At 36.5% G+C, this 70,207-nt stretch overlaps 8 protein-coding genes across 13 annotated transcripts; 6 read left to right on the plus strand and 2 right to left on the minus strand.

The window, feature by feature from the left end:
* Positions 1–25,041: 25,041 nt before the first annotated feature.
* On the minus strand, positions 25,042–28,149 carry LOC112780005 (tetratricopeptide repeat domain-containing protein PYG7, chloroplastic). Of its 2 annotated transcripts, none has more exons than XM_025824352.3 (6): positions 27,935–28,149; positions 27,585–27,675; positions 27,339–27,399; positions 26,152–26,435; positions 25,779–25,925; positions 25,042–25,614 (listed from the first exon to the last, which is right to left on the minus strand). In XM_025824352.3, exons 1-6 carry the CDS (start codon positions 28,132–28,134, stop codon positions 25,333–25,335), a joined length of 1,065 nt encoding a protein of 354 aa, XP_025680137.1. In that variant the 5' UTR covers positions 28,135–28,149; the 3' UTR covers positions 25,042–25,332. The 2 variants fall into 2 exon arrangements, with proteins under 2 accessions (XP_025680137.1, XP_025680138.1); XM_025824353.2 differs by having other exon boundaries at positions 27,339–27,403; positions 27,935–28,114.
* A 74-nt stretch (positions 28,150–28,223) lies between these two features.
* Positions 28,224–31,826, plus strand: LOC112780004 (dihydrolipoyllysine-residue acetyltransferase component 5 of pyruvate dehydrogenase complex, chloroplastic). The gene is made up of 6 exons (XM_025824351.3): positions 28,224–29,307; positions 29,952–30,143; positions 30,240–30,327; positions 31,032–31,102; positions 31,193–31,276; positions 31,402–31,826. Exons 1-6 carry the CDS (start codon positions 28,432–28,434, stop codon positions 31,504–31,506), a joined length of 1,416 nt encoding a protein of 471 aa, XP_025680136.1. The 5' UTR covers positions 28,224–28,431; the 3' UTR covers positions 31,507–31,826.
* Positions 31,827–32,522: 696 nt separating this feature from the next.
* LOC112779028 (uncharacterized) lies at positions 32,523–32,966 on the plus strand. Its single transcript, XM_025823291.1, has one exon. It carries the CDS (start codon positions 32,523–32,525, stop codon positions 32,964–32,966), a length of 444 nt encoding a protein of 147 aa, XP_025679076.1.
* A 639-nt stretch (positions 32,967–33,605) lies between these two features.
* Positions 33,606–38,878, minus strand: LOC112780002 (uncharacterized). 4 transcript variants are annotated; one of them, XM_072227239.1, is made up of 8 exons: positions 38,669–38,878; positions 38,308–38,557; positions 37,060–37,779; positions 36,124–36,476; positions 34,926–35,137; positions 34,556–34,812; positions 34,295–34,473; positions 33,606–34,185 (listed from the first exon to the last, which is right to left on the minus strand). In XM_072227239.1, exons 2-8 carry the CDS (start codon positions 38,540–38,542, stop codon positions 34,102–34,104), a joined length of 2,040 nt encoding a protein of 679 aa, XP_072083340.1. In that variant the 5' UTR covers positions 38,543–38,557; positions 38,669–38,878; the 3' UTR covers positions 33,606–34,101. The 4 variants fall into 4 exon arrangements, with proteins under 4 accessions (XP_072083340.1, XP_025680135.1, XP_025680134.1 ...); XM_025824350.3 differs by having other exon boundaries at positions 37,048–37,779; XM_025824349.3 differs by having other exon boundaries at positions 38,308–38,875.
* A 3,882-nt stretch (positions 38,879–42,760) lies between these two features.
* On the plus strand, positions 42,761–45,240 carry LOC112780006 (uncharacterized). 2 transcript variants are annotated; one of them, XM_025824354.3, is made up of 3 exons: positions 42,761–42,961; positions 43,307–43,377; positions 44,475–45,240. In XM_025824354.3, the coding sequence occupies exons 1-3, from the start codon at positions 42,814–42,816 to the stop codon at positions 45,018–45,020; spliced, it is 765 nt and encodes a 254-aa protein (XP_025680139.3). In that variant the 5' UTR covers positions 42,761–42,813; the 3' UTR covers positions 45,021–45,240. The 2 variants fall into 2 exon arrangements, with proteins under 2 accessions (XP_025680139.3, XP_025680140.1); XM_025824355.3 differs by having other exon boundaries at positions 42,765–42,961; positions 43,302–43,377.
* A 1,923-nt stretch (positions 45,241–47,163) lies between these two features.
* On the plus strand, positions 47,164–48,062 carry LOC112779029 (gibberellin-regulated protein 2-like). The gene is made up of 3 exons (XM_029295794.2): positions 47,164–47,277; positions 47,368–47,437; positions 47,536–48,062. The coding sequence occupies exons 1-3, from the start codon at positions 47,215–47,217 to the stop codon at positions 47,715–47,717; spliced, it is 315 nt and encodes a 104-aa protein (XP_029151627.1). The 5' UTR covers positions 47,164–47,214; the 3' UTR covers positions 47,718–48,062.
* A 3,450-nt stretch (positions 48,063–51,512) lies between these two features.
* Positions 51,513–52,467, plus strand: LOC112779030 (gibberellin-regulated protein 2-like). Its single transcript, XM_025823293.2, has 3 exons — positions 51,513–51,671; positions 51,764–51,830; positions 51,929–52,467. The coding sequence occupies exons 1-3, from the start codon at positions 51,609–51,611 to the stop codon at positions 52,108–52,110; spliced, it is 312 nt and encodes a 103-aa protein (XP_025679078.1). The 5' UTR covers positions 51,513–51,608; the 3' UTR covers positions 52,111–52,467.
* Positions 52,468–57,528: 5,061 nt separating this feature from the next.
* On the plus strand, positions 57,529–58,032 carry LOC112780007 (cypmaclein-like). The gene is made up of 3 exons (XM_025824356.2): positions 57,529–57,591; positions 57,683–57,749; positions 57,851–58,032. Exons 1-3 carry the CDS (start codon positions 57,529–57,531, stop codon positions 58,030–58,032), a joined length of 312 nt encoding a protein of 103 aa, XP_025680141.1.
* The last annotated feature ends 12,175 nt before the right edge of the window (positions 58,033–70,207 follow it).

A 70,207-nucleotide genomic window follows, 5' to 3' on the forward strand; every position in this document is an offset into this window, starting at 1 on the left:
TTGAATCTTGCTGCTGAATAGGCTTGATTTGCTTGAATTTTACGGAAGCTGTGGTACCAAAAGCTCTGATACCATGAAAGGTATCAGGAACTTGTGGTGTGTGATAGAAAGAATAAGATCTGAGAGGGAGAGTGAGTAGTGAAGCAGAGTTTCAAGAACAGAGAGAGAGGAAGAAGAACGTAACCTGAATCTATTTCAAATGTGTAATTGGTAAAGTGAGTGTACAGTGAGTGAGTGAGTCATTTTATACTTACAAAGAAAAGTCCTTCTAGAAGGGTATGGAAGTGTTAACTTATAACTAACTACTGAACTGAATTACTAGCTGCTAACTGAATTGCTAACTTCTAACTAACTTCTCTTAAACAGAAAAACTAGCTTCCCAATCTCTTTTAGCTGACTCAGCAGTAATGCAATAACAGCACACTCCTATCACCCCTATTAGATGATGAAAAATTAATAATAATTATATATAAATGAATATATTTGATCCTATTATTATATTATCTTTGTTCCTATATTAAATTATAAATTATTTTTTTGAGAATTATGTTAAAAAAATATTTTGTTAAATTTAATATGCAATTATATACATCGTATTAAATTTAATTTAGTATTAAAACTAAAAATAAAAAAATAAAAAAATAATAAATAGTGATAATATTTTTTTAAAATAGTCAATTAATTAATGGTGGCTACTCCAATTAAGATTTCATAATTGTCATCATATGAAAATATTTCATTTTGACATTGAATGATAAGTTGTAGGGCTTGATTTTTATATGTCATAAAAGTGTTACTTTTATTTAAAGTGTGGCCAAATAAATATGTTACACTTTTTAAACAAAGATCATCATAAAAAGAAATTTTTGACATCTTCATGAGAGTGGTTGCCTTAATTAATTACTAAACTGATGTTTTATTTTTTAAATATAAATAAAATTTTAATTTTTTTTCAAAAATTGGTTGAGATAAAAAATATTATTTATATATTAAATAATAAAAAAATTATAAGAAGCTGACCTTTAGTTATCCAATATTAATTATTTTTTAATTATAAAAATTTTTAATTTTTTAGAGACTTGAAGGTTTAAATTTTAAGATAAATAACATAATTTTAAAAAAATTGACTGATATTGACTGAAATTAGTTGAAAAAAGTTAACTTTTTAATTGAATTCTAATTTACATTTTTTATTTAAACTCTTATACATAATTATTATAAATATAAGTAAAATATATATATATATATATATTAGTTTCAAATTATAAATATTTTTTTGTGTCTTTTAAATTATAAATATATTAATGTTTAACAAAATTTATTTTAGTATATTTTTGCTTCTAATATAAAATTTTTTGAATTCGTCACTAACAACAACCTCTTATAATTTTTGATAATCTCCTCTTTTACAAAATAGAATAGTATAATATCATCCACAAACTAAAAATGAGATAATTTAATATTATCCCTTTTCACCAATAGAAGAAAAATACGTCCATTTCTTACTATTTTTTTTAATCATTCTACGTATAATGTAAGACCCGGTCAATTAACGACTAACTAACCCATAAAATGAGAATTTAATCTAGAAAGCTAAAAATATTATTTTTATGGCTAAATGTGATAGAGGAGATTGAGACGAGAATTTTGGTACCAATTTTATAGAAATCGGACCAAGATTGGACCGAACGGGCCAAATCGGACCAACCGGACCCAAAGTGGGCCCTTGGCCCAACATAACTAAACCAAAACCCTAGTTTTCAGCATTCTCTCTCTCCTCACTTGACACACTCACACGCTGAAAATGAGAGGAAATGGGGGAAGAACACTCTCCAAGGTTCTAACCCTCACTTGATCTTTAAACCACCATAACTTTTGATCTAGAGCTCCGATTGCCGCTCCGTTTGCGGCCACGCGTTCACCGCGGAGAGCTCTACAAAACTCATACAATCAATCTTGAGGTAAGCCACGTTTTGCTCTTCGAATTTCCAGCCTTGATTTCGAGTTTCATGAGCAAAAATGTTGAGATTTTGGGTTCTTTGATGTTATAGGACCCAACTCTCTTGAAGGAAAAAGTTAATCTTGTCTCCTTGGACCTTGGGTGTGGTAAGATTCTCAACCCTAGTGTGATTTGTTGTTCTATGATGTTTGGGTATTGAGATGTTGTGTGTGGGTATGATGATTGTGGCTTAGATTGTGTATATGTGAATATTGGAGCTTGATTGGTGATTTTGGAAAGCTTGGAAGAGGGTTTTGTGTGATAAAATCTGTTCTTTGAGGTGTTGATACCTTGAGAGCTTGTGGACAAGTGGTTTGGAAGTGCTCCGATTGAGTTTGGGAAATCGGCTAAGGTATGGTTTCGGTTTTCCGTATCTAATATGTAATGTGGTAGGAAATACTTAGGCTAGAGGCCCTAAGATAGGCATTGAATTGTTGGTGTTGTTGAATGGTTGAGATATATGATGTGTTCATATATGTGATTATGAACATTGATGCCTTGATTGTGTGATATATGAGAAATGCATGTTGTGATATATGCTTGATGGATGATTGAGGTTGAATTGATGGGTGGTACCATGTTGATGGTGAGTATGATGTTGATCATGTATAATGATGGTTGATTTGGAAATTGATATTATTGGAAATTGGGATGAGGAAGGATGTATAACATGATATTGTGTTTGTCCTTTAGCCATTTGATTGAGAAGTGTTAAAACGGTTAAATGGTAATTTTGGGAATTTTGGTAAAGGGTCAATGTATGAGTTGAGGATGGTTTGTTATTGATTTTGGTACATTTTGAATGATTTCAAAGAGAAGGGTTGAAATTGGCATGTTTTGATTGATTTTGAAAAGAGTTGAAAGTGGCTTGTTTTGAAAATGGCACTTTGTGGTTTTGAATGAAAATATGGTTTTTGGGCATACTTTGACGGGACATAACTTGGACTACGGATCTTTGATTTATGCCAAATCTGTTTAGAAATAAAATTGGATCCGGGATGTCCATGTCGTTCGAAGAACGGGTGAAAAATGATTTAAAATGAAAGAGTTATGACCGTCGGAAGATTGGGGGTTGAATCTGTGAATTCTGCAGCTTTTAACTTAGAAAATTTTTAGCAGAATGACCCCTCGCGCGTAGGCGCACTTGGCGCGTACGCGCCGTTCTTCGAGAAAGCATCATCCACGCGTGCGCGTGGTGTGCGCGAGCGCGTCGATGCGCTGTATCGAATGCCCAGCCATTTTCCAGAGAGTTGTGCCAGAGTTGTGCCAGTTTTGTGCCTGGGGCACAATGTATTCGCGCGTATGCGTGGCTGACGCGTGCGCGTCGTTTGGCTAATTTTCAACCCACGCGTTCGCGCGTATGACGCTTGCGCGTCGATGAGTTTTAAGGCCATCCACGCGTGCGCGTGGAGTGTGCGTACGCGTGGCCCTGTTTTCATCCCAAAGTTGATTTTTGAGTTTTAAAAGCCAAATTTCATACTTCTAAGCCTCCGATCTCACCACTTATGTCTTAAATCATTATGATATGCCTAGCATGAGAAAAAGGGCTAGTGAATGTGGTAACTTGCGAGTGAAGCAAGGGGAAAAATGAATGATCATTGATGATCAAAGATGATTATGTGAGATGCGGAGAATGGCGGTGGAAGTGCTTGTTATGCCATGGGCCGAAGGGCCGTAATTGTTAATGAATTGGCTGGTTATGGATTTAACCGTGAGCCGGATGGCTGGATTATGCCGTGTGACAGCGGAGCCATGTTTATGGCTAAGTATAAATGCATATATGCTGTTGAATAAATTATGAATGTTTGCACTTCCACCATTGGAGATGAGGGTTTCCTTGGGTAGTAGCAATGGCTAGCCACCATGTGCTCCAGGTTGAGACTCGAAGCTCTGTTAACCCAATGTCGTAAGTGTGGCCGGGCACTGTGAAAGGCCCGGATGAGCTCGCCCCCATAAATATTCACCAGTGATGGTGATGGATAAATATTCACCAGTGAGGGTGATGGATATGGATCATGATTATGATCAAGTTTATGATGAGTATAACTCGAGTTGGGGATGCACGACAGAGGGACAGTCCAATGGTTAGCTACCAGGACTTGTCGGGTTTGCTCTATAACCGACAGATGATATCATCAGCCACTAGGGACAGGCATGCATCATAAGCATACTACATGAATTGTTTGAGATTGCCTATTTGACTGCATATTACTTGCTAATTGTCTAAATGCCTTATCTGTTCCTATTTGTAAATTTGTTGTCTGATATAACTGTGTTTGCTATATTATACTCCTGCTGGTGGTTGGGAGGTCTGAAGGAATTGGAAAGGGAAGTATTAGTTAGACTGAAGAATCTTTAGTCAGTTGCCACTTACGGTTTAGTTTGTTTATAAGCTTTGATATTATCTGGAGGAAGTTCTAGAATTGCCTTCGGGTTTCCTCTATTATTATGTATTATATATGTGGAAGCTGTTACCGTGCTGGGAACCTTTGGTTCTCACCCATGCGGATTTTGTGGTTTTCAGATGCAGGACACGAGGCTTCTCGCTGAGGCATGCTGGGGACTTCTGGATTAGCGAAGATCCTTTGTTCTTGGGACTCTGTTTTGGTTTATATATCTTGTTTAGATACTTTTATCTCCATTAAATAATACAACTGTGATGACTCCTCTTATAGGAGGTTTTGGAGAATAGGTTTCTGTATTTGTATCCCTTTGGGTTTTCCTTGGGGTTTTCCTTATTTTATTATATGTATATATTGCTATGCTCAGGCCGGTTATCTTCGCGGCCGGATTTTGAGTCTTGATATTCCTGTTTTTGACACTCTTTTGTATACATGATCTCGCGATAGCTTATCCCGGTTCGTCACGTTTATCGATCGAAGTGTTGCGCTTTCGAGTTACGGTTTTTGTTTACCCCTTTTTCTACAAAGGCTCCTAGTTATAATCAATTATTCATACTACTATACGTACTAAATTTTTGGTTTTAGAGGTCGTAATACCTTGCCATCTCTGAATTATGACTTAAGCATAAGACTCTGTATGGTAGGGTGTTACATTATGGTATCAGAGCAGTTCGTTCCTGTAGAGCCTGAGGAATGGACTGACTATGCTTCTGTACATTCTCTATATGTGTGTTATGTGCTGTTAGTATATCTACTTGATATAGTTAGCATAAACGTTCATGAGCATGCATTTGGGACTTTGAAGCACTAAACTTTTGATATTGAGACTGATCAACTTAATATCGATTGTTTGGTGTGTATAGGAACCAGATGGCACCTCGTGGACGCGGTAGAGGCCGTGGGAGAGGACATACGAATGCTCGTGCGCCGGAGACTAACCCTAATAACTCGGTGAACTTTATGACTGCGTTGGAGAACATGGCTGCTGCTATGCAAGCCACTGCTGAGGCTCTTGGTCAACAGATGAACAACCATGGTAATGATGGAGGTGGAGTTCAGGGTCCGATGACACTGGCGAACTTTTTGAAGGTTAATCCCCCGAAGTTCAAGGGAACTACTAGCCCAACTGAGGCCGATACATGGTTTCAGGCTATGGAACGAGCACTGCAAGCGCAGTTGGTGCCTGAAGGACAACGTGTTGAGTTTGCTACCTATTTACTCACTGGTGAAGCGTCGCATTGGTGGCAAGGTATCCGACGTCTCCTGCAGCAGGGTGATGATTATATCACCTGGGGTGTCTTCCAAGAAGAGTTCTATAAGAAGTACTTTCTGACTTCTGCTAGAACGGCCAAGGAGCTTGAATTGTTGCAGCTGAAGCAGGGTACTATGTTCGTATCTGAGTATACTGACAAGTTGAGGAGCTGTTCAGATTCTCTCGTATGTGTCAAGGGACTCCGGTGGAATATGAGGAATGGAAGTGTGTTAAGTACGAAGGAGGACTCCGGAGCGATATTTTCAGTTCAGTGGGACCAATGGAGATTAGGACTTTCTCTGAGTTGGTGAACAAGTGTAGGGTTGCTGAAGAGTGTGTGAAGAGGGCAGCCACCGAGAAAGGGAGTCACAAAGGACCATTTCCACAGAACCGAGGGAAGAGTTTTGCATCTAGAGGTCCGTCTTTCAAAAGGGGAGGTTCTTTTAGGAGGCCCAACAACAACTACTCCCAAGGGAAAAGGTTTGGGAAGCAGCCTCAGAATGATCAAGCTTGTACTAGGTGTGGGAGTCACCATCCGGGAGTACCATGCAAGGCCGGATGGGGTTTGTGCTACAATTGTGGAAAGGCGGGGCATAAAGCCACAAGTTGTCCGGAGAAGCAGAAGCAAGGTGCTGGAAAAGCACAACAGACTGGTCGGGTGTTCACCACCTCAGCTGTGGGTGTAGAAGGATCTGAGACACTCATTCGAGGTAACTGTGAAATGGCTGGTCAAACTTTAAATGCTTTATTTGATTCGGGAGCATCGCATTCATTTATTGCATTTGAGAAAGCCCATGAATTAGGATTGAAGATCGTAACCTTAGGTTATGACTTAAAAGTGTATAATGCTACCCATGAAGCCATGGTAACTAGGCTAGGATGCCCGAAAGTTTCGTTTAGGTTCAAGCAGCGTGATTTTGTCCATAATTTAATCTGCTTACCGATGATCGGTCTTGATCTTATCTTGGGATTGGACTGGTTATCCGAGAACCATGTCCTGCTTGATTGCTCTACAAAGTCGGTGTACTTTATGCCGGAAGATACAGAAGGGCCGGTCGTGGTGAATAATTATTACTTGAATTCGATGATGGTGAACTGTTCTGGAATCAAATGTCAGGGTATCCTATTGTTAACCGCGGGTGTTTCGGGTGATGATCAAAGGTTGGATCAGATTCTGGTAGTGTGTGAATTTCCGAAAGTGTTTCCCGATGATATTGAGAAATTTCCACCTAACCGAGAGGTCGAGTTTGCCATTGAATTGGTGCCTGGGGCGGGACCAATCTCAAGTGCTCCTTATAGAATGTCACCGTTAGAGATGGCCGAGCTAAAGTCTCAGTTAGAGGAATTGTTGGGTAAGAACTTTATTCGACCAAGTGTTTCCCCGTGGGGTGCTCCAGTGTTACTGGTAAAGAAGAAAGATGGAAGTATGCGGCTCTGTGTGGATTACAGGCAGCTGAACAAGGTCACCATAAAGAATAAGTACCCATTGCCGAGGATTGGTGATCTCATGGATCAACTACAAGGAGCTGGGGTTTTCTCCAAGATCGATTTGCGATCCGGTTATCACCAGATAAGGGTGAAGGGTGAGGATATCCCTAAGACCGCTTTTAGGACTCGTTATGGTCATTACGAGTACACTGTAATGTCCTTTGGGTTGACGAACGCTCCTGCAGTATTCATGGATTACATGAATAGAGTATTCCGTCCGTTTCTGGATAAATTCGTTGTTGTCTTCATTGACGACATACTGATTTACTCCAAGACTGAAGAAGAGCATGCAGAACACTTGAGGACCGTGTTGCAGATTTTAAAGGAGAAGAAACTCTATGCGAAACTATCTAAGTGTGAGTTTTGGAAGGATGAGGTGAAGTTTTTGGGTCACGTGGTGAGTAAGAAGGGAATAGCCGTAGATCCAACTAAGGTAGAAGCTGTGATGGATTGGAAGAAACCAACCACAGTAACTGAGATAAGGAGTTTTCTGGGTTTAGCTGGCTATTACCGAAAGTTCATCAAAGACTTTTCGCAATTAGCCTTGCCGTTGACAAAGTTAACCCGCAAAGACACTCCGTTTGTTTGGACTCCCGAGTGCGAGGAGAGCTTTCAGACATTGAAGAAAAAGTTGACCACTGCACCTGTGTTAGTATTACCTGAGCCGAACGAGCCTTTTGAGGTGTATTGTGATGCATCGTTAAAGGGTCTAGGATGCGTGCTGATGCAGCATCATAATGTGGTGGCGTATGCCTCACGGCAGTTGAGACCTCACGAAGTTAGTTACCCTACGCACGATTTGAAACTCGCTGCGGTCGTGTTTGCCTTGAAGGTGTGGAGGCATTATCTCTATGGGATTAAGTTCCAAGTCTTCTCCGATCACAAGAGCTTGAAATATCTCTTTGATCAGAAAGAGCTTAATATGAGGCAAAGGAGGTGGATGGAATTGTTGAAAGACTATGACTTTGAGTTAAATTACCATCCTGAAAAGGCGAATATAGTGGTGGATGCGTTAAGTCGGAAGTCGTTATATGCGTCTTGGATGATGCTTCAAGAGGAGAAGTTGCTCAAGGGATTCGAGAGTCTAAAAATTGGTGTTCGAGAAGTATCTGGAACCTTGTGTTTGAGCCGATTAGAAATCTCGAGTGACTTTAAGTCCGAACTCCTAAAGGCTCATGAAAACGATGAAGCGTTATGGAAGGTGTTACCGGCTATCGAGCAAGGAAAACAGTGGAGAGTGTCGGAAGAAAAAGACGGGTTATGGAGATTCAAGGGTAGGATCATTGTGCCGGATGTTGGCACTTTGAGGCAAGATATCTTAAAGGAGGCACACAAAAGCGGATTCTCCATTCACCCGGGAAGTACTAAGATGTACCATGATTTAAAGGCGATGTTTTGGTGGCCGGGTATGAAGAATGATGTGGCGGAATATGTTTCAAAGTGCTTAACTTGTCAAAAGGTAAAGATTGAACATCAAAGACCTTCCGGGATGTTGCAACCTTTAGAGGTTCCGCAATGGAAGTGGAAAAGTATTGCAATGGACTTTATGTCGGGATTGCCAAGGACTAGGACTGGTTTTGATGCTATCTGGGTGATTGTGGACCGACTGACGAAGTCAGCTCACTTTTTGCCCATTCGGATGACTTACACCCTTGAGGAGCTAGCACGGTTATACATAAAGGAGATTGTGAGACTCCATGGTGTACCTGCTACTATAATCTCTGATAGAAATCCTCGTTTCACTTCGAGATTCTGGGGTGCATTTCAGAAAGCTTTTGGAACCCGATTAAGCTTGAGTACAGCTTACCATCCTCAAACAGATGGTCAATCTGAGAGGACGATCCAAACCCTAGAGGATATGTTGAGAGCTTGTGTTTTGGATCAACCGGCGAGTTGGGATCGATATATGCCATTAGTGGAGTTTGCATACAATAATAGTTACCATGCGAGCATCAGAATGGCTCCGTATGAGGCATTGTATGGGAGGAAATGTCAATCTCCGCTATGTTGGTATGAAGCTAGAGAGAAAGACTTGTTGGGGCCGGAGATGATAGCTGAGACCACTGAACAAGTGAAGAAAATCCGAGATAGGATGCTTACGGCGCAGAGTCGCCAGAAGAGTTACGCCGATCAGAGGCGGAAGCCCTTGGAATTTGAGGAAGGAGATCATGTCTTCCTGAAGGTTACTCCGACCACAGGAGTAGGTAGGGCGATTAAAGCGAAGAAGTTGAATCCTCGATACATTGGTCCATTTCAGATCCTGGAGAGGATTGGACCGGTGGCATATCGGATGGCTCTACCACCTCATCTTTCGAACCTGCACGACGTGTTTCACGTGTCGCAGCTTCGGAAGTACACTCCTGATGCTAGCCATGTGTTAGAACCTGAATCGGTTCAGTTAAGGGAAGATTTGTCGCTTCCAGTGGCTCCAGTCAGAATTGATGATACTAGTATCAAACGATTGCGTGGAAAAGAGGTTTCATTAGTCAAAGTGGCTTGGAGTCGAGGCGGTGTTGAGGAACACACTTGGGAACTTGAGTCGGAGATGCGAACGGACTATCCGCACTTATTCTCAGGTAATTGAATTTGAATTTGAATTTTGTGGGCGAAATTCCCAATTAGGTGGGTAGAATGTAAGACCCGGTCAATTAACGGCTAACTAACCCATAAAATGAGAATTTATTCTAGAAAGCCAAAAATGTTATTTTTATGGCTAAATGTGATACAGAAGATTGAGACGAGAATTTCGGTACCAATTTTATAGAAATCGGACCAAGATTGGACCGAACGGGCCAAACCGGACCCAAAGTGGGCCCTTGGCCCAACATAACTAAACCAAAACCCTAGTTTTCAGCATTCTCTCTCTCCTCACTTGACACACTCACACGCTGAAAATGAGAGGAAATGGGGGAAGAACACTCTCCAAGGTTCTAACCCTCACTTGATCTTCAAACCACCATAACTTTTGATCTAGAGCTCTGATTGCCGCTCCGTTTGCGGCCACGCATTCACCGCGGAGAGCTCTACAAAACCCATACAATCAATCTTGAGGTAAACCACGTTTTGCTCTTCGAATTTCTAGCCTTGATTTCGAGTTTCATGAGCAAAAATGTTAAGATTTTGGATTCTTTGATGTTATAGGACCCAACTCTCTTGAAGGAGAAGGTTAATCTTGTCTTCTTGGATCTTGGGTGTGGTAAGATTCTCAACTCTAGTGTGATTTGTTGTTCTATGATGTTTGGGTATTGAGATGTTGTGTGTGGGTATGATGATTGTGGCTTAGGTTGTGTATATGTGAATATTGGAGCTTGATTGGTGATTTTGGAAAGCTTGGAAGAGGGTTTTGTGTGATAAAATCTGTTCTTGGAGGTGTTGATACCTTGAGAGCTTGTGGACAAGTGGTTTGGAAGTGCTCCGGTTGAGTTTGGGAAATCGGCTAAGGTATGGTTTCGGTTTCCCGTATCTAATATGTAATGTGGTAGGAAATACTTAGGCTAGAGGCCCTAAGATAGGCATTGAATTGTTGGTGTTGTTGAATGGTTGAGATATATGATGTGTTCATATATGTGATTATGAATATTGATGCCTTGATTGTGTGATATATGAGAAATGCATGTTGTGATATATGCTTGATGGATGATTGAGGTTGAATTGATGGGTGGTACCATGTTGATGGTGAGTATGATGTTGATCATGTATAATGATGGTTGATTTGGAAATTGATATTATTGGAAATTGGGATGAGGAAGGATGTATGACATGATATTGTGTTTGTCCTTTAGCCATTTGATTGAGAAGTGTTAAAACGGTTAAATGGTGATTTTGGGAATTTTGGTAAAGGGTCAATGTGTGAGTTGAGGATGGCTTGTTGTTGATTTTGGTACATTTTGAATGATTTCAAAGAGAAGGGTTGAAATTGGCATGTTTTGATTGATTTTGAAAAGAGTTGAAAGTGGCTTGTTTTGAAAATGGCACTTTGTGGTTTTGAATGAAAATATGGTTTTTGGGCATACTTTGACGGGACATAACTTGGACTACGGATCTTTGATTTGTGCCAAATCTGTTTAGAAATGAAATTGGATCCGGGATGTCCATGTCGTTCGAAGAACGGGTGAAAAATGATTTACAATGAGAGAGTTATGACCGTCGGAAGATTGGGGGTTGAATCTGTGAATTCTGCAGCTTTTAACTTAGAAAATTTTTAGCAGAATGACCCCTCGCGCGTAGGCGCACTTGGCGCGTACGCGCCATTCTTCGAGAAAGCATCATCCACGCGTGCGCGTGGTGTGCGCGAGCGCGTCGATGCGCTGTATCGAATGCCCAGCCATTTTCCAGAGAGTTGTGCCAGAGTTGTGCCAGTTTTGTGCCTGGGGCACAATGTATTCGCGCGTATGCGTGGCTGACGCGTGCGCGTCGTTTGGCTAATTTTTAACCCACGCGTTCGCGCGTATGACGCTTGCGCGTCGATGAGTTTTAAGGCCATCCACGCGTGCGCGTGGAGTGCGCGTACGCGTGGTCCTGTTTTCATCCCAAAGTTAATTTTTGAGTTTTAAAAGCCAAATTTCATACTTCTAAGCCTCCGATCTCACCACTTATGTCTTAAATCATTATGATATGCCTAGCATGAGAAAAAGGGCTAGTGAATGTGGTAACTTGCGAGTGAAGCAAGGGGAAAAATGAGTGATCATTGATGATCAAAGATGATTATGTGAGATGCGAAGAATGGCGGTGGAAGTGCTTGTTATGCCATGGGTCGAAGGGCCATAATTGTTAATGAATTGGCTGGTTATGGATTTAACTGTGAGCCGGATGGCTGGATTATGCCGTGTGACAGCGGAGCCATGTTTATGGCTAAGTATAAATGCATATATGCTGTTGAATAAATTATGAATGTTTGCACTTCCACCATTGGAGATGAGGGTTTCCTTGGGTAGTAGCAATGGCTAGCCACCATGTGCTCCAGGTTGAGACTCGAAGCTCTGTTAACCCAATGTCGTAAGTGTGGCCGGGCACTGTGAAAGGCCCGGATGAGCTCGCCCCCATAAATATTCACCAGTGATGGTGATGGATAAATATTCACCAGTGAGGGTGATGGATATGGATCATGATTATGATCAAGTTTATGATGAGTATAACTCGAGTTGGGGATGCACGACAGAGGGACAGTCCAATGGTTAGCTACCAGGACTTGTCGGGTTTGCTCTATAACCGACAGATGATATCATCAGCCACTAGGGACAGGCATGCATCATAAGCATACTACATGAATTGTTTGAGATTGCCTATTTGACTGCATATTACTTGCTAATTGTCTAAATGCCTTATCTGTTCCTATTTGTAAATTTGTTGTCTGATATAACTGTGTTTGCTATATTATACTCCTGCTGGTGGTTGGGAGGTCTGAAGGAATTGGAAAGGGAAGTATTAGTTAGACTGAAGAATCTTTAGTCAGTTGCCACTTACGGTTTAGTTTGTTTATAAGCTTTGATATTATCTGGAGGAAGTTCTAGGATTGCCTTCGGCTTTCCTCTATTATTATGTATTATATATGTGGAAGCTGTTACCGTGCTGGGGACCTTTGGTTCTCACCCATGCGGATTTTGTGGTTTTCAGATGCAGGACGCGAGGCTTCTCGCTGAGGCATGCTGGGGACTTCTGGATTAGCGAAGATCCTTTGTTCTTGGGACTCTGTTTTGGTTTATATATCTTGTTTAGATACTTTTATCTCCATTAAATAATACAACTGTGATGACTCCTCTTATAGGAGGTTTTGGAGAATAGGTTTCTGTATTTGTATCCCTTTGGGTTTTCCTTGGGGTTTTCCTTATTTTATTATATGTATATATTGCTATGCTCAGGCCGGTTATCTTCGCGGCCGGATTTTGAGTCTTGATATTCCTGTTTTTGACACTCTTTTGTATACATGATCTCGCGATAGCTTATCCCGGTTCGTCACGTTTATCGATCGGAGTGTTGCGCTTTCGAGTTACGGTTTTTGTTTACCCCTTTTTCTCAAAGGCTCCTAGTTATAATCAATTATTCATACTACTATACGTACTAAATTTTTAGTTTTAGAGGTCGTAATACCTTGCCATCTCTAAATTATGACTTAAGCATAAGATTCTGTATGGTAGGTGTTACATATAATATTCAACACAAATTAAAAAAAAAAAAAATCACCTTATCTTAGATCCCTTGCCATTTTAAAAAGTTTGAAAAACGACCCATTTATCAAGATAACATGTATAAGAAGTACATACATATTTCTTGATCCACTTTTTTTATCTATAACCAACACTCATCTTCTATAAAATAATATTCGCAAAACTTCACTTGATTCTGTCAAAAAAATTTTTAAAATCCAATATTAAATACTGATACCTATCCTATCTTTTTCTTAAAGAAGATGAATATATAGCCACTATTATTTAAATTTGGGATTTCAGATAAATACAAATTAAATACCGGTACTTATCCTATCTTTTCCTTTATTTATATTTATATTTATTTATATGTATACCTACACAGAAGTTTCTCTTTCTTACGTTGATTCCTAGTTGGTATTCTCCCAACTGACAAAGTTGAATTCCAGAAAAAGAGGTTCATAAATCATAATTCATAACTTCCTTTATACTATGCATCCCCAACATGAGAAAAATATGTGTTTTAATAACTTTTTTAACATTTCAAACCCTCTGATCTCTTTTAATTTTGGTGTGATATTTCATGATGAAAAGGCTAAGATGACTTTTTATATATGTTTTTCTTGTGAAAGAATTAGACATTGAATTATGCATGTAGAGTAGCAGTTGTAGATATTTTATGAAATTCTTCAAATTCTTGTAGCTAGTTTGGTGTGAAATCTCCTCTCATTCAATTCCCTTATCCAATAACAAGTTTATTTTCATACTCAATTCTCTTTGAAATTAGTTGATCATACTAATAATTTCATTTAGTTTTGGAATTTTCCTAAAATAATATGGATTATCAAATAAAAATCTTGGCTATATATATACACATAATGACCAAAGTTGAAACATTTGAAAATTTCTGTAGCTAAAATTAATATTTTGAACTTATTCTTTGAATCCATTGTTATTTCACCCAATGGGAAGCTGTCATTTTCTGGAAAGACTTATTCAAGTATGATGAAGACTTGATCTCCAATTTTATATGAAATAATAAGAAACCATTTCATGTGTGATGAGTCTTCACTTGCACAAGTCAATCCAAACATTTTCTTTTTTTTTTTTCTCTCTTTAATTTTGTTGAGATAGAAATAGGAGAATGAAGAGCAAAAATTATAGGTTTAAATGTGTGGATATAGAAACAAGAATGATTAATTTAAAAATTTAAATATTTTTCACCAATGAATATATATAGTGATGACTGAAAACTTTTAAACCATACATTTACAATTTATGTGGAATCTGTTGAAAAAGTTTAGCACATCACATTCATAAGTGAGTGAGGGAATTCATGAAAATGATAGAACATGAATTGCTATATTATTATTATTTTGTCTGGATTATTATTAGTGTCCAGTTATGAGAGGAAAAGACATACAAAATAAAATTAATGCAAATAATTGAAATTAACATATTATTATATTTTTATTATTGGTATTTTTGGCAGAACCATGTCATATTGTCATCCCTTGATATTTATAATAAAGCGGTGTATGAAAAAAATGTGGTAAACAATTTGTGTTTTTTTTTTTTAAGGTTTTAAAAAATTAAACTAGTGATCGAATGGATAGAATTAGATATTTAAAAATTTAACTGAAATTGAATCGAATATAATAAGATAATATATTTATATATAAAATTATATAATTTAAAAAAAAATAATCGTTTCAACTAATTAATTGATTATTTGATTAATTTTGTTTACTTTTTGACCAATTCAGAATTCACTGCTTATAGATTTTTTATCGATCTGGTTCTTGGAATCTTGATTTTCTCATAGTTTTACATTTATGATGCACGGATACTGACACGGACACGAAATACGATATGATATGGGACACGCCGACACACGAATTTTAAAATCTTATAAGATATGGGGACACGTATACATATAAAATATAAAGTATTTTTTAGATAAATCGTAATGATATTTTGATATTTTATTGATATTAAAATATAAATTAATTTTTTAATTATTTTTAGTGTCTTATTTTAATTATATCAAGTATTTAAAATATTTTTTATTTTAATAAATAATAATATATACTATATCTAAATTTATTTCAAGAATATATGTTAAAAATAAGACTAGACACGCTGATACGTGATGGTATTTAGGTGTGTCCAACCGTATTCGGAGAAGAATTTTTTTGTTTTTTATTAAGACACGGTTGGACATAACAGACACGCATATCTGACGAGTGTCAGTGAATATTGTGTCCAAAATGTATCTGACACGCGAACACGCAACTCAATAAAGTGTCCGTGCTTTATAGCTTTACACTATTATGACAGTAGTATGTCACATTTTGCCAATTTGCCTTATGTATCAACCATTTCTTATCTTCTTTTATTTATTATTAATTTTTTTTTTATGAAAGTGTAATAACTAATTGGGTAGCTAGGACAAAATAGGGGCCCAAATCCAGAACATGCTCAACAAACATAGACTGCAATGATTTCTCAAACAATGATATAAGCAATGACGAAATGGAAAGAGGTGATAAAAGAATCACTTTATCCTTGAAAATGACCATTTAATATTATGTATTTATTTAATAAAAGAAATAGAAGAGCGGAAATAGAAGAGCGGAAATAGAATGTGGTGGGAGCTATTGTGATGGCTACTCGAGCTGCCTTCTTTTGATTTTTCAATGTACTTTTTGGTGTTCAAATCTAAATTAATTTAAATTAAACTATTAGTTCAATTCAATTTAAATAAAAATTAATTAAAATTTTATTAATTTATATTTGTTTGGATTATATTTTTAGCAAATTGCATAGATTGGATTAAATTTTAAATTTATTTTTAAATTGAATTTAATTTAATTTAATTCAAACTACATAATATAATATAATTGATCCATCACTGTATAACATGGTCTTTATTGTACATTATAAGTTACTCGACCTTAATTATCATTCATTCTGTAACCGACACCTTCATTATCGACTTAATGACCATTATTCTGACTTAATGATCAACGATCATACCATCAACTCTATTCATTAACTCTATGCCTGTAAAAGACACCAATTTCTATATACACCAGATATTCTATACACATTCTAAATAGATTCTAGAGACATTTTAGATATATTCTATATACATTCTATATTCATAGAATTATTATAATATACAATACATGATAACTTCTATTTCATGTTTTACATTCTATATTCATAGAATTATTCTTATACCTCTTAAACACTTACTGACTTGAGCGTCAGAGTGTCTTTTGCATGTACCCACCTCCTTGTTCTCTTCTTGCCGACGTATAACTCATCCCGACAAGAAGCTTGAAGATATTCATCGACGGACGAGCTATACACTGGCCAAACTCAGCAAGAACAATTGGCGCTGTCTGTGGGGACGAGTAAAATAATTCCTACTCCCCTTAGGTTCATAAAATTTGATTTACATTCAAATTTTTGAACCAATCTCAACAATCTTCTTTAAGATTTTATTTAATACCTCTTATCAAATTTTAATCTATCGTAACTCTTTATAAAGTATGTACTTTATACATTTGAATTGCTTTACTTTTACGTATCATAATCTTTTACATATCATAATCGATCAATGAACCAATCCGAGAATAAACTCGGCTTTCAATCAATCCGAGAACAAACTCGGTTTTCAATCAATTCGAGCACAAACTCACTTATCAATTTCGCTTACTTTTTCAAAGTTTTCTATTTACACAAGTAAAATTATATATTTTATTCAACATACTTTTGCATTTATATTGTGTAACTAATATTTATTGATTTATTAGTTATATTCAAACCTCAATATATGTTCTATACAATAATGACATATAACAACTATATCAATTGTATTTTTATTTCATTGTATATTATATTCTTATTACTTAATGATTTCATTTAAACAATTAAATGACAGTAATGATGAGTTAAAATCTTAAAATTGGATTCTATCAAAAATTAATTATATATCAATTATATATAACTGTTACACTATTCAGTTTATGCTATTAAATTTTATGTTACTATTTGTTTAATGTAGAAAATTAAACAAGTAATTTACTATTATTGCACGAAAAATATCCCTCGTCATACTGTAACTGCTAGAAACATTATACTAAATGTATAATTCAATAACTGTTATCTTATTGCTTTATTATCAAATTAAAGTATGTCCTACAAAACAAAATTCATATATTCACATTTGGCATGTATGACATTCATATATGTCGTCTTCTTCTCTACAATTATCAACTTTCAAGGTATATTTTTCTACTTTGAACTCTTTTACTTTTACAATATATATTATTCAATATATGTTGCGATTTTAGACATATTCATTTTCTCAATTTATCTTATTCATGTCGTATGACCTTCACTATAAATTGTAAATATTCAATAACTAATTGCTTTGAGCGAGAAATTTATCAATAAGTTGTTGTGGGCCGAAAAAATTCCCAAGACAATTAATCATTATATCCTCAGATCATACAATCGATTTCGTCAATGGATATCTATCTCTGAACTTTTCAGTTCACATACAATCAAATGCTAAAATTGTTCTTAAGCGGAAAAGTATCCCCCACTCAACTATCTTGATTGAATGATTCTTATCACTCAATTATTTCTTGAATAAGTGTCGACATAATAACCCGACTAAGCTTGGGGGCTCACCATATCATTATTCACTTATCTTTTAACAAAGTTATAACTCATTTTATTTTCTAAGCTTAGCCTGGATCATACGATCGGCAGACAAAGCTTGGGGACTGTGATCCGTCACCTTATAACTCGGTTTTTATTGTGCATTATGAGTTATAACTCGGCGTTAATTATCATTTATTCTTTACTTGTAACCGACACCTTCATTACCGACTTAATGACCATCATTTCAATCTTAATGACCAAACGGTCATAACATGAATATCAATCATCAATTATATGCCTATAAAAGAAACCTTCTATATCTAATCTCAGGGGGTAACATGATAAGTTCTATAAGTTCTATATCATGTCTTACATTATATATTCATAGAATTATTCTTATACCTCTAAAACACTTATTGACTTGAGCGTCGGAGTGTCTTTTGCAGGTATCCACCCTTGTTCTCTCCTTGCCGACGTATAACTCATCCTGACGAGTGAGAAATTTGAAGACATTCATCGACGGACGAGCTATACACCGGTCAAACTCAGCAAGAACAATAATATTATTTTTTATTATTATGTTTAAAATTTTGTTTATAATATGTTTAATTTGTTATTACATTTTTATCTTATTCATGTATTATTATTTAGTAAATATTTTATGAATTAAAAAATGAATTTATTAATTTTATTTTATTTTAGCTAACTTATAATTTATTTTTATTATTATGTTATTATTGATTTTTTAATATATTATTAAAACTTGTTATGTCATTATTGATTATTTAAGATTTTGATGTTGAAACTTGTTATGTATATTTATTTTTTTAATTTATAAAATCGCAAATCCAATCTAATCCAAATTGATTAAAATTGAATTGGATTGTCTAAAAAAAATATCCAATCCAAACTACAAATAAAATTTGTTCTTGTTGAGTTTGGCCAGTGTATAGCTCGTCCGTCAATAAATGTCTTCAAGCTTTTCGTCGGGATGAGTTATACGTCGGCAAGGAGAGAATAAGGGGGTGGGTACCTGCAAAAGACACTCCGACGCTCAAGTCAGTAAGTGTTTAAGAGGTATAAGAATAATTCTATGAATATAGAATGTATATAGAATATATCTAGAATGTCTCTAGAATCTATCTAGAATGTGTATAGAATGTCCGGTGTATATAGAAATTGGTGCCTTTTACAGGCATAGAGTTGATGAATAGAGTTGATGGTATGACCGTTGATCATTAAGTCAGAATAATGGTCATTAAGTCGATAATAAAGGTGTCGGTTACAGAATGAATGATAATTAAGGCCGAGTAACTTATAATGCACAATAAAGACCGTGTTATACGGTGACGGATCATAGCCCCCAAGCTTTGTCTGCCGATCATATGATCCAGGCTAAGCTTAGAAAATAAAATGATTTATAACTCGGTTGAAAGATAAGTGAATAATGATATGGTAAGCCCCAAGCTTAGTTGGGTTATTATGTCGATACTTATTCAAAAAATAATTGAGTGATAAGAGTCATTCAATCAAGGTAGTTGTGTGGGGGATACTTTTCCGTTTAAAAACAATTTTAGCATTTGATTGTATGTAATATCCATTGACGGAATCGATTGTATGATCCGAGGATATAATGGTTAATTGTCTTGGGAATTTTTCCGGCCCACAACAGCTTATTGATGAATTTTTCGCTCAAAGCAATTAGTTATTGAATATTTACAATTTATAGCGAACGTTATATGACATGAATAAGATAAATTGAGAAAATGAATATGTCTAAAGTCGCAACATATATTGAATAATATATATTGTAAAAGTAAAAGAGTTCAAAGTAGAAAAATATACCTTGAAAGTTGATAATTGTAGAGAAGAATACGACATATATGAATATCATACATGCCAAATGTGAATATCTGAATTTTGTTTTGTAGGACATGCTTTAATTTGATAATAAAGTAATAAGATAACAATTATTGAATTATACATTTAGTATAATATTTCTAGCAGTTACAGTATGACGAAGGATATTTCTCGTGCAATAATAGTAAATTTGCATGTTTGTAACTATTTTTTGCTTAACTTTTTGTATTAAACAAATAGTAACATAAAATTTAATAGCATAAAGTATAGAATATATATTGATGTTTGAATATAACTAATAAATTAGTAAATATTAGTTACACAAAATATAAATGCAAAAGTATGTTGAATAAAATATATAATTTTACTTGTGTAAATAGAGAACTTTGGAAAAATTATCAAAATTGACATGCCAACTTATGCTCGGATTGATTGAAAGTCGAATTTGTTCTCGGATTGATTGAAAGCCGAGTTTGTTCTCGGATTGGTTCATTGATCAATTATGAGATGTGAAATATTATAATACGTAAAAATGAAGCAATTTGAATGTATAAAGTACATACTTTATAAAAAATTACGATAGATTAAAATTTGATAAGAAGTATTAAATAAAATCTTAAACAAGATTGTTGAAATTGGTTCAAAAATTTGAATGTAATTCAAGTATTATGAACTTGAGGGGAGTAGAAATTATTTTACTCTCCCCATAGACGGCGCCAATTGTTCAAGTATTATTTTTTACTTAACTTTTTGCACTAATCATATAGCTAGTAACATAAAATTTAATAGCATAAAGTAAATAGTATGACAGTTATATATAATTGATATACAATTAATTTTGGATGGAATCCAATTTTAAAATTTGAACTCATCATTACTATCATTTAATTGTATAAATGAAATCACTAAGCAATAAGAATATAGTACATAATGAAATAAAAACGCAATTGACATGGTTGTTATATATCATTATTGTATAGGACATATATTGAGGTTTGAACATAACTAATAAATCAATAAATATTAGTTACATAAAAAATAAATGCAAAAATATGTTGAATAAAATATATAATTTTACTTGTGTAAGTAGAGAACTTTGAAAAAGAAAGCAAAATTGATAAGTGAGTTTGTGCTTGGTTTGATTGAAAACCGAGTTTGTTCTCGAATTGATTGAAAGCCGAGTTTATTCTCGGATTGGTTAATTGATCGATTATAAGATGTGAAATATTATGATACATAAAAGTGAAGCAATTTGAAGGTATAAAATACAAACCTTATAAAAAGTTACGATAGATTAAAATTTGATAAGAGGTATTAAATAAAATCTTAAACAAGATTGTTGAGATTGGTTCAAAAATTTGAATGTAAATCAAGTTTTATGAACCTAAGGGGAGTAGGAATTATTTTACTCGTTCCCACAGACGGCGCCAATTGTTCTTGCTGAGTTTGGCCGGTGTATAGCTCGTCCGTCGATGAATGTCTTCAAGCTTCTCGTCGAGATGAGTTATACGTCGGTAAGGAGAGAACAAGGGGATGGATACCTGCAAAAGACACTCCGACGCTCAAGTTAGTAAGTGTTTTAGAGATATAAGAATAATTCTATGAATATATAATGTAAGACATGATATGGAACTTATAGAACTTATCATGTTACCCCCTGAGATTAGATATAGAAGGTTCCTTTCATAGGCATAGAATTGATGAATGATATTCATGTTATAACCGTTTGGTCATTAAGATTGAAATGATGGTCATTAAGTCGATAATGAAGGTGTCGGTTACAAGCAAAGAATAAATGATAATTAACGCCGGATTATAACTCATAATGCACAATAAAGACCGACTTATAAGGTGACGGATCAAAATTAATATTCAGATTAAATGAGTTTTTGATTCAAAATCGATCCAAATCGCACTACGAATCCCCTCTAATTCTCCTTATCAATAAAGTAGAAGATTGTGATTTTTTTTTCAAAATTCTCAAGTGCGCACAAAAAAAATCATTAAGTTTATATACAGTTATATATATATTATTTAATACATTTTTAATATCAGTCCAGCTACACATTGAAGTGTTTTTAACTAAATTAAATTAAGTTGGCCTAAATTCAACAAAAATCACTTTATCATACCAGCGTGTACACATGCAAGTTTTAATAATGTAAAACATATCATTTTTCCTTGTGTTCTTTCTTCTTTTTCGCTTTCCTTCTTCTTTGTCTTTGCATTCTTTCTTATTCTTATTCTTAGCATTCCTTCTTCTTATTCGTGTGTTTTCTTTCAATCGTCATTCTTTTATTGCTGCTGTTGTTGCTGTGTTTTTTTCTTTTTCTCTTTTTAATTGAGGTTTATTTAGATCCAGAAATGAATTTGATAAATGAATTCGATGTGTTTTTGTTGATGATTGAGTTTATTTATCGAATTCATTTCTGGATCCAAATGAATCTCAATTAAATTAAGAAATGAACCGAAATTACAAAGAATAAAAAATTTGGTCAATACTTATCAACAGTATCAAGTGAACCTCAATTAGTATACAAATGAACTGAAATAAATTAAGAAATAAATCGAAACAGAGAAAATCAAAACTAATAAAGATGTTTGCAAAATGTTGGTGTTATTGGTGATAACGATAACGAAAAAGGAAAAGAAAAAGAAGACGCAACATTAGGGAAGAAGAATTAGAAGCCTACGTACGCGAATTTGGAAGAAGAAGAAGAGGGAGAAGGAAACGGAGAAGGAAAAGGAGACGCGTAATTTGAAAAGTTGTTATAATAACTTGGTTAGACTTGATTAAGTATTTTGTTTGGATGTAGAGCTTTATTGTTTTAATATATACTACTTATTCCAATATATATTCGAGTGACTTATTTTGTGTTTAGGTAACATAATTTTTTTTTTTTGGTTTATCCAAACGGTATCCCCCAATCCGACAGGTTAAGGATTAATCCGTCGCGAATTTGAGCTCCATTTAATGGTTTGCCGCTGGCCAATGAGTTGCTACATGCACAAAGCGAAGTTCGAACTCTCGACACTTACTTAAGCGGACGAGTGAGCTGACAATTCGATCAACCCAAGTTGGTTTAGGTAACATAATTTTATTTAACTTTTTGTCGTGTTCATGCATATTTCAAAAGTATGCAATGGCGATAAAAACTTTCTTAAAAACATTAACTCTACATTGGCTACATCATATTTTTCTTCTTCCTTTTTTAAACTTTTTTGGTTGGGTGTGAGGTGGGAGTAGTAAAGAGAGAGGAGTAGGCAAGTTAGTCTCAAGCCTCAACCCAAATCCGCTATCCTCTACGTCCCAACAAACATAATGAAGGGATTTTGGCCAAAATTATTGGCCCTTTAAGCACTCCATTAATAATGGCTGGCTGCTGAATTCCGATGGCTGCTTGACAAAATGGTTTAGTAGTAGTTTATGAGTCCCATCAGAATTATTCAAATTTTTAAAATGGTGAAATAATACATTCTGCTCAACTCAAGGTCCAGAGAAGGGTCGCATCCAAAAAGTATAATGTATGCAACCTAACCTAATAATTACATCAATGATTGGTTTCATGATTAAACTCAAGGTCTAGAAAAGGATCGCATCTAAAAAGTATAATGTATGCAACTTAACCTAATAATTGTTTTTATGATTTGCAATCGTAACCTTGAAATCACATATAGAGACAACTCAACCGTGACTAATTCTTAATACCGTCAGAATTTACCTTTAGATGCATAAGGAATTGACCAAAAAACATAAAACTTGTTGCATATATGTCACCCATTAAATTCAGAACATGATACTTAAACAACCAAAGCATCTACCATTTATATTAAGATTCTGCCATGTGAAGACCATGTTTGGACTGTTGAAGGTTCAGAATCACTGACGGGGACCACTCCCTTGCAAGAAAGGGGAATGGTGCCATGAACGCATTGAAAGTAGCTCCAAGCTTAAAGATGTGGCAGTAAACTGAAAACAGAAACCTGTTAAGTGGTGTTAAGTGGAGTTAATACCCAAATGATCCTCGAAATTTGACTACCAACTCAATTTGATCCTTTAATTTTCAATTGACCCAATTTATACCCTGAAATTTTAAGACGATTGACCATTTCGTTCAACTCCGTCACCGGAATGATGACGTGGCACCCAAACCTCACCATATGCCTCTCCTTTTTCCTCTTACCATAGCCATCACCACCTCTCCTCTACCAACACTCTCTCTCCCCCAACAAACAACAACATTCACAGTCCACCAACACCCACACATTTCCACCGCTATAGCTTCGAAGAGCATAACGCCTACACTCACCATTCCTTCATGACTGCAAGCAGATAACAAACCAATGTATGTGACATTGTTAGGGGCAACACCATGAACCACCATTTGCGAAAAAAAACTGCAATGCTTGCTTACCGTGACCATTCATCGCTATGCCGCAAATAACAGCACCCCAAGAAATAACATCCTTATGCACAATAATGTTGAAAATCTTGAACCCCATTTTCATGTAACCACACTTAGCATACAGGTTGAGCAATACATTCCCAATGTTACCATCAATCACAAGGTCACACCACCCATTGTCCCAAATTCGAAGCACTCTTACTCATTGCAACCATCTTCGTGTTCCTATTAAGAGGAATTTAAAGTGTGGTGATGTGTTTCTTTTTTTTTTTTTATTTCTCTTCAATTTGTTAATATTAGTAATTGTTAATGTTGTTTGTTAGAGAGGAAAGATAGTAATGGTGACGGTGAGAAAGGGAAGGATCAAATAATAGAAAAACCCTTCATAAGTAGCGGTGGAAATGTGTGGGTGTTGGTAGATTGTGAATGTTGTTGTTTGTTGGGGGGAGGGAGGGTGTTCTTAGAGGGGAGGTGGTGATGACTATGCTAAGAGGAAAAAAGAGAGGCATGTGATAAAATTTTGGTGCCACGTCATCACTCTGATAACGGAGTTGGACGGAAAGGCCAATCTGAACCACGTCTTAAAATTTCAGGGTATAAATTGAGTCAATTAAAAATTGAAGGATCAAATTGAATCGATGGTCAAATTTCGAGGTCATTCTGAGTATCAGAATTAACTCCTGTTAAGTGGCAAACCAATTTAATAGTGGATTTTTTATCCTTGTCACTCGCATAATCTTATTACCAAAAATTTGACTAATAAATTGAAGCTTTTATTTCCAGAACATGAAAGCAGATGAATTCTAAGAAGGAAAGAAAAATCAACTCTATCTTTAAACATTGAACAATAGTTACATCACCATCTATCTGGCTCTCTCTAATCCACACACAAATAGAGAAAGGCACAACACAGCAACCATCTGTTCTGAGGGAAATAACCAAAAATTTCTCCCAACACACCAAATTAATAAAACATATAATAAACAATTTATTTATATTTCAAGGTGTGATAAGCTCCCTCATCAAACCTCAAGTAAGTTACTGAAAGCTGTGTTAAAAAGTCTTCCATATATGTAGTGTTGAGTATCAACAATAGCATTCTTTATTTCTCTTTGGACTTGACAGGAACCCCTTTGTACATTTCAACACGGTCCTTCAAAGCGTCTCTTCTGGGCCGAGCAATCTTGTTGTTAGGATCAAATAGCAGGACTTCTTCAAATGCCTTAAGAGCAGCCTTATATTCTTTTTTATTCTCAAAGGCATCCCCAAGATTGTTCCATGCTGTGACATAGCCTGGTTGAAGCTTTACAGCCATCTCAAACTGAGCAATTCCTTTGTCAACCTTCCCATCACGGACGTAGCTGACACCAAGAGCATTGTACACCTACATTTGTGGATGAGTTGCCAAACAAGTCATATAATTGTTGTTTATACCAGAACAATATATAGAATACCATCATTCTGCTATTTTCGAATTAAATTTAAAATTTGCCGATTATGTTTTAACCTTGTTAGCAATCAAACAAGTATATATAAAATTCATCCAACCTGCGCAAGATCTTGCTTATCCCCATCCCATTTCTCAATTGCTTGAAGCAGAAACTTGGTGGCAGCTGGATAAAACTTCCTCCGCAGCATCACTGCACCAAGTTCAAAAAGCTCAGTTGCACTGGCATCACCACTTCGTACTTGCTCCTGGGGCAATGGGAGAAAATGATAAAGGAAACAATTATCACAACAAATAGTTCCAAGTAACTTGTGCATAACCTTTGATTATGGCGCAAAAGACAAAATCAGAAAACCAGTTGAACGTGTAAAAACCAGGGTTAATACTATATTTCAAGGAGGTTAATACTATATGTTTAGTTCAAGAGAAAACCAATATTAAGTACTTCCAGAAGAAATAAGCACAGGTTCAAACCTGCAACTCTTTGGCAGAAAGGTCAAGTTCTCTGCGAACAAGAACTTGGCGAATCACAAAGTAAGTCCCAACCCCTAGCAAACCCAATAATGATACCAAGTATAATAGTTGGATGCTTAAATCAAATAACTCTCCAACTTCATATATCTGATTCATCTTCATTGAGTCACTTGCATATGAAAGACCAGGAGAAACCACTGATAAAGTCTGCCCAAACAAGAATGTATAAACCAATTTAGATAACAATCCCCCATCTTCAAGATCCTCTGTTGTTAAGTCATTCACTGAAAATCAACCAAGAAAAGATTAAGCAGGGTAATGTCTCAAGTGACTGTGCAATTCAACAACAACATTGAAAATTTTGAATTAGCTGGCATTTGCACAAATGTTGAAACGAAATTTGCCACAATACATAAAACTCTCAAAAAAGATCATTTTTCATTGGTGTCACCTAATTCTAATTATAAATTTGAACATTCAGAAGAATGAATACAATTAGATTTAATGGCCAAATTGAAATTCCTCGAGTCACCTAGAGCTATGGTATTAGGTTTGTTATGAACAATAACAAATTATTTAATACATGGAAATTGTTTTTCCCTTTTTACCCAACTTAAACACAAGCCCACCCATGATTTACAGAATTAGGTGGCTCCAGATGAGTTGGATCTCATAACTGGCAATTTTCCAGTGACTGTTAACTAAGCTAAGCACATCAGTTAAATATTAATCAGCTAGTCGCTATTTGTTTTTCCAGATAGATTGACCTATTTAATTCATCAATCCAAATAACTGCTATTGGGTTAACTCACACATCCATGTTAAGACCAATGATGAATCATGGGTTGACCCATTTCAATGCTCAGATGATATCTATTAGAATATCGAACTGTTAAGTATCTAAAAAAAGTGGGTAACCACACCTTAAAGCTAGCTATAAAGGAGGAAGAACTCTCCTTAAATACAAGATCAAACATTCTATACTATTCGATGTGAGACTTTGGGCACCTCATAATACCCAAGTAACTAACACAAACCCAACAATGCATAACTTCAAAATAAATAAACAACTCAAAGAATAATTCCTGTTTTTGTATAAACTAGAAACGGCACAAACTAATTCCTGATATGCAAAAACAATCATAAATAAGAATATTAAAAGGAGAGAAAAGGGAACTAGGAATTACTCTCAGATTGCTTTGTGACAAGGGTATTATGGGATTCGATTGTCATTTCTCTTTGAAACATCTGTCTTCATCCACAATGGAAGCAAAAAATTAGTATCCAGAACTTAAAGTTGTGAACATAAAGAATGAACAACAATGAGAAAACTACAAGATTAAACTCAAATTAGACAAATTCTAGCTGATTTTTTCAGAAAACACGAAAATGCTTAGCAGTTTCATGCATTACAACATGTAAACGAAAACAACCTTAAGGACAATGCTGCTCTTCATCGCATCAACCCTGTGTCCGTGCAGAGTAGTCAATCCTACCTGCCGAATCCCCGAGGCTTTCATGTTTCTGCAAATAATTCCTCAGGTTAATAATCATCTATGCAGAAGAGCTAAACAAACAATGGCATCAAATATTCAAATCTAATACTAACAGTAAAGAGGTTAACGAACTGAATATCAAGATAATGAATAGGCACACAGAAAGCATCTAATTTTAACAAGCTACAGAAGAAATTGAAACTAGTGGCAGTACAAATTACAAGACATTGTCCTATGCAAAATTAACGGTAAAATCAGAAAGAGATAAGAGAAAGGGAGTTAGTTACTTGAAGAAGCATTTGCAGCGGAAGGGGCTTGAGCTGAGGGTTAAGGTTTTAGTGGGAAAGAGAGTGGAAAGAGACGAAGGAGGAGTGTAAGAGAGAAGAAGGAAGTGACCGAAACTTGAACCAACCATCTTCTTCTTCTCCTTGGAGCTTCGAAGTTCGCAGGGGTTATCCAACAAGGCTATACCATTCTGCCACGTCATGATTATTTAATGGGCCAATCATTGGGCCTATGTAAATATTTAAAAGGTCCAAGTCCAGTGTTAAAAGCCCAACAAAGGAAGCAATAGCTGCTACTTGTGTTTACTGTTTAGTGTAGTACCAAAAACAGGGCACATAACCTTCACCGGTAAGGTGGTTGAAACCTCCGTCTTCTTTCGATGACTTCGAGGAATAACTGAACCACCACAACGCTTTTTTAACGATAATAACAACATTCATTCACATCGCTCTCTCTCTCTCTCTCTCTCTCTCTCTCTCTGCATTGTTCGATTTTCCAAATGGCTCACCTTCTCCACACTCCTTTCCTTCCTTCTTCTTCCTCCTCCGCCGCCCTCCGCCGCAGCCCGGCCTCCTCGGGCACTCGTAGGCCTCCAGCGTCTCCCTGCGTGGTCCGCGCCAAGATCCGGGAGATCTTCATGCCGGCACTGAGCTCAACCATGACGGAGGGAAAGATCGTGTCCTGGGTGAAATCCGAGGGCGACAAGCTCTCCAAGGGTGAGAGCGTCGTCGTCGTGGAGTCCGACAAGGCTGACATGGACGTAGAGACCTTCTACGATGGTTACCTCGCCGCCATCATGGTTGACGAGGGCGGTGTTGCCGCCGTCGGAGCTCCAATCGCCCTCCTCGCCGAAAACGAGGACGAGATCGAACAAGCAAAGTCCAAAGCACAGTCACCTTCATCGGCTTCTTCTTCTGCTTCGTCTTCTCCTGCACCTGCACCTGCGCCAGCAGTGGAGGCTCAATCTGATAAGGCTCCCGTTAAGGCTGCTGCTGCTGCTGCTCCGGCGGTGGCATCCACGCATCCGGCGTCGGAGGGAGGGAAGAGAGTGGTGGCGTCTCCGTATGCGAAGAAGCTGGCAAAGGAGCTGAAGGTGGAGCTTGGGAGGATTGTGGGGACTGGACCTTTGGGCAGGATTGTAGCTAAGGATGTTGAGGCTTTTGCAGCTTCTGGTGCTGCTGCTGCTGCGGCTGCTGCGGCTCCTGCTGCACCGGTGGCTGCGAAGAGTGGTGGTGGGGTTGAATTGGGGAGTGTGGTGCCTTTTACGACAATGCAGAGTGCTGTGAGTAGGAACATGGTGGAGAGTTTGGGTGTTCCTACTTTTAGAGTTGGGTATACTATCACCACTGATGCACTCGATGCTCTCTACAAGAAGGTGAAATTCGATATCCTTTCCAGAAATTGCATTTGACGAACATGGTTTTCTTTAGTATACTTTTTTTTTTGGTTTGCATTGTTTGTTTTGAGTTGCTATGTGCTCTGCAATGTTGACATGAATATGACATGTTTAATGCACTGTTTTCCATCATTTTTAGTCTTTCTCTGAAATTTATTGGAAGCTTGGCTTACCTTTAGATACTGCAAAAGAGGGGGGAAAAGATTAGGCATTCAATTACTTGGTGGTATGTCTAAATCTAAATATTGCAGCACTTAGCATATATTGTTAATATTTGTGGAAATGCTTGCAATGATGATATTAGACAAAAAGTTGCTCTGTTATAATTAAAATATGTATATCTTTTCTTTGTTGGCTTAGTTTGCTAATGCATTATTAATCTGTTTGAGTAGATACATGATTTATGTATCTATTTTACTGAAGTCCATATTGTGGTAATGCTTGATGCTACATGAATATCACATAGATTCTTTTGGAATTTTATTCTGGTCAAATACATAATATAATGCCACTGTGTCAATTTAACTGTTAGTCTGATTGTCTAGACTTATGGTATGGAACACATTGCATTGTATACTGTTAACATCTGAATATCAGTGCTGATTCAATTTTATAAAATTCAGATCAAGTCAAAGGGAGTTACTATGACAGCATTGCTTGCCAAGGCTACAGCACTTGCTCTGGTTAAACACCCTGTTGTTAACTCTAGTTGTAGAGATGGTAATAGCTTTACGTATAATAGCAGCATCAACATCGCAGTTGCTGTTGCTACTGAAGGCGGACTGATTACTCCAGTGCTTCAGGATGCTGATAAGGTTTTTGATACGCTAATTTTGAGCTTCTTGAAGTTTTCCCTTTTAATATATGATGGAGCTTTGATTGTCAAGGGTTGTATTTGATGTATGTTGTAGGTTGACGTCTATACATTGTCAAGAAAGTGGAAGGAGTTGGTTGATAAGGCCCGGGCCAAGCAGCTCCAACCTCATGAGTACAGCACAGGTACAAGACTCAAATATTTATAATTATTTGGGATTTTCTTCAATCCAAGTTGGAGAAGATTGAAAACAGCTTGCAACTGAAAATACTATTTAGGGATTTTTAACCGGTTAAACACATTTTGGATTTTAAATGTACAACCCTAGAAAATAGATATTGAACCAAAGCTTATCCAAATAAGTTAGTATGCTAGATCAATCAAGGCTGTTGAACTTCAGCAAAGATTGACTTCTCTGTCCAATTAATCTCAAAATCTTAGGTCTAACTTTGCTCTGAGTGCAAGATACACATTTATAGACTTTGGGTGCTAATTCTTCATTAAATACAAACCAGGTTGATGAATTTAAAATTGAATATTACACCTACTATCACTTTTTCTGGGCTTCAAAATATCAAATTCAATTTTAAGATTTCACCAATCACCTGATGTTGGATTTAACTTCTCATTTCGCTATTGCATATCATAGAAATTTCTTTTCACTATTCTTTGATTTTCTTTACAACAACCTTACGGTGTTGTTCATGTGTCCTTTCTGATATGGACTAAACTGCTGATTTGTACAGTTCTGCCTGATAGTCTGTGGTCTTGCATGGAAACATTATGTTATTTGTCTTAAGAACAGTATATAGTATGCCCCTTGTATGGTCAATGCTGACCTTCATTAGGGTTAAATATGTGCTTAGAATCTGACCTTCATATGTGCTAGGTACCTTCACTCTGTCCAACCTTGGAATGTTTGGTGTTGATCGCTTTGATGCTATTCTTCCACCTGGAACTGTGAGTATTCGTACTCTTGGTGACATTTTGTTCGAATTAAATTAATGAGACACTGCATGAATTTGATCATATTCTTGATTATTTGTGTAGGGAGCCATAATGGCTGTTGGATCATCACAGCCAACTGTTGTGGCTACCAAGGATGGTCGCATTGGCATGAAGAACCAAATGCAGGTATGATAATCCAGACATGGTCTACAACACTAGGACTTGGAGTATGACTTACTTTTTGTCTAAGAAACACAAATCCTGTTCTAGATTTCTATTTTCTTATAATTGAAGGAAATGCGAAATTTCAGGTCAATGTGACAGCAGATCATCGCGTGATATATGGTGCTGATCTGGCTCAATTCTTGCAAACCCTGTCACAAATTATTGAGGACCCTAAGGATCTTACTTTCTAGTCCCATTTTCCTCTTTCCAAATGGTGCATTTTCATAGTAACAAGAAAATTTCCTTTCCTGCTATATTATCAATCGTTGACAAGAAGAAATTGAGAAGTCAATTACTATCCTCGGGATTTTGCAACAGGAGCAGAGTTTTGAATAGGGAAGTTGAGTTGTAGTTTGTTTAATTGAGATTTTTCAGTCTAATGTACCAATTTTTATTTTCGGTTAAATGCCATCTGATTATAGATTTTTCTTTCCTGTTTATTACTGTCAAATAATGGCCATCTGTTGTGTACACTTGAAAGTTGAAAATTAATTTTGAATTTCCAGATAAAGTGAGACTAGATATTGAAACTTCATTGTGTGAATGAACAAATGTCTTGGAGGCTAAGTAAGAAGTTCTGAAACAAATGTCTATTCCATGTGAGACCAAAATATAAAGAAATAGTTATTTTACATGATGATTTCGTCCAATACTAGTAATATATAGAGGGTAAACTTGCCTAAATAGATATTCAGTGAGCACAATCTGGATCCTGATTTCATCCCTTTTTATTATTATTCCTTTATAATTATGAATTATATCCTGTGGAAACTTTTGTGTCTAATTTCAAGGTCAATCATGCAAACAAGATGTCATGATTTGGTTGATCATGTATATAGTATGTTTTGCTGCCTTATGTTATTCATAGCTCAATTATTATACAACTGTTAATCTAGCAACCAAAGGTATAGAGCTGCTACTAATAGTTTTTCATAGGAAACTAAGAAGATGAGTTGACTTATTTAGTGTTGAAGATCTTGCTTGAAAATGTTAGTTGAAGCATATGAAAGTGCATAATTAATTGTGGGGAACAAAGACTGTAGGTTGCTTTTGCAGCAGTTGAACTAAAACCATTCCATTACAACAACTACTTGGTCCAAGTCCTCACCAAAAACCTAACCCAAAGAACTCACACACCATTCCAATTATTCCTGATCTCTCTAATATTCACATAAGAGGCCTAATAATAATCATCCTATATCCATTCATGGATACAGAAGACTTCAGCTTCCCTAGAATTTCTGAGAATTGTTCATATCATGGCATTGATTCACCTCCTTTATGGAATCTATCACCAGCAACAGCCTCTCCTAACCCCTACAAAGGAAATTATGATAAAGAACCCTGCTTTGAAACAAAGGTAGTGACATCAAATAAGGGAGAGAGGAGTGAAGAGGATCAAATGGATTTGTTGTGGGAAGATTTCAATGAGGAGTTGACTTCGACAACAATAGGTTCTGCTTCTGCTGTCTCTTTCTCAACAGAGTTGGTTGAATTCAGGTGCGCCACGGCTTTTACACTTGCCAAGAAGTCGAATGGTGCTCTTGTTCATAGTAGTAAGAATAGGCATGGCATGGTGTTGATCGTGAAGGTCTTAAAGAAGCTCTTCTTCAACAACTCTCATGGAAAATCCACCAGGAGAGTACTCTAATGAATATCATGTGATTTCCTTTCTTTTCTTTATACCATTCTTCTTCTTTTCTTCTTCCTTCCCTTAGCAGTAGTCTAATTCTTCCTCTTCCATGAAATGTATATGTAAACTTCAGTAAATATGATGTTGGTTTGATTTATGGTTGGCCACAATTCCCATAACATGACATAAAATACATGTGCATATTGATTAAGTACTACTAAGAGTAGTTTTAAAATGCTATGCTTTCTCCTTTCTTTTATGAATTTATTCAATCTCAAGATCAGTGGGGAAAAATGTCAATCTCTGAGTCCATTGAAGTAACTGCGAAATTGTTTTCTTATTATTTATCGACTTTCATTGCTACCTAATTGTCATCAACCACGAGTTCTTCTGATTTAATTTTTTTTGGTCAACTATTTATGATTTTTTATTAGAATGGCATGGCTTTTCACAAAAACTTTTGGACCAACCATCCAAAAACGCATCATTTAGACCCAAGGTACGTTCAATGATGAATGATATTAGTTTTAGTGTTGAATATTTCAAGTTTTAGTTTCTAAGTCATTCTTTTCTTTAACATCGAAGATCTAACTTCGATTCTACAATGACAATCATAGGGTAGGGCTCCACATAAATTGAGTCTGAGAAGGTTAGGGATGAGAGGAAATAATACATGAAATTTATAATGAAATATTCAAGTAATGAAATCAATGGCATGAATCACAAGTCAAATATCTAACATGAGTGACTATGAATGACCTATCAAAATTTTCTACATACAACAAAACAATCCCCAATTTAGAATTCAGACTAAGGATGGTCAATGAGGTCATTTAACGCTTTTGCTCATCTCCCAAGGTATAAATGAATTGGGATGGATTACAAAGAGGTATGACTAAAAAATACCACAAAAATTATATTCCATGGATGATGAATCATTTGTATTGTAGATCATATTTTTTCAGAAACCTTTTGCTTCTTTTGGAAACACCTGTGGTAGGTAGAAGAATCATCAAGTCACTGAACTGTGACACAAATTCTGAAGTAGATGGCCTCCATAAAAATCACAACTTCAACAGATATAGAACACACTTGGCCAAGTACATCATCATATCAAGCTCACTAGCAATGAAACTGTTAATATAATCTTGTCTTATTCTGTTGCTTTTTGTGCCACGCGCCTCTTCTCGTCCATCCTATGTCGGAACAACTTGGCTATGTGTCTTCTTTCACAATCCTGGTCATGGAAAAGAACATAAACCATGAAATCCACATTCATAGGTAAGATGTGTTTATTTATTTGTTCTTTCTTTTCTTTTTTTTTTTTTTTTTTTTTCTTTTCTGACCTTGAACATGTTAAGATGAAAGGGTTTGTCTGGATTCATCCTTCTCAGCTTCTGATAAGTGTATGCAAAACTTAGCTGATCACGAGGAGTAAACCGGTCGACTTCGTTGAACCAAAGACATGAGAACAAATTTGACATTGGGGTGTGTGCCCTTATAATAAAGGAACCTTCAGGTACATCTGCCAGCAAGAAGAAAATAAGTACATTAATCAACAATTTTGGAGAACTGGAAGAGAGCAAACCCTCAAAACAACAACATACTGCTTGGGAGAAGCTTGTTTGGATCTGATGCATTAAATCTTTGCAGTCCATCGGCCTTGTAAAATGCGAATTGTTCATCTATAACTGTATGGTTATACTTGTTTAGTTTCTTGTTTTGTGCTACCTCTTCCCACACACAATGCCGATCATAGTGATTGGATATCGCAAATTCATAACCCTTTCGCCACAAGAAGTACTCTAAGATCAGATATGGATCAAGCTGAAGACGTAATTTGCTGTCCAACCAAATCGAATACCTGAAACAAAATTTGAAAGAAAACCAAGAGCAAAAACCACAATTTAAATAGAATTCAAACCAGTACTGTTGAAATCAAAAGAACAACACATTGGACATCAGGCTCGGCCTCACCTAGCAAAAGGGAAAAGCCGATGTGGCAATAACTTAGGTATTTTACCCACTCTCCGCATATCGTCATAAGGCAGGTTCTTCACTACCACTAACTTCCAAAAGCCAATGAAACCCATCCTATCAGGCACATGGCCTTCGGCAGTAAGGGTTCGTACCGTAATCTCATCGGTAAACATCACAAAGCACACATTCTTCCTTGACAAACGAGTGATCTGAAATCACAATGACTATGTGAATGTAACAAAGTATGCTCTGTGACAATCATATCAACAGTTGATGATTGATCACACATAGGAACCACTGACCTCAACAAGACAACATTTTAATATTTGCAAGTTTACAACAAGAACTCAGTTCAAAGACATTTTAATAGTAGCAACAGCACATATTCAGCACTAGAGAGATATATGTTGAGAATAGTAAGTAATGATCAAATCTGTTGTTAATGCTCAACCTTTTACCCTTGAGTAGGCTTGCAAAAACATTTTTCCCCACCTTTCCCAATGCAATTTACCAAATTAAAGGAATACAAAGTTGGACGTTAGAACAGTAATGAGATATTTATTTTTCCCTAGCTACGTGGCCAAACATCTTATGGACTGAGAAGAGAAGCATGAGTGAAATAACTATGTGATAATTGATAACTAGCTATGTTGTAAGAGTCTTATGTTTCCAATGCCATTAGATATTTCCTTCACAAGATCTTCAAAATAGGAAGCACAAGAAATTGAGAACACAAATCAATGGGCTCATGTATGTTCATATTGTGAGTTGCTACAGTTGATGGTGACATTCCAATTAATTTCTCAAGATCTCCTTATTATTTCATTGTCCAAAATTCATTGTGTCTAAGCTTTCTACACTAGAATTATGTGAACACAAACATAAGCAGGTTATTGGTATCTTTAGAAGTCCATCTCCCAAACAGGGTATACGATACTAAGGATGCAGGCGACAAATTACACAATGCACCACTTAGAGAGGACCAGACAAACATGTAGGTTTATGCTGACAGCCAACCCTAAACACAAAATATCCACTTAGACTATAATAACTTCACATACTACCATTTTAAAATTAAATGGAACTAAAAATATGGATTATTAGTTTACTATAAAAATCACATCATGTGAATGTTAACCTCCGAATCCTTTTGAAGTCCCACAAAAAGAAATATCAGATTCTTTAGAACCATTACCGTTTTGTAGGCTGGAACCCTCAACCGATCAGAATTGCCAAATATGCACGAAATCACAGCAATATGGCATCTGCTAATGTAACTTGCATCATCTTCTGCCAAGTCAAATCCAGTGCTAGGGTAACCCTGAGGACCTCGAACAAAACCACAGTTTATATTCTGATCACGTGCAAAAAATGAATTTTCCCTCTCTTCCAAGCTCTGATGGCCACCAAATCTGGGCACCCACTCTTCCACGCCCTCAGGCTTCTCTTCTGTCTCTGTGTAGTGTAAGTTAAATCGTGCAAATTTTCGGCTTTCTAGTGGCTCTACAAGTTGTGTAGTTGAGTTTAACAGCTTCATCTCACAGGATCCTGAAAATAGGTCATGTGCAGGCAGGTTAAAGAGTTTTGCATACTTCTCTTTATAGATATTTTCTGGATAAGAGAAGAAGAAACATTCCCATCCACAAATATTTGAAAGCTAGACAGTGGTTCTAAGGATGTTTTATGAATCTAGAGAAGCTATGGAAAAGTTCAAAATAAAACCAGTTAGATATAGTGGTTTAAGTTTCCACTATAGCCATAAAGGCCCCATAACATACCAAAAAGATAAATAAATAGATAAATAAAAATTGGAAGTGTTTGTAAAATAGACCAATTTGTGTGAAAACTGGTTTTGAATAAACTTTAAAATCAACGAAAATCGATGTCAACCTAAGGCAAATTGAGATAGCAGTATGTGACGAGTGGGAATAGCACAAGAGTAAAAACTAATCTTATATAAACAGGGTTTGTCGATGTGATTGGTTAGAAAATCATCTCAATGTCTCTCAGTAAACAACATTCAGGGAAGCATCAGAAATAACTTTCCAAAGGAAGCCATTCAACCACAGATATTTTAGGAGTTCAACTGAAACCCCCATAAAATAAATATGAAGGTCACCTGAAAACTTACGGTGCCTGGATTTCCTTTTTGTTTCCGGTTGAGACTTTTTGCTTGAGCTTGCTTTTCTTTTGTTTGAGAAAGATGCTCCTCCATCACCCTCAGAAATATCATCGTCATTAGTTCCAGCATCAAAGGAATCATGGGATTCTTGTTGGAATCCATTGTCCAATGCTACTACATTGGAACTAGAAACCTTCCCTCTAACATGTTTACTGTTGTCAGAGTCATCGACTTCAGATTCATGGAAATCGAAAAAGTCATCATAGTCATCATCAATATCATCCATTGCATTCTTCTTGTTTAGGTCAGAATCATGTGACATTTTGCCATCACCTTCTCCTGAGCGTCCTGCATTCTTCAAAGAGGCCTCATATTCCTCTTCATACCTTCTCAATTCATGGCGTCCAGCTTCATTATATAAGCCAGTGCCTTTTCGCTTTACACCTGTGTCAGAATAACCCTGAGAAGACTTAACATCATTCTTCTTCTTCTTAAGTAAAACAACTTCTGCTTTTTCATCGCCAGTATCCCCACCAGTCTGCTTCATCATATCCTCATTGTAATCATCATCCCTTCTCCTATCATCCCTATCCCAATATCTCGAATCTCGACCATGTCCCCCAGAACCCTGGCCAAACTCAAGAACTTTCTTCTCTATCCGTGGTATATTTGTAAGAAAATCAGACTCGGCCTTTGAATCATCGGCAATATCACCACCATTACTTATTTCTGCAACCAAAGATTGGCAATCTTAAAATGACAGAAACCAATCCATTGCATAAAGAAGAACAAAAGCTAAAACATAAAACAACCTCAGCTCAAAAGTTCATTCGACAAACAATTTCGAATTCCCCTTCAAGACTTGAAGCATAAGAATAATAATGATTGATGATCAAGCAAATACTTGGGTCGACACATTATTATTCCGGTCACTGGCAAAAAAAATAAAAAAGTTGATGAAACCAGAAGATCTATTAGCTTCCCAGAAACCCCAATGCAACAAGTTGAACCCCCCCCCCCCCTTTTTTTTCCCAAAAAAAAAAATATCACACATCAAAACCTTCAGATTCAAACTTCAACCAGCAACCAAACAATAAATCAAACTCAAAACACATGCAAAAACACACCATGCAGATTTACAATCTCACTCAACAAAGCACAAAAAAGAAAAGCTGTCATTGCGATCACACTTCAAAAAAAAAAAAATGAAAAAAGAGTAAAAAACACTGGTTCAAGAGCAACAAGAAGAAGCTTCACCTTCTCTAGAAATGTAAGAAAACGTGACGACAGTGAGGACGAGTACGAGGAACAGGAAGAGGAGGATCGCCGGAACCGGAACCCGCCAGCCCCTTTCGGATCGCGCCGATCGCCGGTGCCGATTCTGCTTGTGAGTGGCGACGCCAACGGCTCCGCCACGAATCCCGACGGCAACGTGATCGGGGGAACCACCGTTGGGGTAGAGTGGATCCCCTCTCACCCCAAACCTCTCCATCCCCGATTGCCTTTGCTGTGCCATGACATCACAAAAAATGAAAAAGCGTAGAAGAAAAAAGAGAAAAAAATTGCAGTGTTTTTTTCTCTCTCTAGAACCTTCTCTCTCTAAAAAAGTAAGACCTACCCAGGAGCTCGTTTTGTTCAAAGATTCAAACTTTTGGTTTGGTTTAGCGGTGAGAGGTGAGGGTGCTGCTGATTCTTGGTGGTTGAGTGCTGAAGAGTGTGAAGCAAGCGATAGATGAAGATGGTTCAGTGTTTTTTTCCTTTTTCTTTTTTTTTTGGGAAAAAAATTGGTAAGAAGAGTTTTCAATTAATTATTAATTAATTCGTCATTAATTAAAAGCAATGCATGTGTGTCAGTGTGTGACAGAGAGAGAGAGGGCTTGCCGGTGACAGTGAGTCGGTGACGACGGCGTCGGCCGGTGATGTAGACGGAGGAAATTAGATGTTTTAATAAAAAAATTAAAATAAAAACTTACTAAAACATTGTTAATTCATTGAATCAAGAGAGTATTTTCAATGCATTTATAATGTAAAATTTACATTGCGGTTAATTATACCCCTTCTTTTAGATGAATATTTAAGTGATTAATATAAAAAAATATTTATTTTTATTAACAGTTATATTATCACTAAGTATATTTAGTGAGATAATACTTTGTTGTTGTTGTTGTTATTAACAGTTGTATTATAACTAACAGTATATTAAAATTAAATTTTTAAATTAATTAAAAAAATCTTTTTTACTGTAAGATTTGGTTGGTATTGTTTGTTGGGGTTCATTAAATGAATCATGGTCTGATCCCAGTTTAAGAATATTCGAAATCGTGATTAGGTTTGTTTTTGTGTAAACTTTAAAGAAAGATTAGATTAGGTTTGGGGAATGGAGATGGATTTACTAATTACTAAGCTGAGCTCTCAAGAAATGTGGCATTAGTTGGGAAAAGGACAGAACTTTGACAATAAATAAAACAAGTTGGGAAAAGCATCATTTTTCCCAAGATATACATGCAGTTATGCACAGTACGTGAAGTCATTAATTATTGCCTGAAGCTCCCCAATTCCCATTATGCCTTTCTCTTTTGAGAGAAATTATTATGCTCAAGTTTTCTTCATATTTGGGAAGCTGAGGTAAATCTAAATCTTAAAACGGTGATGGTAAGTTTTGAGAATTACATGGTGATGGTGATGGTGACCTTGAGGGTAATAGTGATGGTTAAAATATCAACGTGCAGTTGGATGAGTAATTTGTAGGAAGTAATTTTATTTTTTTATAAAAAATATCTAATAAATTTAATTTTGATATATAGTGTAAAAAAATTTACGTATTCATTTAATTATATTTATTTTTGTAAATAATTATTCATGTAATTATATAATATATAATTATTTTATTAATGTAATGTTAGATAATTGATTATTGAATATATATATATATATATATATATATATATTTTATATTTATCCAAATTAAATTTATATCTATTTTTTTTTGGTACGATATTTTTTAATTTTCAGACCAAAAATTAATAAATTTTTGTCATTAGCCAATAAATTATTGTGTATATAAGACAAGATTTGAATTCATATCTAATTTAATTTGTGAAATTTGAAAAAGAAACTTATATTAACAAACTCAGATCAATTACTTGGGTTGGATTAACTTTGGGTAAGATTCAAACACAACAGTTAACCCATTTCGTTGAATGACAATTTTAAGCTCAATTCAACCTATTTGAGTGAGGCACCTACTTCAACAGTATATTTCATGGAGTTTAGGGTTTTTACAATTTTATTAGAAAATGTAAATCAAATGTAAGTTTTTAAAATTTGTTATGTATTAATTGTTTTGAAAAAAAATAAAAAATAAAATATTTTTAATTTTTTATCTTTTTACCCAATGTTCTTAGAAACCTTTTTGTTAGATTCTATGTTCCTAATGTAAAAACTCACTATGATTTTAGAAAGATTCTAATTGAGTTAAGTACTAAAATCGTCCTTAAGATTTGGGGTGAAAATCAAAATCGTCTCCGATCTTTTTTTGTTATTAAAATCATCATCAACGTTACAAAATGTTATAAAATCGTCCTTTTGTCCATAAATAAAATTTTTCGGACAATTTTGCCCTTAAACAAAAATTAAAAAGTCTCTCCACCTTCACCACTACCCTCTGCATTATCATCACCATCACTATCGCTACACCATAACCACCATCACCATCGCTACACCATAACCACCAACAATCCAGCAACACCAACAACAACAATAAAAAATAAATCAACAAAAATTTTAAATTAAACAATTCAGTAATCATCAACTATAATTTCAGATCCAAAATTAGCAACAACATAAATTAAAAAATTTAAAAAAGAAAAACTCATATGTTCTTCACAAAAAAAAAAGAAGAAGAGAGAAAGAGAACAATACGAAGAAACTGAGAACAAGAACTCAAAAATAGCCTTGAGCTTCTTCACTTCAGAAATAGCCTTGAGCTTTTTCACTTCAGAAAGATCAAGTAACGTAGTCTTGGTGATCAAATCAGAATTCAAGTTGCTACCAAACAACGCAACATCAAGAACAGACGCCATCACTATTCATATATAACAGAAGTCTCATCATTCTCCTCTTCACCTTCCTCACCCCACCACCACCCCACTATCATCATCAACACCAGAACCCACCACCACCCCCACCTCAGAAAATCATAACTCAGAATAATCAACAAATTCACTTTGAACAATAATCAACAAATTCAGCAACAACAATATTCCAAATTTAAGACAAATCACAGAAAATTAAATTATAAATATTTCATAACAAATTTCACTAAAAATTCAGAAATTCTACAACAAAAATCCAGTTCAAAAAAGAAGGAACAGTGGCGGATCACAAGAAGAAGAAGGAGGAACAGTGGCGGATCACAGGCGGCAGAACGGCAGTGCGGCAGTGCGACGGGGCGGCGGTGCGGCTTTCCTTCCCTTCCCTTCCCTCCCCCTCTCCCCCACCCCCACCCCCACCCCCCTCAACGGCGGCCCTGGCGGTGGTGACGCTCCCCTCGGTGGCTCACTCCCTCTCTCACGCTGTCTCTCTTCTCGGCTCAACTCTGATTCGCGACGGCACTCTCTCTCCCTCTTCCCTTTGATGACGACGATGACAAGCAAGGCAGCTAGGCATGGCGGCGGCGGCACTGGACACGGCCTCCCTCTCTTCCCTTCTCAGCTCTTCGTCACTCTCTCCCTCAAGCCCTCACCGTTTCTTTCTTTCTTTTTGTTTCTCTCTTTCCTTTCTTTTTTATTTATTTTATTTTATAATTATATTTCTTTTATTTTATAATTTTTTTAATGAGGGGTAGTTTGGTAATAAAAAAATAAAATTGGTAAAAAAGATGATTTTAAAGCGTTTTTGAACATTGAAGATGATTTTAATAAGGAAAAAGGATCGAGGACGATTTTGATTTTCGTCCCTTATTTTAGGGACGATTTTAGTACTTAATCCATTCTAATTCAATTATTTGAAGAGTCTTATTAACAACTATGCTGATTGATATATAAATAAGTGAGTTCAATGGTGTCTTTGTTATGATGTCTAAATTGTCTAACTTTCTTTTTAAAATAAAAAATAAAATATTTAAAATAAAAAATAAATCATATAAAATTTATTAAATATTATTTATTTATCTTTTTTAGTAACTTAGGTATAATGTGATAGATACTATAGCATTTACTATATAAATATTATATTAAAATTTAATATTTTTATTTTTATAGTGAAATTTATTTATGGAAAAAAAAAATTTAGTAAACATGCATGTTAAAGAGACAAATTTGTTAATGTGACACATAAGTAACACTATAACACATATTCATATATATATATATATATATATATATATATATATATATATATTTTTTTTTTTTAAGAGTCAAATTAATTTTAAATTAAGAAATTTCAATGTCTTAATTTAATTTCATTTTATAAACTTAGTCACTAATTAAGAATATTAAGTGTATATTATAATATCACTTAATATGTTATATTAATAAATTTTGACGTGATTAAAAATAGAATTAATTGAATTATCTTAAAATTTTTAAAAAATAAATTTAACAAAAATAATCGAAAATCAATTTAAAAAACAAGTAATGTTTTAGAAATTAATTTAACAATTTACTCAATTATTACACTATTATTAATCACATTAAAGAATTCTAGGAATAATTAATTAATTAATCATTGAAATAATTTCAAAGAGAAAAAAAAAATCAGGTAATGCAATTATTTTCTCTGCTGTTCTCTTCACCACAAAATAGTGTGTTCCATTTTAATGGTGATTGGGGATTCGAACCACAACGCAAGTGCGTAGATACAAACATGGATACCTTCAATTTCGCATCTTTCGCACTTTCTGGTCCCTCCGGTGAGTGCTGAATGCCCCCTTTCTCTCTTTTTTCCCCCTTATTCCCAAATTCGGAAGAAGCTTCTTTTTCAACCTGGGCAAGTTCTTGTTCGATTATGAAATTCAAAATTTCAACTTTCAACACCAGCAATTCGTTTTTTTTTTTCTTCTTTTGCTTCCCTCTTTTGTGCTTTCAGAGTTATAGCGTTGACTTTGCTTTGGTATAGTGTTTAGTAGTGAAGCAGTGTAGGTAGGACTTAGGAGTAGTGGTTTTATAATCTATTTAACTTTCTTCTATACCGTTAATCACGATTTCTATTGTTTATGATTGCATATAGATACTTATGTGTTTCTATGGTAGTTCAGGGATGCTGGGAAAACAGTTGAATTCCCCTCTACTTACTACAGATTCTGCAACACTGTTCTGCCATTACAAGGTAAATTTAGAATTAAATTTTTATGCTTTGGTAAAAGTGGTTTCTTTTTATGTGGAAGGAGCATATTGGATGTAAGTGTAAAAGAGTTTTGTATTTATAGTGTATAGAAATTGAACTCCTACAGCTTGCAGGTTTGTCTAGGGGAAGATTTGAAGTAGGTTTGTAAGAACCTTGAGAATTGATGTTAAATGTTAAATCAGTTAAAAGTGGGTTTTGATAGGAACTATGAGGAAGATAAAATAGGGATTTTGGGGCCTTTTTTATAAGCAGTGAAAATGCAATCACTAACAATATAGGTGAAGCTCAACAGATAACTTGCTTTTGCTTTTGCTTTTGCATTTGCTATTCCATGCTTTTTTGCTAAGTGCCGGTGATTGTCGTCCGTCAGTCAAGCTTCAACCTCGTAAATTTTTGCCATCTTTTGTTCCTTATGTTGGCCTTTTCATTGTGCATAATTCGTAAGCTAACTGAATGATGGCATTGCAATGTTCCTGGAGGTAATTTCGGCAGAGAATGTGTCCTACCTTATGTTTTATAAAACAAAGATTAGATGTTCTCTTGCCTCCTTTCTTTTGCTGCAGCTCCTTATATAGTTATATGAGCAGTTTCTTCAAAAGGGTCGAGTTTCCCCATTCTGCCATAGAAATTAGAAGATGAGAAGTAAACTTTTTGTACTGGAATCAGAACTGGCTGCATAACCTGTACTTCCCTACATAGTGCTTGATTCAAAGCGAGCATGCCAATAAACTATGGATGAAATATGCTAAAGGATGGAGGGTGATTTGTACCCTAAGTAACAAGCTTGCCAAACTTCTATTCTGCATAACTAAAATGTCTCTTCCTTTTCATAATTCATACCAAAGTATTGCTTTCACTTTCTCCTTTCCAGGTTTGAATTTAATCATAGGTTTATCATTCTATCTTGAAGAATTATCAATGTTTTATAGACGGTATTATCATACACGAAAATGTCTTCTACTTACTTCTGTTATTTGAACCCCATGCAAACCATCAATCATAAACCTGAATCTAAAAAGAATTTCATACTAGAGGTTGTAATGGTCAATGGAGTGTGAAAACTCTATATAACTATGCAGGCTGATCTTTCTGCTGCTTCATCAAGTATTCCAAGTTTTCCAAAAGCAACATGGGCCTCAAATGTTTCCATGAAACATCGGATTTTACATTCAACTGCACAGATAGAAAATATAATCACTAGTGATGAAGATCAGAGTATGTGGGAAGCATCTAGACAAGCTCTTTCTGCATTTAACTTCAGCGATGAAGAGAAGGACAAGATACTTGGAAAAGCATTTGGCCTTGTTCATTCGCCTTATTGGGGAGAGGAACGTAAGACTGAAGTTCCCAAATATGAGACAGTAAATGCTGTATTAGACTACCTGAGGAGCTTAAATCTTTCTGAGGATGACATGTTCAAGTTGCTCAAAAAGTTTCCGGAGGTTCTTGGATGCAAGTTGGAGGAAGAATTGAAAGCTAATATAAAGATCCTGGACGAACAGTGGGGTATTAAAGGAAAATCTCTCAGGAACCTCCTCCTTCGAAATCCGAAGGTTTTGGGTTATAATGTTGATTGTAAAGGAGACTGCATGGCACAATGCACTAGATGCTGGGTTCGTTTCTAGGCAATTCGACAAGCTGTATCAGTCTTTATGATTAAATAGAAGGCATAGAGTCATATGTAAAGAAAGGTTCTCACTTTTTTTTTCCTGGTTACCTTTTCAAAAGAAGTAATTGATTTCGAAGTTGAAGAGGTAGACTCAGAAATTATGATTTTTATTCAGACACTATTGTAAAGAATATCTTGTTTTCATAATCTGTTTTTATGGTTACATTTGTTAAAAACTTAGGATGTTAACATAAGCACACCTATAATGAAATCTCCCCTTCCTCAATCCATTCACTATGTCAAATAAGATTTGCTAAATTCCATGTCTTAGAAACTATCAAGATGTGGCTTAAGCTTTTCTTGGATTTTGTAGTTTTAACTTTTAATTGCATACATATAATTCTTTGTTATGGATGGAGTTTGATGGAAGGTTATAAAGTGATGATTATTGTCAATCAATCTTGAACTACTTTTAAGAACATGAATTGTGTTTGAGAACTTTTTCTCTTTCATAAAAGTGGGAAGATTCCATAATGTATTCGGCAGGAGTTGATTGTCTTGTATTGAGAATACAAAAAAAGGTTCCATATTTGTGAGCCACACTGTATGTTGGTGGTGGTGGAACATGTCCAAATAGCACATCTGATTTTGATAGTGTTTGTTGTCTATTCTGATTTTGTTTTGTTTCTTATGTACACTTCTGTATAATAGAATGCGGAATTAAGCTATTATTTGATTCATGTAGTTGATCCTACTTTATGAAAAAAATGGTATCGTCGTATAATTTTGCCTGTAAATTTAATTGTTTTAACTTATATCAAGCTAAGTAAACCCCATGGGTTTATTTCACTCCAAGACAACCATTTGTATCAATTAAGTGTACATGCTGGGAGGTTTTTCTTTTTTTTTGGTCCGGACCCTAACACACATACACACGCCTCTTTACAACACAACACACTCACGCACATGTATTTTATACTAGTGACTGATTTTGGTGGTTTATTTTGATATACACCTAGCATCATTGTTTTATTAATTACTATTTGATACTTTCTTTAGGTATATTAATAAGACTACTACTAGTAACTACATGGGTGTAAGCTGATGATTCATCATTATGGGATATTTGAATTTCACTTTGGACATAAAGTATTTCATGACTAGTCGTTTGAACCACAATGACCTTTATGTTAAGACTTTAACCATTTAAATGAAAGCATAGCAAAGAAACAAAAGCCATATAGATGGCAAATTATGAAGATCCAATATATCAGACACTCCTAAATTATTTAGGATTATTATATTTTAAGACAAATGACAAGGTAGAAGTTAGAACTGCATTCTGTGTCATAGTTTAATGTCATTTTGCTATATGTTGCTGCCTAGCATGGTAGGCATTCCATTTTTTATTTTATTTTTTATTTGCAACCCACATCTCAACTTCAATACAAGAAATCTAACTGATTTTAGTTTGAGTAAATATGATTATTTCTTTTAACACAATTTATGTCCATTAGAATAGAAACAAATTTGTCTATTATTTGACCCACCAATACTAATGATAGAATTTCACTTAAAAATTAAGTTTCTTATTCTGAATTTTTCCTTTTTATTCAAAAGAAAAAACTTTTGTTAAATAAATAAATGCATATCAACAAAAGTTAGTTAAAATAATAAATATTTAACAACAACCATAAAGTCTTAAGAAAGGAAAAAAGGATAAATTTTATCCATAACATAACTATTCCCTATTAAAAAGAAATTGCCTCTATCAAAAGAATATATGATTATATGTGATTTACAGCAAATATAAGAGTCAATAGTAATAAATAATTATTAAAATGTATTCAAGAAATGAAATGGTATCTTGGTCCATAAGTTTAATATGGTTTCTTTATTTCCTTAGGACTAAGGTAAACAAAAAAGTTTACGTAATAATCACATCAAAAAGTGTACTTAGTCAATTCAATAATTTCAATCACAGTTAGAAAAGTTTCAAAGTAGACACATAAACACAACATCATGCATATGAATAGGGCTCTTTGTTTGAACGATGTTGCTTACCATATATCCTAAAATACATCACCCTTCTTCTCCATATAAATAACTCATCATGGATTCAATCATTTCTCATCCCACAATTTTCTGTGTCACCTCTATCTCATCTTCTGTCTCTTTCTTGTCACCTAAGAAAGCTAAGTAGGCAAGCAATGGCATCCACCAGAACTACCACACTAGTGTTGTTCATTATCTGTTTGATCTTTATACAAGAGGTGAACTAATTAAGTTTCAATTTTAATTTTGATTTTTAACTTACACATTATGTTATTCATTACATGAATTGATTTTCATCTTGTGATTAGTTGGAGATCCATGGGTTGGAGGAGATCCAGGGTGGAAATCAGGACATGACAGCAGCCCACCATCATATAGGTAAGTAATTAAGCAAAACTTGTGCGATGAATGCATGGCTATGTATGAAAAGTTATTAAGAGTGAATTAATGACTAATTAGTAATATGATTGGTGCAGATTGTGGTGGAAAGTGCGGGTACAGATGTAGTAAGGCAGGTAGGCCAAAAATATGCATGAGGGCATGCAAGACGTGCTGCCAGAGGTGTAATTGCGTGCCACCTGGCACCGCCGGCAACCAAAACGCCTGTGCTTGTTACGCCTCTCTCACCACCCATGGAGGAAAATTGAAGTGCCCTTGAATGCGAATCATCATTCATGAGTTCAATATTCTTCTATGTGCAAGCATGCAGTTATCAAGACAATAATATAATGCAAAGTTTACCGGAGGGAAAAACAAATAAGACTAGTTAAGCACATAGCTCGTCGATTACTCTAAAGATCTGATGAAAAATTAAGGGGGTTAATCGTCTTAATCATGACAGGGCAAGTAAATGTATGAGAATGTGGTGAGAAGTTGAGGAGGACATTGGTCCTAAGTTACAGTTTTATTTTATGTCGATTGATCAGCATAATGTTATTGTATTTATCATAAATACAAATACCCTAGACTTGTGATTTTTATCTTATTTTTAATTACTGTTATACACTTATTAAATGCTCAACCCCAAAATAACCAGACCATTCCATTCTTTTCTGTTTCTTTTCATTACTCATCACTTTTTTTCATCAAAACGGGAGAATTAGCCAAGAATACCAAAACAAATCTTTTCCAACCACTGAGAATAAGTGCTTCCTCTCTTTTCAGTCAAGGCAGCGTTTGACCGTTTGTTTTGAGGGATTGAGATAGAGATTAAAAGAATAAAATATCGTATTATATTTGTTGGTTTAGAAATTGATATTAAAATTTTAGTATTTATTCTCAAAATTTAAGTATTTCAATATCTTTAAAAAGTGAAAACACAGAAGACTGAAATTTTTGAAAATAATGACTGAAATTTTAATAATATTTTATACTTAAAATACTTTCACTTCAATTAATTAATTTTAACTTTGCAAATTAAATTAGAATTTCATTCTTATTTTGAAGGTTGTAGAAGGCTTAGATAAGGGGGTTGAATCTATGACATTTTTTTACTTTAATGAAATAACCCTTTTAAAACAAACTTTCAGTTTGAATCTGTTTAAACTCAATAGCGAAAAATTTATGAGACAATTTCATTTTGTCTCATGAATATCAGAAAACAGAACAGAGAATGGAAGAGAGAAGTTGACACCATCATGTATCTTAGTTCAGTTGTTTTGTGCAATGTAACCTACATCCAGTCTTCACCACAACAGTGGTGAAATTTCTATTATAGTTAAAGTATTACATACACCAATTCCACAGGATTGACACAATCCTTTCACTCTTAAGTTCTAACCTAATTTGACTTGGTTATGCTAATACCTAACTCTTCACTCTTAGTGCTTACCCAACTAAGAAAGGAGTACCTCACTGGTACAAGATACAAGACACAAAACCAACCTAAAGAAATCTGAAATCACTTTAAGCTTTTCACTCAAGTGTATCACTCAGCCTTTTTCACTCTTTGACTTTTTCTTAAGCTCTCTCTTTTAGCCTTTTACCACTCAAGAAATTATAGAAAGATATACATTAAAATGAAATTACAATCTGTAAAACATGAAGGAGATTAATACTTTAACAGCCTCTTTGCTATGTGATGAACCAAATTTGCTTGCCTCTGATTTAGTTCCTCATTCTGGTGGGATGCTCCTTTGATTAGGAAACACTGTCCAAGTTGATAAACTTCTTCAGAGAGCTTTTCTCAGAACATAAACCTCAAACGCTGGTTCTCTCTCCTTGCTTTCAGAAGCATGAATAATTTTCTTTCGTATCTCCTTGCATATTGTTGAGATGCTCTCTTCCAAGTTAACTCTTCGAGTTATGTACTACCAACTTACCATATCATTTTTTTTCAGTTAATCCCCAAATTAGAATTTTGAATCTGATTTTCTCTTATTTAACCGAAAGCTTCAAGGAAGCAAAGAAGAAAAGTTTTCAATGGCAATCCCACATCTAAACCCTTGAAATACTACTTGGTCCCCAAGAAACGATCTTGGCTTTTGATTCACAACAGTGTATCTCAAAAATCACTCTTTCCATATCTCAAAATGAAGTAGCAGAGAGTTGGAGAATGAGAGAAGAAAGTAAAATGCCTGTAAAAGGAAATGAATCACCTTTAGTCTTTGACTTAACTTGATGTGGTTTGATTTGGGTGATTAGACCTTAATCTTTTTTGCTTAACCCTTCTCTTTCTTTCTTCTTTGGTGAATAGTTGAAGAATGAAACTTTCTCTCTCTTTTTTCTAAGTTCTGACCAAAGTAAAAAAGTGAACGTTGCTTTTGGAGGAAGTTGTTTGGAGGGATTGACATGAGGGATCAATTTCGGCTTGGATTGGCTTTGTCCATTCAACCCATTTGATTTCTTTGTTCTAAATTAATTTAGACTTGTTTGTAAGTGTTGCACACTGTGAGACTTTTGATTTTTATTTCAATTTCTTTGGGTTGCTACAAGTGTGAATTTTGGCCTGCAACACTTTAAACAAAATTATTAAAACTAATTGAGTAATTAGTCCAATAACATAATATGTGTCATCATTAATTATGTTAGTTAATTTCTTAATTCAACATATTTCAGTCTCTATCTTTCACTTTACACCAAACATAAAACTTATTTCAGTTTTTGTCTTTCAATCTCAATCTCTCTAACACTACCTAATAGTATTTTCTATTGTCTTTATTTAGCTTGTAGTGTATATTCTGTTAATTTTCAAATACTATATTTTCCTTTGATCTAGTTCTTTTATTAATATAAATATAAAAAAAATTTTAATTCCTTAAATACGCACCATATAAAAGTGTTACTAAAATATACAGAGACAATTTATATGAAGTCTCTCTAAAATAGATTTTACTATCATTTTAGATGCATGTATCATCTACGAAATGAGAAGACTTGTGTCGAACTTCTAATTTAAACAATTAAAAAAATTACATGTATGTTCATCTTTTTTTAGAGTACAACGAGTATCTATAAACTATACAATCATCATAGTATAATTTATAGTAAAAAAAAATACTAGATCTGCAAAAATTATTATTATTGGTCCACAATTAACTAACAATGTTCAAGAATTCAAAATTTTTTTTTCATGTTTCGGAGGAAACTAAAATTAATAATTGCAATTCTAATAAGAATTCTAATTCTTATATTTACTCTATTTATAAATTAAATCACTTTTAGTTTAATTTTCAATTCCATTTTCATGGTTACAATTTTAAAAATTAAAAAATCTAAAATATTCCTATAAAAGTATTCAATCTTTTTTAATTAAAGATATATTAGTAAAAATAAAATCTAATAAAAATAAAATTCTATCAAAATTATGCATCATTTCAAATTATGAATTTGAATAAAAATAGAATTGAATTTTTTTCTTAATAAACTTAGAATTCTTTTCTCTTAAAAAAAAACTTTTCAAATACATTCTAATTAAAAATGCTACGCTAAAAAAACTGTTAGACTAAATTGTATTTTATATTTTAATATATATTTTATTAAAATTTTATTTTTATATTATTAAATTTATAATTTAGTATTTAAAAATTAAAATTAGTTAAATATTAATTAAAAATAATAAATTTTATTAATAATATAAAATTATTATTTTAGAAAAATTAAAGAACAACGTGATTTTTTAAATAAGTTTTAATTATTTTATTTATCGATTTATGTAATTTATAATTTGTACTATATTTATTAATTTATATCGCTTTATATATCGTTGAGTTTGAGCCTATTTCTTTTATGTGTAAACAAGATAAAGCACATTCACGTTACATAAACACGACAAATTTCAGACAGCTATAACTGGATCTGAAAAGCATTAGTCTTCACAAATATTTGACTCCTTCTTCTCAATGATTTCCATCACAGTTGGAAAAGTTTCAAAGTAGACACACAAACACAACATGATGCATATGAATAGGGCTCTTTGTTTGAACGATGTTCCCAACCATATATCCTAAATAAATCACCCTTCTTCTCCATATAAATAACTCATCATGGATTCAATCTTTTCTCATCCCACAATTGTCTGTGTCACCTAAGAAAGCTAAGTAGGCAAGCAATGGCATCCACCAGAACTACCACACTAGTGTTGTTCATTATCTGTTTGATCTTTATACAAGAGGTGAATTAATTAAGTTCCAATTTTAATTTTAATTTGTTTACTTTTCACACTATATTGTTCATTACATGAATTGATTTTCAATTTGTGATCAGTTGGAGATCCATGGGTTGGAGATCCATGGTGGAACTCAGGACACGGCAGCAGCTCACCAACATATAGGTAAGTAATTAAGCAAAACTTGTGTGATGAATGAATGGCTATGTATGAGAAGTGATTAAGAGTGAATTAATGATTAATAAGTAATATGATTGGTGCAGATTGTGGTGGAAAGTGCGGGTACAGATGTAGTAAGGCAGGAAGGCCAAAAATATGCATGAGGGCATGCAAGACGTGCTGCCAGAGGTGTAATTGCGTGCCACCTGGCACCGCCGGCAACCAAAACGCCTGTCCTTGTTACGCCTCTCTCACCACCCATGGAGGAAAACTGAAGTGCCCTTGAATGTGAATCATCATTCATGAGTTTAATATTCTTCTATGTGCAAGCACGCAGTTATCAAGACAATGATATAATGCAAAGTTTATGGGAGGGAAAAACAAATAAGGCTAATTAAGCACATAGCTCGTGGATTACTCTTAAGATCTGATGAAAAATTAAGTGGGTTAATCGTCTTAATCATGACAGGGCAAGTAAATGTATGAGAATATGGTGAGAAGTTGAGGAGGACATTGGTTCCAAGTTACAGTTTTATTTTATGCCGATTGATCCGCATAATGTTATTGTATTTATATAAATACGAATACCTTAGACTTGTGATTTTTATCTTATTTTTTATTACTGTTATACACTTATTAAATGCTCAATCCCAAAATAACCAGACCATTCCATTCTTTTCTGTTTCTTTTCATTACTCATCACTCTTTTTCATCAAAACGGGAGAATTAGCCAAGAATACCAAAACAAATCTTTTCCAACCACTGAGAACAAAAGTGCTTCCTCGCGATTGGGTCTATTTTTTAGATTTTAATATGGTCTTAGACCCAATGAAACGTAAATATTTTTGGGGCACAACTATACTGAGTCTAAATTGGATAAAAATTGAATCTTTAAATCTTTAACAATAATTTATAAAAAAAAAATTATAAAAAAATTTATTTATGATGCATTTATTTATAAAGAAAAAATTTGTTACCGAAAAGTAGTTGATATGTATATTTGAACTTGAATTTGTCCACAAATTCTAATTTGATGCTTCTTTGATATATTCTCTTAAGAAAAGTCTAGGGGCCAGCGACTTTTGTGTTTTCTGGCCAGCACTTAACCATCAAAAGAAAAGTGAGTGATTTCTCACCATTGGATGTAATCTCACACCATTAAAAACACTATTGATGGCCAATTGATGGTTACAAAATACCAAAGTTGTTGGCCCCCTAGCATTGCTCATTTTCTTATTCAACAAGTGTGACTAAAAATAAAACAATAATCTTATAATTAATATCACATAATATTGAAATTAATTTAAAACATATATATCATTTTTAGTTCCCTTAGGGAGTACATGAGTCGAGTAAAACCATGTTCGCCTTGATCTGGCCTCGACCCGAAATAATGATCGAATCTATTTTTGAGAGTCTTACCCAACTCTAAACTCAATGAAATCACACCAAATTAGCTCCTAAAATGTATGGGTCGGGCGGGTCTTCGGGCCGGATTGGGCCATGTACACCCCCTAGTTTGACTTTTTATTTTGAGGTATTGGAATGGAGATTGAGAAACTAGAACTCAATATCATGTTTATTGATTCTGATATTAAACTTTCAGTCTCTAAAAAGTGGGAACAAAAAATTTTAAAAACAAAGACTAAAATTTTAATAACATTTTATATTTAAAATACTCCTATTTTAATTAATTAATTATAACTTTATCCTTTATACAAATTAAATTAGAGTTTTATTTTTATTTCAATCTCTATTTTTCACTTTACACCAAATATAATATTGAGACTTATTTTAGTCTCTATCTTTTAATTTCAGTCTTTTTGTTCTATCTCTCTAACACTACCTAATGATACTTTCTATTGTTTTTATTTATCTTTAGTGCATGTTTTGTTAATTTTCAAATACTATATGCCCCTTTGATATGATTTTTTTATTATTATAAATATAAAAAATATTTTAATTCATTAAATACGCACCATGTAAAAGTATTACTAAAATATAAAGTATACAGACACAATTCACATGAAGTCCCTCTAAAATGAATTTTACTACTATTTTAGATGCATCCGTAATAGGTGCTTCAAATGTTCGTGATATGAAGAGTTCAAGTGTTATTTAGAAGATATTAGTTTACATTTTTAGAATATTTTAATTTAATGTATTTTAATTTTGTTTATTTAATTACTAGATTGGGCCTTATGTTTATGGGCTTTAGGATTTTTCTTTGTTTTAACCTAATAAGAGGTTATAAATACCTCCTTAACTATTATAGTTGTAGTATAGAATAATTTAGATGTTTAAAAACCTTTTTTTGGTTTCATGATGAAATCATGGTGTGGACAATTGAGGTTGAGGAGTCCCTCTCTTGCATCGGGAAATTGGGTAAAAGGTTGAGGAGTCCCTTCGATTCAATTCCCAAACTATGGCGTTGACAAGTTAGGTTAAGGAGTCTTTTTCTTGTTGCGTCAGGAAATTTGGTAGAAAGTAGAGTGATTTTCTTTGTACTCAATTTTAATTTATCCTTTTTATTTTTATTTCAATTACAATTTATCTTTTTATTCAGTTTGAATCCTTATCTTCTTGTTTATCTTTTATTTCTTTATCATTTGGTATCAGAGCTCAGGTATTAGATTAATTCTTATTAATCTATATTTGTTCTTCTTTTATCATAAAAAAAAGAGTCCAGTGTCTCTCGCGTCTTTCTTTGTGTTCTTGTCTTTGTTTGCGCTTCATTATGCTTAAAAAAAAAGCATAAAGTGAAAAAAAATAAAAAAAGATGAAAAAAAACCAAAAAAAAAAAGAAATTATCTTCCTTGTAATTATTGTCCTTTTCATATATTATTTTTTTTCCACTTACAAGATTCGAGGACGAATCTTTTTTGAAGAGGAGGAGAATGATACGTGCTTCAAATATTCGTGATATGAAGAGTTCAAGTATTATTTAGAAGATATTAGTTTACATTTTTAGAATATTTTAATTTAATGTATTTTGATTTTGTTTATTTAATTACTAAATTGGGCCTTATGTTTATGGAATTTAGGGTTTTTCTTTGTTTTAACCTAATAAGAGGTTATAAATACCTCCTTAGCTATTGTAGTTGTAGTATAGAATGATTTAGAGGTTTAAAAACTCCTTTTTGGTTTCGTAATGAAACCATGGTGTGGACAATTGAGGTTGAGGAGTCTCTCTCTTGTTGTATCGGGGAATTGGGTAGAAGGTTGAGGAGTCCCTTCGATTCAATTCCCAAACTATGGCTTTGACAAGTTAGGTTGAGGAGTCCCTTTCTTGTTGCGTCAGGAAATTGGGTAGAAAGTAGAGTGATTCTCTTTGTACTCAATTTCAATTTATTCTTTTTATTTTTATTTCAATTACAATTTATCTTTTTATTCAGTTTGAATCCTTATCTTCTTGTTTATCTTTTATTTCTTTATCAATGCGTCATTCACGAAATAAGACACTTTTTCTTTTTCATGTGAGAGAGAGAGGAGTGTATCTCACAATGATGTGAGAAGAGATGAGTTTTACTCTGGTATGGTTTAAACAATTCGGACCCTCCGATTTGTTTCATTTTTTAAACCAACAATCAGAAATTGGACGGTCTGATTTGTGATTTCGAAAATAAAAAAATTTTTAATGTTAAAATCGGACCGTCCGATTTTTATTTAAAAAATAAAAAATACAAAACGGACCCTCCGATTTGTAATATATTTTTTTCTTCAAATAAATCGGACCCTTCGATTTGTAGTTTATTTTTTTCTTCAAACAAATCGGACCGTCCAATTTGAATAAAACACCATATAAAAAAAATACCAAATCTTCCAATAACAATGTATTACACATATATTTAAACAATATAAAAAAAAATTAGCCCGAAATAAGAGGACTTGTGTCCAACTTGTAAGAGATAATACTCAATTTGATCCCTGAACTTACATGCGAGTCTCAATTTAGTCTCTGAAATTTCAATTGCCTCTATTTAGTCCCCAAACTTTGAACATAACTCATATTAGTCCTTGAAACAATTTTCAACGTACAAACGTTAACAGAACACTGTCGTGACAGCCGGATGCCACACTAAACTTTATAAAATGATGTCGTTTTGGTTTTGACACTCAAATAACCTAAAAACAACATCTTAAATGGTGTTTATTAAAATTTTACCTAACAAAATAAGTAATACGATGCCGTTTTTGAGCTATTTAAATGTCAAAACCAAAATTATATCATTTTACAAGTTTTAACGTGACATGTGATAGTCTACAACAGCGCTCTATTAACGTTTTTATACTAAAAATGGTCTCAGGGACTAATATGAGGCACGTTTATAAACTTCAGGGACTAAATAGAGACAATTGAAACTTCAGGAACTAAATTGAGATTCGCGTGTAAGTTTAGGGACCAAATTGAGTATTATCTCAACTTGTAACTTAAACAATTAAAAAAAATTACATGTATATTCATCTTTTTTTCGAGTACAGTGAGTAAATATAAAAAATAGATTATACAATCATTAGAGTATAATTTACAATAAAAACATACAAAAAGATCTGCAAAAATTATTGTTTTTTGGCTCGCAATTAGTTAATAATGTTCAAGAATTGAATTTTTTTTTATGTTTCAGACAAAACAAAAATTAATAATTATAATTCTAATGAGAATTCTAATTCTCACATTTACTCTATTTATAAATTAGATCACTTTTCGTCTAATTTCTAATTTTATTTTGATGGTTATAATTTTAAAAATTAAAAAATCCAAAATATTCTTACAAAATATTCAATCCTTTTTACTTAAAGATAAATTAGTAAAAATAAAATTAATAAGAATTAAATTCTATTAAAATTATGCTATCATTTTAAATTATGAATTTGAATTAAAAATAAAACTAAATTTTTTTCTTAATAAAATTAGAATTCTTTTCTCTTAAAAAAAAATTTTTCAAATACGTTTTGATGGCTAAAAATACTAAACCGAAAAAAATTGCTAGACTAAAAATATGTTGTAAATTAAATTTTATATTTTAATATATATTTTATTAAAATTTTATTTTTATATTACTAAAATTTATAATTTAAAATTTATAGTTTAATATTTAAAATTTAAAATTATTTAAATATTAATTAAAAATAATAAATTTTATTGATAATATAAAATTGTTATTTTAAGAAAACTAAAGAACGTAACAATGTAATTTTTTAAATAAGTTTTAATTATTTTATTTAACAATTTATGTAATTTATAGTATATTTATCAATTTATATCGTTTTATATATTGTTGAGTTTGAACCTATCTCCTTTAAACGACAAAAAAAAAAAACACATTTCGCGTTGCAGGTATCATATTTGCACACTGATACTTAAGAGCTGAACACCACGTATCTCATTTACACGCTTCAAATTCAGCGTATAAATGACATGCATAAATTGATTTGGTACGACAAATTTAAACAGTTATAACAGTATCTGAAAGCATTAGTCTTCACAAATATTTGACTCCTTCGTCACAGTTGGAAAAGTTTCAAAGTAGACACACAAACACAACATGATGCATATGAATAGGGCTCTTTGTTTGAACGATGTTCCCAACCATATATCCTAAATAAATCACCCTTCTTCTCCATATAAATAACTCATCATGGATTCAATCTTTTCTCATCCCACAATTGTCTGTGTCACCTAAGAAAGCTAAGTAGGCAAGCAATGGCATCCACCAGAACTACCACACTAGTGTTGTTCATTATTTGCTTGATCTTTATACAAGAGGTGAATTAATTAAGTTAATTTTAATTTTAATTTCTTTAATTTTCACACTATGTTGTTCATTACATGAATTGATTTTCATCTTTGTGATCAGTTGGAGATCCATGGGTTGGAGATCCATGGTGGAACTCAGGACATGGCAGCAGCTCACCAACATATAGGTAAGAGTGAATTAAGCAAAACTTGTGTGATGAATGAATGGCTATGTATGAGAAGTGATTAAGAGTGAATTAATGATTAATAAGTAATATGATTGGTGCAGATTGTGGGAGAAAGTGCGGGTACAGATGCAGTAAGGCAGGAAGGCCAAAAATATGCATGAGGGCATGCAAGACGTGCTGCCAGAGGTGTAATTGCGTGCCACCTGGCACCGCCGGCAACCAAAACGCCTGTCCTTGTTACGCCTCTCTCACCACCCATGGAGGAAAACTGAAGTGCCCTTGAATGCGAATCATCATTCATGAGTTCAATATTCTTCTATGTGCAAGCATGCAGTTATCAAGACAATAATATAATGCAAAGTTTACCGAAGGAAAAAACAAATAAGGCTAGTTAAGCACATAGCTCGTGGATTACTCTTAAGATCTGATGAAAAATTAAGTGGGTTAATCGTCTTAATCATGACAGGGCAAGTAGATGTATGAGAATATGGTGAGAAGTTGAGGAGGACATTGGTCCCAAGTTACAGTTTTATTTTATGTCGATTGATCAGCATAATGTTATTGTATTCGGCATAAAGAAAAGTGTAAGTAACCAACAACATTAATCAACAATGTGAACAATAGATATATTGGATGTTTATTTTACTAAGTGTACAGATGGTTATTCTATTATTTAAATTTAGATGGATAATTTGAAGGTGTAATGTGTTTTTATTTTATTGGTAGTTATTTATGTTATTAAAAAAATCATTGATTACCTAACATTAATTTTATCATAAATACAAGAAAAAGTATAGATAACTAACATTTTTAAACAATGTATGAACAATATAAATTAATAGGATTAAAAGAGTAAATTAGTCTTAAATTTAATTAGTAACATTAAATTAGAGTATAATATATTTTTATTTGATTAATAATTATTCATATTATTCAAAATAATTATTGTTTACCTAACACTCCCCTAAATACAAATGCCTTAGAGTTGCAATTTTTTTCTTATTTTTAATTACTATTATACACTTATTAAATGCTCAATCCCAAAATAACGAGATCATTCCATTCTTTTCTGTTTCTTTTCATTACTCATCACTCTTTTTCATCAAAACGAGAGAATTAGCTAAGAATGCCAAAACAAATCTTTTCCAACGACTGAGAACAATAAGTGCTTCCTCTCTTTCAGTTCTTAAGGTAGCGTTTAATTTAGGAGCGTTCATGGTTCGGGTGAAATTGAATTTGTCTTCACTCGGATTTAATCTATATTTTAGATCCTAATTTAGTTTAAAATTCGACAAAATTTAAACATTTTTGAGTCACAACTATACCGATACCAAATTGGATCAAAATCGGATCTTTAAACTTTTAACAATAATTTATAAAAAAATTATTTATAAAAAAATTTATTTATGATACATTTATTTATAAAGAAAAAATTTGTTATCGAAAAGTTGATGTCCATATTTGAAATTGAATTTGTTTATAAATTATAATTTAATGCTTCTTTGATCTATTTTCTAATTCAACAAGTATGATTAAAAATAAAACAATAAGCTTATAATTAATATAACATAATATTAAAATTAATTTAAAACATATATATCTTTTTTAGTTCTCTTAGGGTGCACATGAGTCGAGTGAAACCGGATTCGCCTAGACCCAGCCTCGACCCGAAATAATGACCGGGTCTATCTTTGAGACCCTTATCCGACCACAGACCCAATAAAATCACACCAAATTAGTCCATAAAATGTACGAGACCGGGTCGAGTCTTCGGGTCGGGCCAGTCCATGTGCACCCCTAGTTTGACGGTTTGTTTTGAGGTATTGGAATGGAGACTGAAAAATTGGGACTCAGTATCATGTTTGTTGGTTTAGAGACTGATACTAAAATTTCAGTCTCTGTTATCAAAATTTCAATATTTCAGTACCTCTAAAATGTGAGAACATAGAGGACTGCAAATTTTGGAAACGGAGACTGAAACTTTAATAATATTTTATACTTAAAATACCCCTACTTCAATTAATTAATTCTAACTTTGTGCAAATTAAATTAGAGTTTCATTCTTATTTCAATCTCTGTCTCTCTGTCTCAATTTTTTCGTATCTATCTCTCTAATATAACACTACCTAATAGTACTTTCTACTGTCTTTATTTATCTTTAGTGCATGTTTTATTAATTTTCAAATACTATACGCCTCTTTGATATGATTTTTTTATTAATATAAATATAAAAGAGTAAACTACTATTTTTACCCACGAAAGTTGAACACGCTGATACATCTACCCATAAAAGAAGAAAATTACCATTTGTACCCATAAAACATGAGTTCCATATAATAAAATTATCCAAACACTAAAAAATCACGTAAAATTTTCAAATTACCCTTACCATCATTCGCATCATCCACCCCTCATTCTCTCCTTCCTTGTCTCGCCCTCGCCTGAGTCAAACTCGGAGTTCAAAGGCACCACCACCTCATTTCCTTCATCACTACCATCATCACCACCACCACTATACCTCTATCATCATCTTCTTCACATAAAGCAATAACAACAACAACAACAACAACAATAGAAAAAGCAAAGAGAAAAAATGGTTCTTCCTCCCTCACTGAACAGTATCGACGACGATGGTGGCAGTCATACCCACCGGTGCCATCGCCCTCTCCTCCTTCTCCGATTTCTTGCGCGCTCTCTTCCTTCCAGACCAGCGACAACGACAGCGACGGACTCAATCAATGGCGGCGACAGACGCGACGGAGCCGGCAGCAGCAAAGCGCGACGGCAGCGACAACTCCTCTTTTCCTTGGTTCTAACTCGCATCTCCTCTTCGAACTCTCTCAACAACGGTGACGATGATGCGATAGCGGCGGCAAGTCCCCACGTTGCCAGTGCGGTCTCCCTCCCCTTTCTCTTCTCTTCTTCATATTCGAGTGGGGGTGTGTGTGTAATGTCTCCGTGTGTGAGTTTTGGAGGGAAAAGAGGTGGTGGCTGGAGTGAAGAGAGTTAGGGTTAGAAAGGTGGTTGGGTGAAGGGGATAGTGATGGAATTTGAGATTAGAAAGAGAAAGGGAGTGGTGGTTGGGTGAAGAAGGTTAGGGTTAGAAATGTGGTTGGGTAAAGGGGGTGGTAGTGGGATTTGAGATTAGAAAAGTGGTGGTAAAGATAAGGGTAATTTAGGAATTTTAGATAATTTTTTAGTGTTTATATAATTTTGTTGTGCAAAATTCATATTTCATGAGTACAAATGATAATTTCTTTTTTTTATAGGTAGATATGTCAGTGTGTTCAACTTTTGTGGATAGAAATAGTAATTTACTCAATATAAAAATATTTTAATTCCTTAAATACGCACCATATAAAAATGTTAGAAATAATTCACATAAAACTCTTCCGAAATGGATTTTACTACCATTTTAAATGCATGCATCATCTACGAAATGAAAGGACTTTTCTGGCGAGCTTATAACTTAAACAATTAAAAAAAGTTACATGTATGTTTATTTTTTTCGGAGTACAGTGAGTAAATATAAAAGATAGACTATACAATCGTTAGAATATAATTTATAGTAAAAAAAAAATACTAGACAATTTGAAAAAATTATTGTTTTTGGCTTGCAATTAACTAATAATATTCAAGAATTGAATTTTTTTTTTTCATGTTTTTGAAAAAACAAAAATTAATAATTACAATTCCAATGAGAATTCTAATTCTTACATTTACTTTATTTATAAATTAAATCACTTTTGGTTTAATTTCCAATTTCATTCTCATGGTTATAGTTTTAAAAATTAAAAAATCCAAAATATTCTTACAAAAGTATTCAGTCTTTTTTAATTAAAGATAAATTAGTAAAAATAAAAACAAGAATTAAATTCTATCCAAATTCACGCGGGTCAACCCGACCCAAGTTTCATCCGGCCAAGCAATGCGCCCTCCACCCGATCCGGACACGCGCCCCGTACGGCTTGCATACAGCTGTGGGACAGCGTCCTGGAGGGTATGGGTCTGTCCATTTGAGGGGCCCACTACTGACATGTATATAAGGGGGAGACTGGCTCTCCCCCCGAGGTACGTCACATTCTTACACCACCTCCCTTCCGCCTGCACATATTCTGACAAGAGCGTCGGAGTGTCTTTGCAGGTGGCACCCCCCTCTCCATGCGAAGTGCTCGGGACCTCGCACACCCTGGACCGGGAGACCACGACCAGACGAGCCTCTCCACCATCCCAAGCGTTGACCTCAGGGTCCTGACCCGAACCGTCCGGTAGCCGACCTACCGAACATTGGCGCCGTCTGTGGGGAAATCGTCCATGGATTTCGTGCTGGTCCAAACTGGGACAAGCTCCGAGGTAGCGCCTCCCGTGCTCGGGGGAGGCGCCGTTGCGACGGAAACCCGGCAACAACAGAGGTCGCCCCCAAGGGATGCGACGCAAACTTACGAGAGACGCCCCTTCGGGGGGACAGGTGACAACCACGCCAGGATAATGCAAGAGCTACGCCACAGAATGCAGGACTTAGAGTGCAGGCTAGCAGAGAGAGAGCGCGACCAACGCTCCCCAGAGCGGAGCCCCACCCGTTCCCGTTCAAGGAGCCGCTCGAGGCGCACGCCCAGCCCCCAATACGAGTCGGAGAGCACTGGGGGACGGGTACACCCCAGAAGAAGAAGTCGAGACCCCATCATCTACGCCCGACACGAAAGGCGGCGTGCGTCGAACAGGGGCGACGAGGAGGTGCGCCGCGAGAACGACGAGTCGAGAAGAACTGTCCGAGGACCCATCATAATAGGAGCGACTCCTTTCCACCGTTCCGTACTCGAGGTCCGGCTACCGAAACACTTCGACAAGCCGACAGACATGAAGTATGACGGAACGCAAGACCCCCTGGAACACTTGACGGCCTTTGAGGCCATGATGAACCTAGAAGGAGTGGGAGACGAGGTCAGATGTCGCGTTTTCCCGGTCACCTTAGCGGGCCCGGCAATACGGTGGTTCAACAACCTCCCGCAAGGCTCGGTGACCCAATTCTCCGACATCAGCCACGCCTTCTTGGCTCAATTCACAACTAGGATTGTCAAAGCCAAACACCCAATCAATTTGCTAGGGGTGACACAGAGACTCGGGGAGCCGACCAGGAAGTACCTGGACCGTTTTAATGACGAGTGCTTGGAAATTGACGGTCTGACGGACTCGGTGGCAAGTTTGTGCTTGACGAACGGGCTCTCGAATGAGGACTTCAGGAAACACCTCACCACAAAGCCCGTCTGGACAATGCAAGAGATCCAGTGCGTGGCCAAAGAATACATCAATGACGAGGAAGTCAGCCGGGTTGTGGCTGCCAATAAACGGCAGCCCACCTACAACCAAGCCCGGCACTTCGAAGGCAGAGAAAGACCAAAGGAGCACGCCAGGGACGGCGGTCCGAGTAAACCACCCAAACCGTTCCCCCGAGTTGGGAAGTTCACCAACTATACCCCCCTCACGGCATCAATCACTGAAGTTTACCAACGGATAGCAGAAAAGGGGATACTGTCGAAGCCCCGACCACTGAAGGACAGGACGGGAGGAAACAAGAACCTCTACTGCGAGTATCACAAGGGTTACGGGCACAAGACCCAAGACTGCTTCGACCTAAAGGACGCCCTCGAGCAAGCTATCAGGGACGGCAAACTCGCCGACTTCTCCCACCTTATAAGGGAACCAAGGAGACGCAACCGGGACCACGATGGCGAAGACAGATCCCGACCAACAAGGCGACGACAAGAACCAGAGGGTGACGACCACGGTCTCACGGTGGTAAACGTGGTGACGGCCAGGAATACCGCCCCGAGGTCAAAATCGGCGCAAAAAAAAGATGCCAAGGTCCTAGCGGTCTCCACCTCATCTGTTAGAAGTCTCAAGGGTCTCCCACCTATCTCTTTCGGCCCGGAGGACCAATGGTTTGACGAGGTGCCGGAAAGTCCGCCCATGGTCATCACGGCTAGGGTCGGAACTAGCCTCGTCAAACGAATCCTGGTAGACACGGGGGCAGACTCAAATATCATGTTTCGAAACGTTTTCGATGCCCTGGGGTTGAGAGATTCCGATCTGACGACCCACCAGCACGGTGTGGTAGGGTTAGGGGACCACTTCATCAAGCCGGACGGAATCATCACGCTCCCGACCTCTGTGGGACAAGGGCAGAGACAGAGAACAGTCATGGCAGACTTTGTAATATTACGAGATTCCACGGCTTATAACATCATCCTAGGGAGAAAGACCATTAACGACCTGGGGGCAGCTATCAGTACGAAACTACTGGTGATGAAGTTCATCACCGATGACGGATCCGTGGGATCCTTCAGGGGCGACTTGGAAACGGCGGTCGCTTGTGACCACGCCAGCCTTTCTCTCAGGAAAAAATCCAAAGAAGCGTCAGGGGTCTTCCTGGCCGACCTGGATGCCAGGGTAGACGACAAACCCAGACCAGAGCCAAAAGGAGACTTGGAAAAGTTCAGAGTCGGCGAGGAGAACGATAAATTCACATTCATAAACAGAAACCTCCCCCATGAGATAAAGGAGCCTTTGATGGAAATGATCAGGGCCAATGCCGACCTCTTTGCCTGGACACCTGCTGACATGCCCGGGATAGATCCCCAGCTCATGTCGCATCACCTGGCCGTTAAGGCAGGAGCCAAACCAGTGGCCCAGAGAAGGAGAAAAATGTCGCAGGAAAGGGCGGAAGAGGTGGCCAAGCAAACAGCCAGCCTCCTAGAAGTGGGATTCATCCGGGAACTGGACTACTCGACTTGGTTGTCGAATGTAGTTCTGGTTAAAAAACACAATGGGAAATGGAAAATGTGTGTGGACTACTCTGACCTCAACAAGGCTTGTCCCAAGGACTGCTACCCCTTGCCTAATATTGATGCACTCGTCGACGCAGCGGCGGGGTACAGGTATCTAAGCTTCATGGATGCCTACTCAGGGTACAATCAGATACCGATGCACCGACCCGACGAGGAAAAAACGGCGTTCATAACGCCAGGGGGCATCTATTGTTACAAGGTAATGCCCTTTGGTTTAAAAAATGCTGGGGCCACATACCAAAGGCTGATGAATAAGATATTCAGCGAACTCATGGGCAAAACAGTAGAAGTCTACGTGGATGACATACTCGCAAAGACCGCACGACCCGACGATCTCCTGAGCGACCTTAACGGCGTTTTCTCGTCCCTCCGGCAACACGGCATGAGGCTTAATCCGCTCAAATGTGCGTTCGCCATGGAGGCCGGAAAGTTCCTGGGTTTCATGATCACCCAAAGAGGAGTGAAAGCCAATCCTGAGAAGTGCCAAGCGATCCTTCAGATGAAGAGTCCGGGTTGCATCAAAGACGTCCAGAGACTTGCCGGAAGATTGACAGCTTTATCCCGTTTCCTCGGCGCATCGGCAGCAAGAGCCCTACCCTTCTTCAATCTAATGAGAAAGGGAATGACATTCGAATGGACCCCAGCGTGCGAAGAGGCATTCAACCACTTCAAGAAAATCTTGGCGGCACCACCAGTTCTCGGGAAACCCAGGGCCGGAGAACCGCTCTACCTCTACCTGTCAGTAACCGAGGAAGCGCTTGCCGCAGTCCTCGTTACAGAAGAAGCAAAGACCCAACAGCCCGTTTACTTCGTGAGCAGGGCACTCCAGGGACCAGAGCTGAGGTACAGCAAACTGGAAAGACTGGCGCTGGCGCTCCTAGTGTCCTCCCGAAGGTTAAGACAATACTTCCAGAGTCACCGTATAGTCGTGAGGACGGATCAGGCGATTCGACAAATACTGCAAAAACCTGACTTGGCTGGTAGGATGATGACCTGGGCCATCGAGCTCTCACAATATGACCTACAGTATGAGCCCCGACATGCAATCAAGGCCCAGGCAATGGCAGACTTTTTGGTGGAGGTAACAGGGGACCCTCCCGAAGAAACGGGCACACGGTGGAGGCTTCATGTGGATGGAGCCTCCAACCAAACGTCCGGAGGAGCAGGGGTCATCTTAGAAAGCCCAGCAGGGGTCATCTATGAGCAATCGACCAAGTTCGAGTTCCTAGTGTCGAACAACCAAGCAGAATATGAGGCTCTCCTGGGCGGACTAATGCTAGCTCGGGAAGTCGGGGCGACGAGGGTCGAAGTATGCAGCGACTCCCAAGTCGTCACCTCGCAGGTAAACGGAAGCTACCAAGCACGGGACCCCCTCCTCCAAAAATACCTGGAAAAGGTTAAGGAAATGACAAGCCAGTTCCAGGAGGTCATCGTCCAGCACGTTCCAAGAGAAAGGAACACACGGGCAGACCCCCTGTCGAAGCTGGCGAGCACAAAGCCAGGATCGGGTAACCGGTCGCTCATCCAAGGCATGGTGAAGGAACCAACGGTCGCCCTCCACTTGACGAAGTCGAGCCCCTCATGGCTGGACCCCATCACCAACTTCCTGGAACTCGGCAAGTTGCCCGAAGATGAGAAAGCAGCCAAAGCTTTAAGAAGGGAGGCGGCCATATATGCAATCATACAGGGACAACTATTCAAAAAGGGACTCAGCCAGCCCCTATTGAAGTGTTTGCACCCCGACCAAATGGACTACGTGCTTAGAGAAGTCCATGAGGGGTGTTGCGGACACCACATCGGGGGCAAAGCCCTAGCAAGGAAGCTCATCCGAGCAGGATACTACTGGCCGACAATGATGAAGGACTCAAAGGAATTTGTCAGAAAATGCACAAAGTGTCAACAAAACGCCAACTTCCACAGGGCGCCGGCCTCCGAGCTAAGCTCGCTAACGACTACACGACCTTTTGCACAATGGGGAATCGACCTCCTGGGACCTTTCCCGGTCGGCCCAGGACAAGTCAAATACCTCATTGTCGCCATTGACTACTATACCAAATGGGTGGAGGCTGAACCACTAGCCACGATATCGTCCTCCAACTGCCGAAAGTTCATGTGGAGGCAGGTGATAACCCGTTTCGGTATCCCGGAGGTCGTTATCTCAGACAACGGGACCCAGTTCACAGACAAGAAGTTCATGGAATTCCTCTCTGGCCTAGGGATAAAGCAAAAGTTCTCCTCAATAGAACATCCCCAAACAAACGGGCAGGTAGAGGCCGCAAACAAAGTCGTCCTTCTTGGTCTAAAGAAGCGCCTAGACAATAAGAAAGGAAGCTGGGCTGACGAACTCTCCTCCGTCTTATGGTCTTACCGGACAACCGAGCAAAGCGCTACGGGGGAAACTCCCTTTCGCCTAACATACGGGGTCGATGCGGTGATACCAGTCGAAATCGGCGAACCGAGCCCCCGACTACTACTCGCGGGCATGAGCGAAGCGATCGAGAAAGACCTGATAGAGGAAACAAGGGAGATGGCTCACCTAACAGAAACGGCGCTGAAACAAAGAATAGCCCTGCGTTACAACGCAAAAGTCCTCAAACGAGATTTCGAGGAAAGGGACCTCGTCCTGCGACGCAACGACATCGGCGTCCCGACCCCAGGGGAAGGTAAGCTGGCGGTAAATTGGGAAGGTCCCTACAGGGTAAGGGAGGTACTCGGCAAAGGCGCTTACAAACTCGAAAGGCTCGACGGCAAGGAAATACCCAGAACATGGAACGCAGGTAACCTAAAGAGGTTCTACTCATGATCCACCGGCTCACCGACCAGGGAGCCTAACCAGATAGTTGATATTTGCCCTATCCACATGTTAATTCATCTTGTCTACTTACTTTGACAAATACTTGCCCAGCTGACGATTAATTTTCACTTGTTCAAATTTTTTTTTTTACTTGTTAAAATTTTCTTACTTCACATCTGTTTCACACGACTGATACCTAAAATGGCACCCCGGGATTGATCACCCCGGGAGCCAGACGGGTCATAAGCCCTAACCAATTCGACGACGACGCGACCAAATCGGTCCGAACCGTTGCCAAACGTGAAAACGGCGAGACGGGCACAAGAAATAAGCCCGCCCAGAATAAACGGTAAGACAATAACGGCAACACGACCAGACAACGAAACGAGCGTAAATCATAAAGCAACCAAATGAAGATAACTTATAAAGCGTCAAAATATGGGACGAACAAGCAAATTGTTCAAAACAAACAAACGACAAATACACAAAGTTACAAGGAATCACTTCCTCGGCATATCTACAACCTTGCCATCTTGAATCATTTTGAAGACCCCAATAGTAGGGGTGTCGAAGTCGGGAGCCACAATCTTCATTTGAGCCTTCAAGGCATCCTCAGTCATAGTAATTGCATTCTTTCCCTGATCCTTGGTCGCCTTCAGCTTCTTTTTGAGCCCCTCAACTTCCGACCTAGCGACCTCGGCCAACGAGACAGCTTCGTCACGCTCTTTCTCCAAGGTCGCCACACGACCATGGGCAGAGTTCAGCTGGCCCTCCAAGGTCATCTCCCGCTCGATTAGGCGGGCCACCGACTCGTCCGAAACTTTCAACTTCTCGACAGCAGACGCCGCCTTCTCCTCCGAAACCTTGAGCTTCTCCGTCATTTCGGACAACTGACCTTGGAGCTGCTCAACTTGGACTTTGAAATCATTATTGGCTTTAATGGAGGACTCGAGCTTCCTCCGGAGAGCTTGCATCCCCGACAACTCGAACTCAGCCTTTCGGGCTATTACGGCTCCCCGGAGCAAAGTCCGATATATCCATCTAGCCTGCCCAGCCAGTTCAGTGCCAAGGAAATGTTCCTCCGTCCCGGGAATCAATTGGGAATCTATAAACCTTGTTGCATCAAAATTCCTCTCCATGATACTAAGGGCCCCCTCCGGGCTGGCTGACGACCTCCGCCTCTTGGGGGTGTGAATAAGCTCCACGTCATCATCTTCTTGGTGAGAAGCGGTTGAGTGCCCGCCAGTTGCCTCCTCGGGAATAGGGGAACCCTAATCCCCGATAGGCCTTTTCCCCGCCTTAACGGCCTCTCGAGAAGAAGCCTCACCCTGACCTTCAACCTCCACGGCCGGACCCTCTGACTTCCCGATCTGATCCTCCGCCTCCCCAGCATCCTTCTCCGTTTTCTCGTCGTCACTATCCTCAAAAAAGGTCTTCATCAAGTTTTCAAGTCCGACCACAGTGGCAGACATTTCCACTACAACAAACAACAAACGCGTTAGTCGTCAAAACGGATAAACGAAACAACAGTAAACGCAAAGACAAGCAAACAAGACAACTCACGGATATAGCTCCTGCCGGCCTCCCGTTCACCCATAAGAAGATGAGGGTTCACGGGGTTCTTTTCAAAAATAGCAAAAAGAACGTCAGCTATTTGTTTATCTACAGGCGACAATCTTTTGTACGTCACCTTGATGAAGGAGTTCGACCCCGCCCCGAAACTCCAGTACGTCGGGATAAGGCGCTCCCCCTCTAACGACAACCAAAAGGGGTGACGACCTTTGACGGGGCGAACTTTGAAATACTTGTCTTTGAAGCCATGGTAGGAGTCCTCAAAGAGGCCAAATATCTTCCTACCCTGGGCAGAACGGAAAGAGAGAAACCCCTTCCTCGCCTTTCCCTGCTTGGAAGGGTTGGTAAGGGTAAAGAAGAAGAGAAAGACGTCTACTGATACCGGCAACTCCAGGTACTCGCAAACCATCTCGAAACAGCGGATCGAAGCCCAACTGTTCGGATGGAGCTGAGAAGGGGAAACGGATATCCGGTTGAGGAGCGCCATTTGGAAATCCGAGAACGGTATCCGTACGCCGACTTGTGTGAACATGGATTTATAAAACCAAATCCAATCGGGGACCCGAGGAGAATGGAAGTTGAGCTCATAAATACGCTCGCGGGGGGCAGGAACGGAGACCTCATAGTTGGCTTCCTCGTCCGTCCCACCGCACAAGTGGCCGGCTTGCCGGAACTCGGTCAACTCTTCCAAACTCATTTGGTTGGGCGACTCCTTTATATCGTCAGTCACCCAAGCATATGGGTCGTAAGCCGCACCAGATCCAGAAGACCGGGAGACAACGCGAGGCATACCTACAGCGGGGTACCACTCCGTTAGTCTATGAGGTCGGGAGCCCGAAAAAACTCAGAAACTACACCTTAAAAAACTACGCCTACCACATAAACCACCCAAAAACCTATCCTAGAATGGTACCCCTCCCCTAACTCACCTACCCCAACATTGAAAAGCCTTTCGGCAAAAATAAACTAGCCATGCAACAAACACAAGCAGCAATCGCACAGCAGCAGGACATAGCACAGATACCAAAGGATAGAGACCAAAAAATTACCTGGGATGATGAAAGAAACTTGGGCTGAAAGTTGAAACAGGAGGGAGTTCGCAATAGAAGCTTTGGATGTTAGGGAGAGAAGGAGTTGGAAATAGCAAGAGTGGGAGGTGAATAGGGAGAAAACTGTTTAAAAACCACCGCCAGAAGCGCGAAAGGAAGCAGGGGCAAGATAGTCTTTGCGCGCAGGTTTTTTCGAAT

This window comes from Arachis hypogaea, chromosome 19, assembly GCF_003086295.3.
Source record: "Arachis hypogaea cultivar Tifrunner chromosome 19, arahy.Tifrunner.gnm2.J5K5, whole genome shotgun sequence".
Taxonomy (NCBI): domain Eukaryota; kingdom Viridiplantae; phylum Streptophyta; class Magnoliopsida; order Fabales; family Fabaceae; genus Arachis; species Arachis hypogaea.

Excerpts from the sequence above, each read along its gene's own strand:
- LOC112780005 (XM_025824352.3), bottom strand. The coding sequence starts at position 28,134 with ATGACGTGGCAGAATGGTATAGCCTTGTTGGATAACCCCTGCGAACTT. Across the intron at positions 27,676-27,934 it reads CGCTGCAAATGCTTCTTCAA|AAACATGAAAGCCTCGGGGA; the intron begins GTAACTAACTCC and ends AATTATTTGCAG. Across the intron at positions 27,400-27,584 it reads AGAGCAGCATTGTCCTTAAG|ATGTTTCAAAGAGAAATGAC; the intron begins GTTGTTTTCGTT and ends GGATGAAGACAG.
- LOC112780004 (XM_025824351.3), top strand. The coding sequence starts at position 28,432 with ATGGCTCACCTTCTCCACACTCCTTTCCTTCCTTCTTCTTCCTCCTCC. Across the intron at positions 30,144-30,239 it reads TGCTTCAGGATGCTGATAAG|GTTGACGTCTATACATTGTC; the intron begins GTTTTTGATACG and ends TGTATGTTGTAG. Across the intron at positions 30,328-31,031 it reads ACCTCATGAGTACAGCACAG|GTACCTTCACTCTGTCCAAC; the intron begins GTACAAGACTCA and ends CATATGTGCTAG.
- LOC112779028 (XM_025823291.1), top strand. The coding sequence starts at position 32,523 with ATGGATACAGAAGACTTCAGCTTCCCTAGAATTTCTGAGAATTGTTCA.
- LOC112780002 (XM_025824348.3), bottom strand. The coding sequence starts at position 38,566 with ATGGCACAGCAAAGGCAATCGGGGATGGAGAGGTTTGGGGTGAGAGGG. Across the intron at positions 34,474-34,555 it reads AAACAAGCTTCTCCCAAGCA|ATGTACCTGAAGGTTCCTTT; the intron begins GTATGTTGTTGT and ends TCTTGCTGGCAG. Across the intron at positions 34,186-34,294 it reads TTCATCTTAACATGTTCAAG|GATTGTGAAAGAAGACACAT; the intron begins GTCAGAAAAGAA and ends TTCCATGACCAG.
- LOC112780006 (XM_025824354.3), top strand. The coding sequence starts at position 42,814 with ATGCAATTATTTTCTCTGCTGTTCTCTTCACCACAAAATAGTGTGTTC. Across the intron at positions 42,962-43,306 it reads CGCACTTTCTGGTCCCTCCG|GGATGCTGGGAAAACAGTTG; the intron begins GTGAGTGCTGAA and ends ATGGTAGTTCAG. Across the intron at positions 43,378-44,474 it reads CACTGTTCTGCCATTACAAG|GCTGATCTTTCTGCTGCTTC; the intron begins GTAAATTTAGAA and ends ATAACTATGCAG.
- LOC112779029 (XM_029295794.2), top strand. The coding sequence starts at position 47,215 with ATGGCATCCACCAGAACTACCACACTAGTGTTGTTCATTATCTGTTTG. Across the intron at positions 47,278-47,367 it reads GTTTGATCTTTATACAAGAG|TTGGAGATCCATGGGTTGGA; the intron begins GTGAACTAATTA and ends TCTTGTGATTAG. Across the intron at positions 47,438-47,535 it reads AGCAGCCCACCATCATATAG|ATTGTGGTGGAAAGTGCGGG; the intron begins GTAAGTAATTAA and ends TGATTGGTGCAG.
- LOC112779030 (XM_025823293.2), top strand. The coding sequence starts at position 51,609 with ATGGCATCCACCAGAACTACCACACTAGTGTTGTTCATTATCTGTTTG. Across the intron at positions 51,672-51,763 it reads GTTTGATCTTTATACAAGAG|TTGGAGATCCATGGGTTGGA; the intron begins GTGAATTAATTA and ends ATTTGTGATCAG. Across the intron at positions 51,831-51,928 it reads AGCAGCTCACCAACATATAG|ATTGTGGTGGAAAGTGCGGG; the intron begins GTAAGTAATTAA and ends TGATTGGTGCAG.
- LOC112780007 (XM_025824356.2), top strand. The coding sequence starts at position 57,529 with ATGGCATCCACCAGAACTACCACACTAGTGTTGTTCATTATTTGCTTG. Across the intron at positions 57,592-57,682 it reads GCTTGATCTTTATACAAGAG|TTGGAGATCCATGGGTTGGA; the intron begins GTGAATTAATTA and ends CTTTGTGATCAG. Across the intron at positions 57,750-57,850 it reads AGCAGCTCACCAACATATAG|ATTGTGGGAGAAAGTGCGGG; the intron begins GTAAGAGTGAAT and ends TGATTGGTGCAG.